Genomic DNA, 72,089 nt, shown 5'->3' on the forward strand with positions numbered 1-72,089 from the left:
ACAGAAAATCAAGTATTCCCTGCTGAGGTTTTCCCTTCCCCAGGGATGTTGTGGGAACCCCTCTAACCCATTAATATTTTGGACAATTATAAAAGAAGCCAAACAATGCATGTTAACACACAATTTTCTGAATAAGATTTTCAGGTAATTTCTTTTTTTGTTTTAAGTTTATTGATAGTTATGCATGGAAAATACATACATAGCATTATGAACCGTTTCAAGCAAGAAATAAAACATGAAAACAGCGGCATTCAGAAAAAGGTACAGTAATGCATATCTGCAGGGTAATCGATAGACAGTGAAATATGGTTACATGTGTTGATAATATGCTGTTAGGCAGCCATCTTATGTCTCAGAGTCAGATGCTGCAGCACTGGCCTGCAAGTTAAGATAGTTTGATAACGGTTCCCAAATGTCCTTGGGTCGAGACGTAGCGGGCAATTCTTCAGCATATGAGGCCAAAGACTCACAGCAATATACCAAGGGCCAGATACGGTAATTTACCGAATCGGTATTTAAGAATTCGGTAAATTACTGATTCTTAAAAATACCGAATCGGTAAATTACCGAATCTGAAATGTAGGGAGCACTCAAATGAGTGCTTTTCCCATCTTAGGATTCGATATTTACCACCAACTAGAAGTTGGTGGTAAATAATGAAAACCTTAGAAAAAGCATTTTTTTTGCTTTTCCAACAGTGCCATGTTGCAGGCATACATGCCCTTAGGGCATGTATGTCTGCAACATGTGCATCCATACACATTTGACGGGTGCAACAGGGTGTCAAAGTGACACCCTGCCACCCTTCAATGTTTCCCCCATTTACCGAATCGGTATTTACCGATTCGGTGATTGACATTCATTCCTATGGGCCACCAGGCCCATAGAATGAATGGCAATTACCGAATCGGTAAATACCAATTCGGTAATTACCGAAATTTACCGATTCGGTAATTATTTAAGAACAATTACCTACATCCCATTTGCCTGTACTTAAATACCGAATCGGTATGATTCGGTATTTAAGAATCGATAATCTGGGATTACCTACATCGGGCCCTAAGGGCCCGATGTAGGTAATCCCAGGCAAATGGGATGTAGGTAATTTTACCGAAAAAATTACAGAATCGGTAAGTTTCGGTAATTACCAAATCGTTAAATACCGATTCGGTAATTGCCATTCATTCCTATGCGCCTGGTGGCCCATAGGAATGAATACCAAATACCGAATTGGTATTTACCGATTCGGTAAAAGGGGGAAACATTGACGGGTGGCAGGGTGACACTTTGACACCCTGTTGCACCCCTCAATTGTGTATGGGTGCACATGTTGCAGACATACAACATGGAACTGTTGGAAAAGCAAAAAAAAAGCTTTTTCCAAGGTTTTCATTATTTACCACCAACTTGTAGTTGGTGGTAAATATCAAATCCTAAAAGGGGAAAAGCACTCATTGGAGTAATCCTTACATAGCAAAATTGGTAATTTACCAATTCGGTATTTTAAGGAATCGGTAATTTACCGATTCCTTAAAATACCGATTCGGTAAATTAACGAATCAGTAAAATGCTCGCCTACATCTCATTTTCCAAATACCGGTCGGTAACGGACGAAATTACCAAATTTCCGCCGTTACCGACCGGTATTTGTCTACCTACATCTGGCCCCAAGTCTTTTATCCATAGTGTGGTTGAAGGGCTGATTCGACTCACTTAGCTAGCAAGAGCGCTATTTTGATAAATCTGCACATCACCCCTCGCAGGGATGGGACCAGACCCAACAAACACACCTGTGGAGAGCATGGTTAGTCATATCATGTAATATGGCAATCACACCGATCCAGAACTCTGCAACTGCACCACATTCCCATGCCAGATGCCAGAAGTCCGCACCCGGGACATTGCATTGTTTGCACATATCATGGTCTCGAAGTCCACATTTATGGAGCTTATAGGGTGTGTGGTAGACTTGATGCAAGTACTTGGAGAGGATTATGTGCAGATTGCTGTTAGATGTGAGAGCTTTGGTCAGCTGGCAACAATATTCCCAATCTCGTAGTGTAAGTGGCGGGTCTAGCTTCTAATTCCAGTGCTCTAGATTCTTATTGTGTGGGGTTGGGGTGTCATCCTGTGCCGCTCGGTATAGTTTAGTAACTAACTAGTGTTTTGTCTTGCTGTGAAGCAGAGCATGTAGGGCCTGCAGTTTTGGAGGCTCCACTGGGAACGTGGGGTAGTGCACCTGTAGTGCCTTCCTAAGCTGTGGACAGTAAGACAATGAGAGGCGTCTGGTTTCAGATATAGTTGAGATATGTTGGTTGCATAAAGCTTCTGCCTGGGAACAGATCCTGCATTTTATCAATGCCAGCGAGGATTAGAGTTCTCACAGCGCCCGTGTGACGATATCAGAGCGTGATGTGCCAACGGCATAAGTAAAGAGTACAGCAGGAGCTTACCCACTCTACTGTAGAAAAACAGCGTTTCTCTTGTAAATACCAAAGCTGCCCGGCGCAAGACTCCTCTAATTCACTTCAATAATAGTTACCAAAATAAAGAGGCAGGCGCTGGAGAACTGGAAGGCAAGAACAGGTTTATTGCTCCAGAGGAGAACACGTCAACTCAGTCACGCAGAATGTCTTTGGGAGGTGCTCTATCAATTTCTCCGCTGCTTTCTCTTTTATACAGTATTGCAGACATTTTATTGGTGGTCAAACATCCTTGGAATTCCTGCCTCCAGTCGGTTCCCACACAGACCCACCAGCTGTGGCCCCCCCTCCCAAATCTAATAGATGATTGCTATTTTGCAGCCGGACATTCCGACAGGATCTAAAAGTGTGTGGGATCGGTCAGATCTGAGGGTTCATGTTATTGATTAAATCAGACTTCTTTGTTAGTGCTACAAGTCCTGCCATGTGGGGGGCAATAAACTATGTCTGTAGGGGTCATTTAGTGCCTGAGACCGGATTGGGTGGCCAGGTGTGGTTACAGGGTTATCAGGAGGCCTTGCTCATGTGCAGGGGATGAAAGGACAAATGTGTTTTAGGGCGGAAAGTGGCTCCAGGACATTGTCAGGCTGACATGGTTTTATGACCCTAGTACGTGTGTTCAGGCTTGGTCAGGGTGCTGGGGATGATTGCGAGGTCAGGGTGAATCAAAGGTGACTAGCAGTGAGTGAAATGGCTGCGATGTCTAAAATGGTTGCTGCTTACGCGCACGCAGTGGCTCTTGTTAAGCAAGATGGCACAGGCGATGTTCACGTCTGTCGATTATATTTTACCACTACGGCCCAGTATTTGCCAAGCTTCAACAGTAGTGTCACTGGTGTTGATTTCTGAGTACCTCTGCATGTGTTGGTAAGTATAGAACTTAAAGGGACCGGATGAGCGTCGCCGTATTCCACAGCCACATACGGTATGTAGTGGTGGTTGCGGTACCAATAGTATGCGCACTGAGCCTGCGCACAAAGGTAGTAAAGGTGTTAGTCAGGGACACTAAAACTGCCCCTATCCTAATCCAAAATAAGGGGCAACAGGCTCACTTGCGCGTGTTTGCCAGCCCAAATCAACTTAATTAAGAGCTTACGGATCGTTTTGAACAACGTGGTGGGCAGCGTTATGGGAATATTATTAAAGAGATAAAGGAATTTGGGTAGAAAGACCAGTTTTATAAGTGCCATGCGGTCGGCAAGTGACAACAGCAGGCAAATCCACCCATCTAACTGCTGTTCCAGCTTCATGCAAGCGGTGCCATTGTTTTCTCGATCACAACAACTGGATCACCATGGACCTACACTCCAAAGTATTTCACCGGTTCTGTTGACCACGATAGAGGGAATTTCAGCATGTGAGGAGAGGTGGAAACAGTGAGCGGTACAACAAGTGGCTTAGACCAGTTGATGGTGAGACCAGAGAATTTGCCAAAGTGTGCATTTACTCTAAGCACCGTAGATAGAAAAGTCCATGGCTCCCATACAAACATCAGCACGTCGTCTGCATACAGCGAGATGTTCACGGGCGGTGAACAAATTGCAGCGCTGCCGCTCTATGCCGCTGCCGGATAATACAAGCGAGTGCTTCTAACATTAGTGCAAAGAGAAGTGACGACAGGGGGCAGCCCTGCCTCGTACCTCTGCGAATGGGAATGGGGTCTGTGGTGATGCCTTCAATGCGTATCCTTGCCGACGGGGCGACGTATAAGAATTAGTAGAAAGTGATGGAAAACCCATTTGTCTAAAGATACTAAAAAGACAACTCCGCTCTATGGAGTCGAAGGCTTTGGCAGCATCGAGCATCACAGCCACAGCCTGCAGATCGGGATCGAGAATGTGGTACATTGCAAACAGCATACGATGGTTGTGCGACATGGGTCTCTCAGGTATAAAGCTGGACTAGTCCGGTAATAATAGCAGGGGCATCAATGGTGTGAGTCTGGTAGCCAGTATCTTTGCCAATAGTTTTGCATCCTTGTTTATGAGTGATAGCGGGCGATAGGAATCACACAGATTAGGTGGTTTATCCTTTTTGAGCAGAGTGATAATGAGGGCCTCACGAAGCGTCACAGGGAGTGAGCTGGCAGCGTATGCCTCAGCATACATTTCAAGGAGGAAGGGTGTCAATTCCTCAGTGAACTCCTTATAGAACTTGCTGGTGAGTCCGTCGGGACCCGGGGCTTTTTTATTTGGAAGGGATTTTATCGTAGTTTTAATATCGTCCTCAGTAATAGGTTGGCAGAGGTAGTCTATGTGACCGTCCGATAGCCACACCAACGTGACATCAGAGAAATAGTCGTCAAGTTCCGCAGCCTGTGCACCCGTTTTTGATCTGTACATGTCAGTGTGTGTAGCTTGGAATTGCTGGACTATGTCTCTTGTGTAATAATGTTCTGTCTCAGAGTCGTCAGTAATCCTTGTAATGGTATGTGTATTTTCCCTGGTTTTGATTTTAAGTACTAGCCTGTGTATGGTGTCATTCACCCCCAAGTAACTTTAATAAAAACTGGTATGAAAAATTATACTTTTCAAGTACAGATATATCAACATTTGGCTAATATGTGTTTTAACTGTAATCTATACTACTATTATAAAGGAAGAACTTTGAGGCTTTGAGGCGGGTAAACTCGGGAACCACAGCGCCAATCCACACACCCAATACATCTTTGTAATCCTCAGGGTGTGCAGATGGGCATAGGCTATATAAAGTAAAAAAATACGTTATATTTAAAAACAATTACATTAAAAAAAATATAGTCCCTGAGAAGTAGCGCCGGCCGCGACCTGTGTGCTCACGTCAGGACATGGCGCGGGGAAGGAGCGGTGACAAGCGGCCGGTGAGGAGCAGCGGACCGGGCAGACATGGTTATTGATTAGGGCCGTCGTATAGGCCAATTTCCAGTAAGTTCATCTTGGGTTACAAGTTATGTGGTTTCTTTTCTGCGAATTAGTGGGTTTAAAACTGGAAATGTCCAAAGTCTATTTGATCACGGACTGTTGGCAGGTTTGTGGCTCCATACCCGGTCCCAGGCAAGCCAAGCACTTCATGGCCTGCTGTTCACCCGAGTTTGGTTTCGTCTCTGCTTTCCAGGGCGGGCGGAGGGGAGAGAGCGGGCGCTGGACGGGTGAATCGGGCTTTCAGCAGCAGAAGAGGGAGTGAAAAAAATCTGCTGCTAAATGAACCCAGTTTGTTCGTAATCCATCATCAGAAAGAGACATTTCAATGCACTGAATCTACCTGCAAAATAAGCTCATTGCGTGTGATGCATGCGCCAATGTTCCAGTCCAGGCCAAGCTAAACAAAGCAAACAGTGCTCATCTGAGCCCCGCCTCCCTTCTGTTCTTGCGTCTGCCCTTGCAATCTCGGAGTCTTTGGGCCGCTGAGGGCAGGCCAGGGGTCGTAAGGGGCATGATGCCAACTGAATTCCAGGAACATGAGAGGTCGGGGGCTGCTGGGGGGTGCCGTTGTGTAGTGCCCCCTGAACACACACAACCCCTCACAGCAGACAGCGCCTCCCGGACTCATCTTGAGCGAGTTTGGGGTGCTGCTGCTCCCCGGGCGCCCAGTCTCTCAAGGAGTTGCACCCCCGGCCCTGCCTTGGCCCTGCCTTCGGACAGTGCTTTAAAATACCAGAGGTAGAAGAACAAGAAATAATGCTTCAGCACACTTGTGACTGAGGAATGCAGAGTAATGTTTTATTCCATGGTGTAGACGTACAGGACGGCACGGCACTTTATACTCCCACACAAGAGGGTGAAGTGAAGTGCTTTGTAACACAGGAACAGCAAGGAGACAAACCTGGAAGACAACCACATTGAAAGGTGTCTGCAGGACTCGTGCGCCCTCTCGTGGTAAAAAGATGTTATGCACGGCATGTGCACATAAGGAGGTAGTTAGAGGGAGGCTAAAACCAGCCAGACTTTGTGGGGATGCAGTATGCAGCCTGACAACTTTACCCTCTGGATCCTGGCCCACCATCACATAGCACAGAACCTGACCGTCTACCACACCCGGCCTCAACACAGCACAGGAGGTGTTGAATGAATACGTCTTTATTGTATAAAATCTATATCTCTACTACTATTATAAAGGAAGAACTTTGAACCTTTGAGGCGGGTAAACTCGGGAACCACAGTGCCAATCCACACACCCGATACATCATTGTAATTGTCAGGGTGTGCAGATGGACATAGGCTATATAAAGTATAAAAATATGCATTATGTAAAAAATTAACAGTAAAAAAAAAGTAGTCCCTTCGAAGTAGCGCCGGCCGCAACCTGCGTGCTAATGTCAGGAGTGCGGGGAGGACAGGCGTCCAGGAACGCCAGGAGGAGCGGAGGACATGGCGCGAGGGAGGAGCGGTGACGAACGGCGGAATGGCGGTGAGGACCGGCAGACAGGCGGGAGGAGCGGTACGCGGCGAGGAGCGGTGAAATGAGGAGCGCGGGGGAGGAGCGGCGGCTGAGGTAAGGCTCCGGGCAGGTGGGGGTCGGAGCAGGCGGGGGGCGGGTGGGGGATGGGAAGGGGCGGGCGGGGGCCCAGGCTGCTTGACAATGTCGGGGCAGGCGGGGGAAGGGGCGGGCGGGGGACGGGACGGGGCAGGCGGGGGCCCGGGCTGCTTGACAATGTCGGGCGGGCGGGGGGCTGGGCTGCTGCTGCACAATGTCGGGCAGGGGTCTGGGAAGCCTGATTGCTCCCGGACAAGGTCGGGACGGGCTGCTAGTATCTTATATTATGAGAACCCAGTTAAATAAAGGCTTCTATAATTTTTCAAGATATGTATTGCAGAGGTCTTCATTCCTTCCTCCCACCTATTTTCCTTTCACTTTTTTTTTTTTATTTTAAACATTTTTTTTTATTGATGACACAAGCAAAAGACAATATACCAACAAGAATACATTTGATCAGTAAATACTGCATCGCAAACATCTAGGTGGTTAGTGCAGAGAATAATACATAGTAAAAAAGAAAAAGCTTAAAGTCACCAAAGCAATTTCATATATCAGCTAAAAAACAAAGAAATAGGCGTATGCAAGACCACAATCAGATCAATTCATATCAGAGCGGAAACAAAAAGACATCCCCATATTCTGTGTATTTTCTTGAGTGCTTTATCGCCCCTTTTCCTAGCTAAAGATAATTCCATATCATATATTTTTTTCACCAGAAACCACCATTCGTTCACATGTGGTGGTTGGTCCGATATCCATGCCCTCGCAATAACCAGTCTTGCACATGATAACAAAACAAGATCTTGATATGGAGAATTTGTAGGTTGTATACCAAGGAGGATCATTTCGGGTAGTAATGGTGTGTTAATTAATAGTTTCTGTTTCAAAATGTTTTCTAAACTATCCCAAAATGAAAACAAAGCCGGGCATGAAACAATCATATGTTCTAGATCGGCAGCCTGTAATTGGCACTTTGGGCATTTCGAACGATCATTAAGAACATTGTTGTGGGACCACTTACAGATTTGTTGCGGGGTGTAATAAAGCTGGCATATGATCTTATAGGCTTGGAGTTTTAAACTGGGTGAGTGAACTAAACTCGATATTGTTTAAAAATGAAAAAATAATTTTCGAGGAGATACCGGTCGTGAATTTTAAGGTCCATTTCTGAGCCAATTTAGGACACTTCTAAATAGATTGTTCAGTCTTTAATTATGATTGACAATCTGGTTTAAAATAAATAAAAGTTACACACATCTCATACCCTCAGACAGTAGGTCTATCCCTCAAGTCGGACAGACCTCATAGGCCCAGATGTTGGATCTACTGCTCAGGTTACATGATCCTTACACTGATCATACTAGCTTTGACCACACGCATCACTACCTATGATAATGCCTTGAAAAGCTTTATCAATATACATTATGGAAGGCCAACACATGAAAGTTGAAATGACATTTACATAAGCAAGTGTTCCATGGCACTGCAGTAATGATTATCAGTTATAATTCAAATATAATTTTTAACCATGCTCTGAAATGCAAACATTCTGTAAAACTTAAAATAAAAGCTTTAGCAGCAAGTACTCTCTGGCACTGCAGCATTTCCATTTGAGCAAAATTGCTCAAATATAAACTTTAACTATGTCATGAAATGCAATAATTGTGTGTCCGAGCATCAATATAACATTATAGAAAAAAAAAATCGCATATTCTTCCCAAATGCCAGTGTGCAGTTCTCCCCACCAATGCCTGATTTCCATGTGTGGTAAATCCATGTTTTGTCACCAGTCATTGTGATTTCCCTCAAGCTCTACTATGCCCTATATGGGCAGAATCCACATAGAATTTTGAATTCCTCTAAATGTTTTCTATGTGGTCTTGAAGTGAAGACTTCTAATGATAGGAGGGGTTTTTCTCCTACCTGAGACTGTGGGCCTCGTTTATGAGCCCTTGCGTCACTTTTACGCCGCCAGTGCGTCAGTTTTTGTGACGCACCAGTGGCATAAAAAATGCGCCTTGTTGCACCATATTTACAAAGTGACGCTTCTAGGTAGATGCGTCACTGTGTAAACCCTTGCGTCACATTATACCTGCGCCAGGTATAATGTATGCAAGGGGGGCGTATTGACGCAAGAAAGGGTCAAAGAAGTGACACAGTGAAATCTATGAGATTTCACTGCGCCACTTCTAGGACGCAAATGCGTCAATATCTTACGCCTGCCTCGCAGCAGGCATAAGACTGACGCAGGCCCTTTCACATGGGGCTTGCCCCATGTGAAAGGACACATTGCTGGAGTTGCGTCACTTTTGTGACACACTCCAGCAATGCGTCACTTTTGCATCATACAGATACGTCAGAAATACTGACGTATCTGTAACTCCTTGCGACATGATGCGTCATATTATAAATATAACGCATCAATCATGTCGCAAGGAGGGCGCACTGAGAAGTGCCGCATCGCTGCTTTCACGCAGCGATGCGTCACTTTCTTAAATGAGGCCCTGTATATTTTTCGCCGATTTCAACATTCAATGGGACTGCCCCTTGGATAAGGAGGCGGTTACTTTAAATTACAATATGTCACCATTAGATCTCTCCCAATTTGTCTATTAACCCACTCACGAGGGAGTATACATGCTCGATCTCGTTTTTTTATAATAAAAGATTACTGATGTCAGAGCTTCTTCCACTATTATGGTGTTGATCCAGTGGACCCGAGCCCACACGCCTCCTCTCCCTTCCTGACTTTGATTTGCTTTAACTATGTCCCCCCCTGGACTTCTCCTGGCACTTTGGGTCATACTCACTGGGTTACTCTCATGGACTTTACTTTTTTTTCTTTTCTCCTGGCCGCCATTTTGCTGCTGCTCTCGGATGCTTTTTTCTCCTGACCCTGGCCCGATCTGGCTGTCAGCCTATCACTGCTGGCAGACCTTGTGTATCGGACCACAGACCTTTCAGCCATGTATACCACAAATTATGATGCAATAACCCATCTCCTTTCAGATTACTCCAAAAATTAACCTTTACACTGGATTGCCTGTACCTTTAATATCCAAATTTAAGTTTGGAAGAGGATCCATGCCGATGTAGAGGAGTATCACATCTCTGTCACATCCTTCCTCCAACTGACCCCTTTTTCCCTGATGATATCTTAAGGTGTTTCACCATGCATTTGGAATAGATGTGAACAATGCATGCCAGGCTGAAGCACATTGTCACATAAGGGACTTGAAGCTAGGGCTGCAAAGGGAAGGCTAAGCTATAGAGAAAGTGAGCAACTAAGTGAATGAGTTAGTGAGTGAGTGAATAGGTGTGGAAGTGACAACTGAATGGTTGAGAGAGGGAGTGAGTTAGTGAAAGAGCAAGTTAGTAACTTAGGGAGTGTATAAGAGAATGAGTTAAAGAAAGAACATTGGATCGAGAAATTGTATGAATTAGTGTATGCCTGGCTGGTTTAACACACTTGTTTAGGCAAGTTTGCAGTTCAGCAATAGGAATAAAACTGGAATATTAAGGACCCAACAGTATTACACTGAAGTATTCAGATCTTTGTGATACGGGTGCTGTCACAACGAAGTTTCTGCAAACGAGAAATTCAAATACATTTTACAAGTGTTCTAACATCAGTTATATTTCAAAGTACTTAATTTAAAGCATCGAGAATGTACAACACTAAAATTCAGATATAACAAAGCACAGACAATGTAAAGCATTCAAAGCTGGTGAGGGTTAGCTTTAGATGAAGTGCTTTACTTTAGGTTTAGGGTGTAAAGTAAGGTTTAGAATTAGCTATAGACAGTAGAGTTTTGATGCTGCTTTCGCGGATGCAAAGGTAATGACATTCTGTGGGAGACATGACTATTGAGATTTGTGTCTATTTTACTAAACAACGCATGCACATCACAAGGGGGAGAGTGGAACATGTGTTCATTCGCATTCAGTAATTTTAAACATCATGTGCTTCTGTGAGTGATTTCTATGCATCCTGTTTGCTTTTCTCATGCCCCATGTTTAGAGAGGAGCCTGCTGACATCATCAGCAAGAGCCTTAAAGGCCAGGCACCTGAAGCAGTGATTACTGCAGAGAGAACACAAGCTAGTGGATGACAACCTCAAGATCACCACAGGTGAGTGCAGGCAGCTGGACTTTGACCCTAAGTCATTGTGATCTCTCAAAGACAACTCAAGAGAAAAAATGTAATTTTCATTTCATAATTAAAGCTTCTGGTTTTCTGTTTTTACTGATCTTTTACAAATAAATGCAGACAGAAAACAATGTGTTTCCTGACTGTATTTATTTTTAAAAGTGGAAAAATACTGAATATGGTTCTTCTTGAGAAAGACTCTCCATGCTGTCTTTCATGAATTCCAGGCAACAGCTGAGCAGATAGACAGCATTGAGAATTAAAAAAACATAGGATGAGATTTCCTTAAATACAGGCTTATCTATACTACTATTATAAAGGAAGAACTTTAAACCTTTGAGGCTGGTAAACTCGGGAACCACAGCGCCAATCCACACACCCGATACATCGTTGAAATTGTCAGGGTGTGCAGATGGACATAGGCTATATAAATTTTAAAAAATATACGTTATTTAAAAAGTGCACGAGAAAAAAAAAGTAGTCCCATGGGAGTAGAGCTGGCCGCGACGTGCGTGCTGACGTCAGTGCTGTGCCTCTGCTGTGCCTCTGCGTGGTAATTATTAATGACGTGTTGTTGGTTCCCGCAGAGACCGGGAGCTCCGTTTGAATGTATGCAGTACTCATGGTGCAAGAAGAATGTGTAGGACACGTTAATGATTTGTAGATCCAGTCATCTAACCACTCATTGCTCTTACCTGACCCAACACTACAAGAATGGGAGTAGAGCACATGAGTTTTGCTTCTAGGAAAAGACGTGCTTCGCTGTTCTTTTTACAAAACTCGGGTAAGGTTCGTAGCTAGGCCTCCCTCTGCACACCTCTTTTCGGATTTTGGGGGGTTTGAGGAGAGTCTTCCTGTGCAAGGGCTTATAATCATGGTCACTGCACTCATGCTATTTTCGTGTCGTTTGCCACATTTGCCACATTATCCATCAACTACTGCATAACCTGAAGATTTTAACAAAAATAATGTTTTGTTTGTAGCTCACACCGATCAACAGTGACTAAAAGTGTGGTTACAAGTTGCAGTGCAATGGAAGGCCCCTCACAAAGTTTGACTGGTCACCTTTCTCTTGAATATTGCTATATCAGGGTGTTAAACTTTTATTAATGAAGTAAAACCGACGCGCAGACAGTGTTAAGAATTGTAATAACGAAGTAATACTATCACAAAATGCGATGCATTATGCTGCATAGTTTGCCTTTTCTTGCCATCAAATGAAGTCAACTCTGAGGCATGATCGTCTCCGCCACATAGTTCAATTAACCCAGATTATAATTAACTGCTTCTGCCCTGGGCCTAAGGAATTAGTACCCCTCAGGCAGCTGTGCACATGTTTAAATGTATGAACATTTATGTCCCACTTGCTCCCCGGACATTTTGATTTCCAGCAGCAATCGGGGCGAAGAAAACATTTTCATGGTCGAAATTCACTGTCCAGGTGTACACTATAGCACTGTGTGATCTTCATAATGCCCGTCTGTAGCAGCAGAGGTGTTACCGCTCTTTCCTGTCACTTTTCTGTTTTGGGGTTATACTGCAAACCACAGACTCTAACATGCAGTCACAGCTGTTGCTCGCCCCCCTGCTGCAACTGAGCAGGAAGGACTAATCTTCTCTTTAGCCCACAACACAATTACACCGAGAGGAAAGCCAGTGGCGTAGTGCAAAATGATTGCCCCCCCTACAGAATGTGATATGGTACACCCGAGTCTCCCATATCGATATCGAGATCGTCATTAGTCTTTGGGCTGCATGGGGCCACCCATTGAAGAATTTTGGGCACACTGGTAGTGACAGTCGCTCATTCCCAAAGCATTATTATATATGGCACTGAGTTGAGGGCCCTTGGAGAATCTGCTCAACCCCTTACAGGAGATTGTGGGAGAGAAAATAATGCCAAATTATTTTTATTTAGCTATCCATACCACCATTTTGTCATTTTAAAGTGCTGTTATCAATGAGTTCTTCTTTTCACAGATTTGATGGTTCTCAGTTGACTGTCCTCGGAAGGATGGAAGGTTGTGTTGGCCTTGGTAGGATTCAAACTTATGGCCTGTAGTCTGGAACAGGCATTAGCAATGATTATTTAACTAATAGAGACAAATGTCCTACTAAATGAGGTAGAAAACAGAGGAAGGGGAAGCAAGATTTCAAAGAATACTGGCGTGGAAATCTATACTACTATTATAAAGGAAGAACTTTAAAACTTTGAGGCGGGTAAACTCGGGAACCACAGCGCCAATCCACACACCCGATACATCGTTGAAATTGTCAGGGTGTGCAGATGGACATAGGCTATATAAATGTAAAAAATATACGTTATTTAAAAAATTTACGAGAAAAAAAAAGTAGTCCCATGGAAGCAGAGCCGGCCGCGACGTGCGTGCTGACATCAGGAGCGCGGGGAGGAGCGACGTCCAGGAGCATGGGGAGGAGCAGCGGACAGGCGGGGAGGAGCGTGAGGAGCGGCGGACAGGCTGGGAGGAGCGGCGGACAGGCGGGGAGGAGAGGGGAGGAGCGGCGAGGAGCGGCAAACCGGTGAACTCAGGAACGCGGGGAGGCGCGGCGGATGAGGTAAGGCTCCGGGGGACCCACGGACAATGTCGGGGCAGGCGGGGGCCCTGAAGCCAAGGTCGGGATGGGCTGCTACTCCGGGGGACCCACGGACAATGTCGGGGCGGGCGGGGGCCCTGAAGCCTGATTGCTCCCGGACAAGGTCGGGACGGGCTGCTAGTGTTAATATATATTTGCAATATAACTCTAATAAGTACCTTGTGTGTGTAGTGTTTTGTTATACATGGCTGTTTCATTTGCTCAAACGTGACAGACATTCATGCATGAATGCAAATCCAAGAGTTATATAAACATGTAAATATACAATTCTACTGCTCCATTTATTCTCAAAACACAAAATGAATATGAATAAATACCAATAAGATGGAGGAAACAAAATATGGATATATACAGACAGAAATGTTAAAAAAATGAATACCTTAAAACCAGAAGCCCTATTCATAACAATGACATAGTGTATTTAGAAATACACCTGAACAGAGTAGGTTTATAGCTAAAGATAGCGAGGACTTGGACAAGGCAGCACAAGTGACGACACTAGCTCTGGTAATACACATCATATATAAACCACCTCACTATACCCTGCAGATACTAAAAATAAACCCACCCTTTAAAACCCTTGACTGTACTTACCCATCCACATTATTATTGCACCTCTCTCTGTCTTTTCAGTCCACAATGTTACCATATAACTGCCCTAGCCCTCCTTTGTTATCTCCTTCCTCATACTCTTTCCTGTTTCCACTCTGTCCTTTTTCGATGCCTGCTCCCCCAAGCTGGCTCCTTTCTTCACTGGTGAAATTAATCTTCTTTCTGTCCGCTTCTAGTTTCCCCTACCTGCATGCCCAGTTAGTAAGCTGTGCAGTCCTGTCACACTGGTAGCAAATTTCAAAACATACTCTAGTTCACACAACTGGAAAACTAACCGCTGCCTTTAGGAACCTCAACTCCCCCCAGAAAGACTACCCAGGACCCCCATCACCTCAGAAACAGTTCTTACACTCCAACACAATGTGAGGTGAGAAGGCATGGAGAAATACAGCTTATAGCTGCTCGGGGACCCAAAAAAATGAAGGAAGCCTTCCTCTGTTCATCACCCCTGGTGGTTGCCATTCCCCCTTTAGAGATATGAGAACTGCAATTGGAAACCAGTGATGGAAATTGTCCCTGCACTAGGCCGGCAAAGAAGGCATGATGGACTAAGGTGAGGAACACAAACAATAATACCTTGAATATAGTCACTTAAGCCTCTCATTTAGACATTAGAATTCTGATTAGGCGTTTGAATTAGTTGTAGACTACAGAGTCAACAAGTACAGTACCATAGATGCGCTGACGATGGAAATTTAGCACCTCTTATATTTTCTGTATGTAAATAAAATGCATCCAATCTTCTGACCTGCAGGTGTTTGTATCTCATATACAGAAATTAAATGATTCGTTCATCCTTAGTGTAAAATTGGTTAAATATATTAAATAAAACGAGGAATCTTAAGATTTGATAGTAGGTGGGTTTAATAAAACCTCATCCCATGAACAGCCAAGAGTAACTGCCATGGTGAGAATTTCCAGACAAGAACATTCTCAGAACTTAGAATGTGGGTAGAGAACATTGAGCATTAAAGGGGAAGAGGCAAACATCACACATCTCCCTCTTATACAGAAAAGAAAATTAAAACATCAGAGCTCTTTCTTATACAAAAACAATAACACATCAGGGAAGCAACGGAAAACAGCTTCTCAAATAGAACTCAAACTTAAATATAATCTTTCAAATAAGATGGTGCTTTTCGTGCTCTTAGACTTCTCCTGGAAGGAAACGTAAACCTGTGAGAAGGAAAGTTAGTGCTTAAACGAGTACCAAAACACTGATAGTCATCAAAAGGAGAAACATCAGCATTAACAACAACAATTCGACTCTTATTCCAGATTCTACCATCATCAGTTTTGACAGCATTTTTAAAAATCTTGACAACAGACCTAATGTCAGTGTACTTGGACCAAGGTTTACGTCCTACTGGGGTTTTTATTTGTACTAAATCACCCACCTTGACCTCACATGAAGATACACGTTTCCGGAGATCAAAGTTAGTTTTTCTAGCATCTTGTTTGAGAATTTCCTTAGTTCTCCAATCACTAACATCATTATCAACAAGACCCTTGTTAAGACACATCCACCCAGGACACAACAACGTGTTGGGAACTCTCCCTTTGAACAGTTCAAATGGAGACCTGCCAGTTGTAGAGTGGGGAGCAAAACGATAAACATTAATCCTGTCTTGTAAAGTAGACTTCCAATCTAACCCAGAGGAACGAGCAAGCTGTATAGACTCTTTCAGAGTCCTATTAACTCTCTCCACAGCACCATTCGTTTCGGGATGGTAAAGAGAACATCTTTTGTGGTTAACACCACATTTCTTCAGATAGTCAGTAAATATGGAAGAACAAAATTGAGGACCATTGTCAGATAGCAGACTGTTAGGAAAACTTTCCTTATTAAATATAGACTCCAAGAATTTGATAACAGAATTAGAAGTGATTTCCCTGACTGCAGAGACTTCAATCCATCTTGAGTATAAGTCAATCAAGACAATAAGATAAGGAGTATCAGAAACCCCAGAGAGAGGACCAAGAATGTCAATTGCAACCTCATCCCATGGATGAGCAGGTAACGCCCTCTTCACCATTGGCATTTGTCTTGTCTTTAAAATTTTGTCACTAGAGCAGCATTCAGGACATTCACGGACCAATCTCTCTATTTCTAAGTCCATACCAGGCCACCAGAACTGCATTCGAAGAAACTCCTTAGTCTTGACTATGCCCAAATGACCACAATGAGCATGTGACAGCAATTTATTCCTTAATGAATGAGGAGGAACTAATTTAGTTCCACGAGTTAACAGACCATCACTCACCGATAACTCATCTGCAACCAACAACCAAGGCTTGTCTAAACGAGAATTATTCTTCAAAGAAAGAATAACTTTTGAAATATCTTCATCCTTTTCCAACTCAGACCTCCATTCAGACTCAATAATGGCACCGTCAGTCACCTCACACACGTTTACAATATCTTCTGAATCATACACTTCATCTTGCTCTAAATTTTCATGGTCAACCAACCTAGATAAGCAATCTGCTGATTTATTTGCAACTCCAGGAATATATTCAGCTTCAAAATCAAATTCTTGTAAGGAAACAATCCATCTTCTTATCCTAGAAGAGATTGCGTCTAAACCCTTTTTTGAAAAAACCTCCTTTAACGGTTTATGGTCAGATAAAACACAGATCTTTGTCCCCCAGATCAAATTTTTTAACTTTCTTAATGCCCCAAAAATTGCTAAAGACTCCTTTTCTATTACAGAGTAATTCAACTCCGATCCCTTAAGACAACGCGAAGAACAACATATCAAAGAATCTTTTCCATTTTTCTTTTGTACCAGGACTGCACCAAGTCCTTTGTCACTAGCGTCAGAGAACAACATGGTAGGCAGACCAGGGACAAAGGCATGAAGTGATGGTGCCTTATTCAATTCTTTCTTTAAGTTTAAAAACTCTGATTTGCAATCAGGTGACCAACTAAAAACAGAATTTTTCACTATTAATTTTCTTAAATTATGTGTTTTCTCTGCAAAATTAAAAATGAATTTTCCATAAAATTCTACCATACCCAAAAAAGAAAGAAGTTCCTCTTTGCAAGTGGGTTCCTTCACTTTATCAATGGTTTCCACTAATTCCATTTTTGGGAAAACTCCATTACATGTGATACGATGTCCCAGATAATTAACCTCTTGTACACCAAATTTGCACTTCTCCCGTTTTAATGTCATGCCAGCACCTTCTAACCTTTTCAAGACCATAGAAACTCGAGTATCATGCTCATCAGCACTGCTACCATATATTAATAGATCATCTTGGTAGCACTTTACACCAATTAGCCCTCTCAAAATTCTTGACATGATCCTCTGAAAAACTGAGGCCGCAGAAACTAGGCCAAACGGCATTCTTTTGAACTTAAAGGTACCCATCGGTGTAATAAAGGCAGTTAAGTCCTGGCATGAATCATCTAATTCTACCTGGTGGTAGGCAGAAGCGAGATCAAGGGTAGTAAAATATCTCGCTCCTTCTAATGTGCAAATCATTTCATCGATGTTAGGAAGTGGGAACCTATCGACTATCACCTCCTTATTTAATGACCTCAGATCAATGCAAAGGCGAATATCACCTGTGGATTTCTTCGCTATGACAACAGGAGCAAGCCATTCTGTAGCTTCAACTGGGACAATGATGTTGCTATTGATAAGTTTATCCAATTCATCTTGTACTTTAGCCTGTTCTGAGAGGGGAATTCTCCTAACTTTAGCTACAACAGGGATAGCATCATTTTTCAATTTAATCAAATGTTTATACCCACGTAAACATCCGAGCTCATTTTTAAACACATTTGGAAATTTTTTTGCTAAAGCAACAGACAAACTTACATTACTTGTGGTACTAGGAGAATCAGATATTTCTTGAATCTGAACTTGAGGAGAAGCATTGGGATCAAGAGTGACACCTAACTGTCGTTGATGTAACCATCCCAACAATGCATCCCCTCTTTTTGAAATATACACTTTTCCTACAATTATACGAGAGCCCAGTTCAATTTCAGCCAAAAAGTATCCCAACATAGAGATTGGTTTTTCACTATAACCTAAAGGGACAATATCACATTTAAACATTTTTACATTTCCTGCAAATAAATTATTAAACATTTCCTCATTTATTATAGTTATTTTTGAGCACGAATCAAATTTTAAGTTTAACATGTTATTCTCTACTTTGACCAGAAATGAAGGATGATCCGACTCACCATCATTCACCTCAAAACAAATTGATCTTACATGAGGCTGTGACCATCTTCTCCTAGGATTATCATAGCTTTGTGGCTTTGACCTGCAAAATTTAGCATAGTGACCCCTTTTATTACATAAGTTACAAGTTGTTCTCAAAGCAGGACAAATAGGAGAATTAGCCAAATGATTAATTTGACCACATCTAAAACAAGAGAACTTTACATTCGAAGAGTTCCTTTGTCTAAATGTTCTTTCATCAGGATTTGCTCCATCAGTTTTTTTAACTTGACAAATCGTTTCTTCAACCTTTACTTCTTCTTTAGAGTCAGAAACAGAGGGTTTATCTTTCTCCTTTTTAAGTTCACCAACACATTTCGTCATGTGTTCGACTTGTTTAGCAATCTCGAGTACTTCTTCAAGAGGTGGCTCATCTTTTAACCAAAGTTCCTTTCTTATATCATCATGAGCACACCTTAAGACAAACTGATCACGAATCCTCTCATCAAGTGATTGACCAAAATTACAAGAGGAAGCAAGTTTCCTTAAGGAGGATACATAGTCCTCAACGGACTCATCTCTTTTTTGTTCCCTTAGGCCAAAATGGTACCTTTCCATTATTGTGCTGAGTCTTGGTAAGTAATGTCTATCTAGTTGTACTATAGCAATCTCATATTCATTTAGGTTTCTTTGTTCTGCAGCCGTAAGGTCAGGTAAATGCTCAAGAACGTCTTGCCCTTCTCCTCCTAGGCAATGTAATAAAAGTGAGTGCTTTCTCTCGGCACTGAGATTTGTTCCACATACTCTTGCATAGTTTGCAAAAATCTTTTTCCACTTTTTCCATTTCACATTCGGTTCACCAGGACTGACCAAAAAAAACGCTGGCTGAGTAACATTTTGCATTTTGTGTACTTATATAATACTATTTCCAGGTAAGTTATAAATGGTTTGTTTATTAACGCTACAAAAAAATATATATATATTTTTTTTAAGGTAATCTTTCTCTTTTCACTTTCTTGTGTAAGTCTAACCAATTTTCAGTCTTTATAGATTGATAGATGATGTAGACTGTATGTTCGAGTGTTATTTATTCCTTTGTCTAAGAGATTATGTTTAATGTACTTTATATTCCTTTCCTGTATTGAACAGAAACTGTTCACATGCCGTTTTCCAAAGCGCTTTTATGGCGTGTAGAAATGCCACAACAGTAACTGTTCAGATGCTGTATTCCTATGCGTTCAATATGACGTGCAGAGATACTACGTGCTTGCGGAAATGGACCGCTCGGCGCTGGAACGCATCGCAGCTATGACATTGAAACGCAGCGCACAACCACTTCACTTCAGCGTCTGACGTACATGCGCGCAGATCAGTTTAGTGTGTAGCGCGAGGCAAGTCTAGCGCGAGCAACACCGATGAATGTCAATATTGCGCATTAATTAAAAGAAAACTTTTCCGTTCAATAATTTGGCTCCACTAAAAACCCTTGAGCTCTTTATGCCTATTATAGTCCTCCCGCTCTCCTCACCACGTTTACAGTGTGAAAAATCAGCCGCTGGGAAGTCGACGCTTCTCTTTTCGTTTTCCTGCCGCTGGAGGAGAAAGCGAGGTACCTTTCTTTGTTATGTTGTTCAGGTTGAGGTGTCCAATCGTCGCCAGTGTAAAATTGGTTAAATATATTAAATAAAACGAGGAATCTTAAGATTTGATAGTAGGTGGGTTTAATAAAACCTCATCCCATGAACAGCCAAGAGTAACTGCCATGGTGAGAATTTCCAGACAAGAACATTCTCAGAACTTAGAATGTGGGTAGAGAACATTGAGCATTAAAGGGGAAGAGGCAAACATCACACTTAGGCCAGTGTAAATGTAAATTGATACTTGTATAGCGCACTACTCACTCGCAAGGGTCTCAAGGCGCTTGTACGAATACCGCTGTGGAACCCATCCTGGCTTTCCCTGTGAGGTGATACAAAAGGGGATGATGAACGGAGCGTTTGAGCAAATCAAACACTCACCCCCAGTCAACTGATCTGGGTTTAATCCATCACCATTCTTTAGCCCACTCAGCCACCCCATTTCAGACATGGCTATATGCAAATCAGTCTGACCCTGTGCCTCATGGGAACAGTCCAGCCCGAACTGCCAAGCCATGTCTTCCATGGACCGGAAACAAGCATCCTGGGACCGGTTTCGGATTCATAATCCTCATCAGCCAGGCTATCTTGAATCCAGTGGCCAAGTGAGCAAGGGACTCACGTCTAAGCATACCCTGCCACACGTAGGGCGAACAAAACGATACAAAAGGGGATGACGGACGGAGCGTTTGAGCAAATCAAACACTCACCCCCAGTCAACTGATCTGGGTTTAATCCATCACCATTCTTTAGCCCACTCAGCCACCCCATTTCAGACATGGCTATATGCAAATCAGTCTGACCCTGTGCCTCATGTGAACAGTCCAGCCCGAACTGCCAAGCCATGTCTTCCCTGGACCGGAAACAAGCATCCTGGGACCGGTTTCGGATTCATAATCCTCATCAGCCAGGCTATCTTGAATCCAGTGGCCAAGTGAGCAAGGGACTCACGTCTGAGCATACCCTGCCACACGTAGGGCGAACAAAGCGATACAAAAGGGGATGATGGACGGAGCGTTTGAGCAAATCAAACACTCACCCCCAGTCAACTGATCTGGGTTTAATCCATCACCATTCTTTAGCCCACTCAGCCACCCCATTTCAGACATGGCTATATGCAAATCAGTCTGACCCTGTGCCTCATGGGAACAGTCCAGCCCGAACTGCCAAGCCATGTCTTCCATGGACCGGAAACAAGCATCCTGGGACCGGTTTCGGATTCATAATCCTCATCAGCCAGGCTATCTTAAATCCAGTGGCCAAGTGAGCAAGGGACTCACGTCTGAGCATACCCTGCCACACGTAGGGCGAACATAGCGATACAAAAGGGGATGATGGACGGAGCGTTTGAGCAAATCAAACACTCACCCCCAGTCAACTGATCTGGGTTTAATCCATCACCATTCTTTAGCCCACTCAGCCACCCCATTTCAGACATGGCTATATGCAAATCAGTCTGACCCTGTGCCTCATGGGAACAGTCCAGCCCGAACTGCCAAGCCATGTCTTCCATGGACCGGAAACAAGCATCCTGGGACCAGTTTCGGATTCATAATCCTCATCAGCCAGGCTATCTTGAATCCAGTGGCCAAGTGAGCAAGGGACTCACGTCTGAGCATACCCTGCCACACGTAGGGCAAACAAAGCGATACAAAAGGGGATGATGGACGGAGCGTTTGAGCAAATCAAACACTCACCCCCAGTCAACTGATCTGGGTTTAATCCATCACCATTCTTTAGCCCACTCAGCCACCCCATTTCAGACATGGCTATATGCAAATCAGTCTGACCCTGTGCCTCATGGGAACAGTCCAGCCCGAACTGCCAAGCCATGTGTTCCATGGACCGGAAACAAGCATCCTGGGACCGGTTTCGGATTCATAATCCTCATCAGCCAGGCTATCTTGAATCCAGTGGCCAAGTGAGCAAGGGACTCACGTCTGAGCATACCCTGCCACACGTAGGTTTCCCTGTGAGCTGTCCACTCCTGGGCAACCCAAGGTGGAGGCCAGGCATCCTTAGCGTTGTGGGGGCCGTTGTGGAGATTCAGCAAGCTTTTGCTCAGAGTTGCAGAGTGGGACCCATGATTAGAATAGGCACCGAGGCGAGAATTATCAGGTCCGTGGAATTTTGAGCCCAAGACCCACCGAGGCGGGGAATTGAACCCTGGTCCCGGGCTAGACCTCTGCATCAGGGTCTGCCGCTCTAACCATTGAGCCACACTTCTCCACAACCAGTGTTGTGATGCTTGTGGTATTAACAAAGAATACAACGGGGAAACTTATAGAAATATTCAAAATGTTCTCATCATGAGAGTTTGAGGGAGAAAAAGGGTGTGGTCATGTTACTGAATATTTAAATGGACTTACATTAATGAATGTTATACCTACTATCCCTGCATTCCCTCTGGGTCAGCGAACAATTGTGAGTGTGTTCTACAAGTGCTTCAACCTTTTGCTTTTCTGATTGGTGTGGTGGGGCTCCGATGACTAAATGAAACCCGAAATTGAGGCTGACTACTGGCACATCCACCCAGGCTTTACACTGACATCCTCCAGGTACTGTGGATCAAGAACCAATATTGCTTGGTCACATGCCTTTTAACACAAATTACTGTGGTGGGATTGGCTTTTGTCAGTCCAGATCCCAAAACTCTGGTCTCTTGCCTCCATCATTTATGTAAGCTCAGTGCATGTGGTTTACTGATATTGGGAATATATTTGAATCCGAGTGCATGGTGAACAACTTGGCGGCCCTCCTGCAGCAGGCTGCCTTATAGCATGGTATAAATGCTACCCTACATATAATGCTTCTTAAGCCCACCTCCCTAAAACCAATTGTAGTTGGAGGATGAGGATGAGGAGAAAGCCGCAATTGTATTATTTTAGTCACATTAGGTTTGTACCTGCTCTAGTGAAACTCAAGTATTCTCTTCTACTGATGTTGCTGTTAGTCTCTGAGATTATGAGAACAGATGGAGAGGGCTTCCTGGCTTGGAATCAGCAAAACAACCATGATCAGTCCATACAGGTCTGACCAGTGATTCTTGGGTGCAGGAATAGTTGGAAAAGAAAAGGAGATTGTGCTACTTTCTATTGCAAGATTTGCATAGTGATTATTGCCTCTGACTTCAAAGTACTTGGTGTTTGTCAGCTAAAAAGCAGACTTAAATGTTGTGCGTGGTTGGTAGTGTGTAGCCTATAAATCACAAGAGAGCTGAGTGCAATTACTATTTTGAGAAACCTCTAGCCTTCCAAATAAAAGCACTGAGATGTCCTGCTCAAAATTGGCAATACACAAAACTGAAATAATGCTAATATTAGGTCATTGTTGTAGTGACACCCAGGGTGTCGCATAATTAAGTGAAATTCCAGCTAATATACGCGAGAGGAGAGTAACCTTGCATTTCGCACTAAGAAAATAATGCAAAATGACACAGCAGTCACCAGCGGCCTGCACTTTGTTCCTGTGTTCTTGCTGAGGGCATTTTTTGCTACAAATCACTGTAAATTACGCAAACTGCATAATTGTGTTATTTCAGGTCATAAGAGTAACGTGAGATTACCAAAATTACTTTGATTGCTCTGACATACATAACAATATGCCAAAGCCTAGGAAAAATCTATTTCCTAAAGACTGAGTTTTATACCCTTAGAGTACAGTTTTTTCATTTCTGGTCTATTGGATGTCATATTTGCAATGTTCAAAACTTTTGCTGTCACTTTGGTGGTTGATATTAGTTCGGGTCCTCCTGAGTCTTGTCATTTTCATCCTTGTCCTTCTGGCCACTGTTGTTATGTCCCCTGAGTCTTCCCTGCTCTGGCAGGTCTTTTTTGATCGGATTGTCCTCACACTTATCCTGCTCCTCAAAATGATTGATCTGTTCCACTTGGTTTCCTTCTCAACCTGGCCCCATAGGTCCTGATTTTCACAGCCCTCCTAGCCCTGTTTCCGGGATCTTATAGGCAACATTGCCCCCCTTGTGCTGACCATCCTAGTGCTATTTTTCCTGGTCCCCCTATCCTGATTAACTGGGTCTCCTGGTTATAATGGGCAATATGCTCCAATCCTGATTTTCAATGTGCTCCCCATTGTGGTCCCTATCCTCCTTGCTCTGATCCTCCTGTTCCTTATTCTTATGGTTCTGCTATAACTTACCCTCTCACCACTGATCTCCCAAACAATTGTTAGTTCTGTGGGTCCAGAGCATCCTTTTACTAGCCTTTCCGGCCCTGGTCTGTCTATTTGTCATTTGCATGTACTCCTTCTATAGTATTCTAGATTCTACTTCTCCAATTTCACAGGCCTCCAGTCCTGTCTCTCTTCATACACCTCACCCTAACTCTAGTCCACCTGGCTCTTCTGAACCTGTTCTTTAGTCACACTAATGTGCCTGTTTCTAATGCTTCTTATCTTAGTTCCCCTGTCTGTGTAGTCATGGCACTCCTTTGTCTGGTCATCCGCTACTGGTCCCACGGCCCATGGTTGCTCTAGTCCTCTTAGTACCCCGGTCCTCCTGCTTCAACCAAGTCCTACTAATCCCACTACTGTCCTAATTTTCCTGTTCCACCTTATTCTTGTCCATGTGACCCTGGTCTCCTCTGTCATTGTCCTCTTAACAATGGTCCTCCTGGATTCAATATTCCTTGTCATTGACCCCTTGGTCTTGTTACTTCTGGTTGCCAGGTTGCGGGTCATCCTAGTCTATGTAGTCCTTGTCTTCCTGGTTTAGGGTTTTCCTAACTTTGATTCTCATTGACCTTCTGATCCTAATACCATTGGCCCTACGCTTTCTGGTCCTTTTCTATTTCTCCACTTTCTGCTGATCTCTGGCATTATGGTCCTGCTAAACATAGTCCTTCCTGGTTCTGGTCTTTCTGTTCCTTGTCTTTCTACTTCTGGCCCCTTGGCCCTCCTTGATCTGATCTCTGTGGCCCTTCTCCTCTTGCTTCTGGTGGCCCTTTCCAATGTTCTCCTGGTAGTGGTCCTTCTCGATCTGTCCACATAGGTCTAATGTTCCTGGTTCTCCTCGTCCCTCTGATCCTGGTCAGTGCACCCAAACATGTCAAGCCCTTCTTGTCTTGCTGATCCCAGGCCTTTTGTTCTGCCTAGCCCAGGTCCTTATGTTCCTTTGGGCATTTGTCCACTGCTTCTTGGAGGTCCTGGTCATCCTCGTACATATGTTTCTCATTACCTCTGGGCTTCGTCACCATGGTCCTTGTTCTTCTTGCCCTGGTCCACATGGCTCTGGTATCTAGCTCATCTGGTGGACCACCTTCTGGTCATCATCCTTTTGTTTTTTTCCCCAGTCCCCTCCACAATGATCTCTGAATCTGTCACTCTGATTTTAATTTTTGTCTTCCTGATTTTATTTGCGGAAGCAATAATGTCAAGAAAAGAGGGCCCACTAGAGAGTGGGCCTGGCCCACTTAAAACACTGCTTAGCATGTTAATAACAAACTACCATTTGCAAAATACATTAGGTGGGCACCTAAAATGTAATGTGTCTGAAGGGCCACTAATGGCATGGAACCATTGAGGGTCTTTGCATGAAACCCACTCTGGTATGTGAATAGTGTAAATAACGGTGTTTTTTCAGCTGGTCATTGAGTGAATAGACACATTCCTCCTAAATTTGCTTACCCGTCTCCTGCTTCCACTTCCCCTTTCCCGAGAAGCCCATTACTGTGTCTTATCCAGGTTAACTCCTCCATGTGCCCCAAAGCACTGTGTCAGCTAGCAGCAAATGCCTTATGTCATTTTCTCTTCTTCTGTGGCCCAGGTATCGCTGTGTTTCTCCACTGCCTGTTTGCTGCTGCTTGTCGGCTGCTGTTATGTTGAAAGCTCTAAAATACTAAGCTACTGCAATCCCCATTAAAAGGAAGCCCAAAATTAAAACAACCCCTTCCATAAGAAGATGAAAATGAGCCCAGCCTCACAAATCATCAAAAGGCAATTTGCGAATGCTAAAATGTTTTTATTGTCATGAGTGAAGAAAACATGTATGTACCATACTTTACAGTTAATCTCATCATTTTTTTCAGATTCACAAATAGTCCTAGAGTGCAGCACAAAATATCTGTGTGACATATCCTGAATCTCCTGAAACAGGTTTGAATTTTCATTACTTATTTTGATATTATGTGAATATAAAAGATGTTTTACAAAAAATTGATTTACTGCCTTTTACTGTGAAAACAACTTATTCACTTAGTTTTGTAAATTTTTGTATATGCGCGTACATTTGAATGCTTCATTGTCTTACCACCACTCCTATTATAGGATAGACACAAACTTGGTCGTGCCTGGAGTTTTTCTTCATGTTTGGCTAAATAAAGACCTCCTACACACTATTTATCTCGACGCACGTCTAATAGTACATGATCTCTACTATTTTTTCTGTGGCCAGTTAAAGAATGATGCAAATCATTAAAGGTAGAGGAGCACTGTTTCTGTACTTAATACCAATGTTTATCACAATCTTTTTATCTCATGAGACAAAATGCATATTCAAGAAGACAAGATAGAAGTATCTTTTATACCAAAGCCAACAACTTTCTTCTCTTGAAAATTGTATATCCTTATTCTTTTCTTTTATTGATGATTCTTCAGAACAGTGCATATAAAGAACAAGGTACAGCCTACAAGTTTTGTCCCAACCTCACTGGACTTCTTCAGGGCAAGATCTAAAGGTACATTACTCCAATTTCTTCAAAAGGATGTAACAAGAATCCCTTCTGGTCTGTTTAGATCTATGCGCTATAAGTATTTAATTAATTTTCAACGTACTGTGTCAACAAGAAATGTGTACTCCACAGTGATTCTGCTTTATTTTCAAGTTTAGTTCCCAATAAGACTTTATTTTCAAATTCGAGTTAATTCACTGCCTCCAAAACCATTTACGTCGGTTCTGTCAGAGCGTGATTGCTACATTCATTTTTAAGAGTCCATGTATATTAAAGTTGTATCACTCACAAAGGTGGTGCCGCCACCTATTTAGGTGTTAGGCATTGTCTGCTGGACGCGGGAAAGATCTTCCTGTATGAAGAGCATGAAAAAATAAAGATAAAGAATGATGTTCTGATATTTAGCAGCCCGCTGGCTAAATAGCTTACATTTTATACTATTTTGTCGGCTTCCGAGTAAATAATAGAGAATATTTCCTATTGATTGGTGGCCGAATAAATAGCCACTTCATCAAGCAAAACTAAATAACTACCTAGAATCAGTTTCAGAAATGACCATTGGAACCTACAAATACAGACAGAGGAGAAATGTCCAACTAGTGTGGCAAATTTACCCTACCAGATTAAGGGATCTCTACACCAGTGGTGATAAGAAATTATGTTCACCAGGTTTAAGGTATCTACCTCAAACTCCCATGGTTGGTTCAGGAGCAGAAACCTAGGAACATAGCTTTGAACTGCCAGGAGAGGCAGTCGGATACTTCCTTGACTTAGAGAGCTGCTTGACTGCTCAGGAACAATATTAAAAGAATCTTTGAATGAGTCCAGGCACTGCTCAGAAGACAAGGGGCCATGAAGAGGCAGGTGCAGAACAAGCCGAACATCTTGTGTGCATTGGAGAGGGATGTGTACTGCTCTTCAAGGAGGGAAACTTAGGAGTCCCTGAGATGCCACAAAAGCATGATCTGACTCATAGCTGCCAAGTTCTCAGATTGCTTTGTTGTGACATTTCAGTATACATCCTTTACAACAAAACTTTTACAACAAACTACCATTACAACGCAACTTTTACAACGCAAACCATTACAACGCGTAGCGCTGGGGGCGCTCTAGGATAGGGAATAGGTTTAATGTACTATCCAACACCTTCCCTACTATCCACGGGGACTGGAGTTGGAATAGTAAATTAAACTATTCGCTGTCCAGCTCCCAAAAGCATTATGCGTTGTAATGGTATGCGTTGTAAAACTTGCGATGTAAAGGTAGGCGTTGTAAAAGTATGCGTTGTAACGTCATACATCCTGACATTTCTATGGCTTTTGTTGGCACAAGAGAGATAGTCGACTGTCAAAATTGTGACACTTCGAGTGATACTTTCTATTGAGTAGATAAAATAATGACCTGTATTTCAGTATCTCTCAGTGCATTGTCTCTTCATATTGTCCAGACATATTATACAACAATAAACATAAACTTAAAACAAGCCTGGCCTACTGGTATTACCAATGCTAGAATAATCATCTCCATGAGTGATAACAATTATTTTCTTCTATTTAAACAAAATGGAAAAATTTTCAGTTCGGAGATTATGAACTCAATATTAACATGTATTCAATACTTTACTACTTTACTTTATGAATTAATGACAGGAAATGTGAGAAACTTCTACTGACTTCAGTAAAAGTTAAAAAAATAGGTTGAGCCCAGCCAATTTCCATAGTAACAATACATCCCTCCTAGTTCTGGGTCTAGTTCATAATAAGTGCCTCGAGCAGAATAGCAAGCACATTGGTTCATGAGTTTATTAACCCTAGAGCACTGCAGATCTTGGTCTCGCATAAAGGTGCTATGATGCTGCATGACATTAGCATTTCAGTGCAGTGATGTGAATACCAGCACTAAAAGTGATAGTCTAATCCAGGGTTCTCCAACCTTTTCTATAGTGAGAGCCACTTTTGATCACTGAAAATCATTGTGAGCTACTAAATGCTGTGCAACATATACATTGTTCCTAGAGACCCCTCCACATAGCACTTCACTGACTTTAAGCCTAACATCTATGGAGCCAGTAATGTGGTTTGAACAAAATATATTAAGTGCCATAGAAACATTGATAAGAATGACTTTAGATTTGTGTTGTCGCCATACTTTATAGTATGGAGAGAGTGGAGTGAGTTTGCAATAAAAGTAGTGCTGTTTTGAACTCAATGAAACTGATGAGATAGAAACGTCCTTATTATTGAAATGCCCACATGAAACGTTGGGGCATATTACCAAGGGCCTTATCGTCGCTTTAGCGGGAATTTTTCCCACTAAAGCGGCGATAATTTTATCGTCCTATTACCTAGCTGTCGCTAACACTAGTTAGCGACAGCTAGTAGGAGATGGCGATCATCTTGGGCCCCGCTTTGCATGTCAGCGATATTTATCGCTAATGACATGCAAAGTGGGCGTGCCAAGATGTTAGCGACTGTAAACAGTCGCTAACATCGCTATCTCCTATTACCTACTTTTGGAAATAATCGCGCTAAGCGCGATTATCTCCAAAACCTAACGCCTGCCCAGAGCAGTTCTTAGCCATGTTATCCAATGGTAGGTGGATAACATGGCTAAGAGCTCAGTAATACATGAATATCACTGACTTTACAGCGATATTCATGCATTTCGGCCGATTTTTATCATTTAGGAGATAAACCTTGATAATTGCAAGGTTTCTAAGCGATAAAAATAGGCGAAGCACGGCGATAAAATTGTTTCCTCTAACCAAGCTTAGCGATAATTTTCACTTATTCTTGGTAATATGCCCCTTTGTTCTTTTGTGTTGTGCTGGTTTAATAGTGAACTCTCTGTTCAACTTCAGAGCTTATTATTATATAATTCACAGTTGTATTGAACATTGGCATCCGCAAGGGGGGAAAAAGGGGGGAGCTTGCCCCCCTCCCCACGATCCTGGATTTGTCACTTGCTCTTTAAAAACATTTCAAGATCACACTTCTGGTAAAACACCAGTAGCACAATCTTGAAACATTTTTAATTATGCCCCTCCCACCAAAAAACATTTCTGCAGGCGCCTATGGTATTGAACTTGCCATGAACGTGTTGGCTTTTTGTTCTTGAATTCAGCTGACATCCAACATGGAAAAAAACTGAGTCAAGAAAGATAAATCAGCCTGTTCAAGGCAGCTTCAAAACAACTGTGAATTATATAATGATAACCTCTGAAGTTGAAGAGATAGTTCATACTTCAACATGCACAGCTAAAATGGACACATTTTCATATGGGCATTTTAATAAATAAAAACATTTCTTTCTCATCAATTTCCAGTGACTTCAAAACAGAAGTGCTTTTATTTGCAAACTCACTCCTTTCTTTCCTTTATAGAGCAAGAATTAACACATGCCAGAAATAGGCACAAATCAATTTACATTTCCTGGGCGGAAATAAAAGTTGAAACAAAAAAAGAGAAAAGTCAGCCTGTTCAACTTGGTCTGGTAACATTGATGAGATTAATTCACAGTTTTGCATTTCTTTTCAAACTAAAGTACCTTTTTATTTTAACAATAGCCTACCTCTCAAGTTGGATATTTTAGCAGCCCTGGGCCTTTCACTGATTGTGCTGCTGCGCCAGACCACTGGCACAGTAGCCAACCACAAAACCTGGGGCCTCATTTATGAGGCCGTGCGTCACTTTTACGCCGCTGGTGCGTCACTTTTTGTGGCGTAAAAAATGTGCCTTGTTGTGCCATATTTACAAAGTGATGCATCTAGGTAGACGCGTCACTTTGTAAACCCCTGCGCCACATTATACCTGCGCCAGGTATAATGTATGCAAGGGGGGCGTATTGACGCAAGAAAGGGTCGTAGAAGTGACGTAGTGAAATCTATGAGATTTCACTGCGCCACTTCTAGGACACAAATGCATCAATTTCTTATGCCTGCCTCACAGCAGGCGTAAGACTGACGCAGGCCCTTTCACATGGGGCTTGCCCCATGTGAAAGGACACATTGCTTGAGTTGTGTCACTTTTGTGACACACTCCAGCAATGCGTCACTTTTGCGACTACAGATACGTCAGAAATACTGACGTATCTGTATCTCCTTGCGACATGATGCGTCATACTGTAAATATGACGCATCATTGGTGTCGCAAGGAGGGCGCAGTGAAAAGTGACGCATCGCTGTTTTCACGCAGCGATGCGTCACTTTTCATAAATGAGGCCCCTGGGCCTTATATCATGGCTCCAGTGTCAAGGCTGCAGCTTCGCCTTACTAGCCACACAGGTTGAGCAGTGTCGAAGCACGGTGCCCAGCTGAAGAAGGGAGGCACGCGATTCCCGTTGGGCTGTCTAATACGGCGCATGCCACAGTCAGGCTTTCAGCAACGACATCAACTGCTTCTGCCAGCCCTGCCCTAGCTCAGCTCAATTAAGAGGATCAGAGCCACTGGTTTATTTGAGGCTGGACAAAGGCTACAAAGAGTCCGGAGATTGAACCAAATAATATAGGATGGCTATACTAGGGTGAAAGGAGATACCAGGACACGAGCAACTTGCAAGGTGTCTGTGAGCTACAAGTAGCTCGGATCTATTGGTTGGAGACAGCTGGTCTAACCCCTAATGCGTGGTACCTAGTAGGGCTGCTGACTGTGCACATACATGGATGTAGGGTACTTGGGAAATTTAGGGCCTGATTTAGATCTTTGCAGAGTGGAATACTCTGTCACAAATGTGTTGGATATCTTATCACCCGTATTACCATTCCATTATATCCTATGGAGATCATAATACTGCAAACAAGATAACTGTGATGGAGTATTCCATCTGCCGAGATGTAAATAAGGCCCTTAGCCTGTTTGAGTTCCCTCCAACCTCCTATTTCTGAAAGGTTGTGAAGCTCTGCTGTAGACCATCTAAGCACTAGAAATCAGGTTGGCACTACAAGAGACTACACCACAGTCCACGGTTTTCACAAGACACACCCCGAAGTAACGCAGGAGATCCAAACTTTATCAAGTAACTGGCAGTAGTTGACAGTCTTCACAAGAAACAAGCCGAAGTGCTGGAAGAGACACAAAGTGTCTGGGATAAGCTGCAGTGATGGAGAGGCCAACATCAAGACTTACATACCCTCCAATTATTGCCACATAGTATTTTTTGCAGTGAAATTCTGACATTTGCCAGTGATAGCCAATGGAGCTAAGACAATATTTAATTCCAATTCAGGAACACAGTTACTCATATAGTGATAGTAAGCAGTTGATACATACTGCAGGAAGTGCTTAAGGGAGTGAAACTCAGACACAGTGTGACACACTGATAACACTTGAGAAACACAATGCCTGGAAACCTCTATATGTGCATTTCTAACTTAAAGTTTCAAACTCTTATGTTTCCATCTTAAGTTTCCCTAAGTCCACTTGCAGGGCATAGTAATGTCCAACCACAAACAAGTATAACACAATCACCTATAGCTGAGCTGAACAGGTCAATAATTTCTCATAACACTCTGAATAATCACCCACAGGGGTCTGGGGTGTAGTTTTAGATGTTAAGACTCAGTTTCTGCTCAGCCTCAACTGTCTGCACTGTGGGACGTATCTTCATTGGAGGTGTATGAGGTAGAACCCCCCCCCCCAATGTTTATTGTGAGTCAGGCTAAGAGTTTGGTCTGTGCAGGGTGATTGTTTTGCTGCCTCCACTGCCCAGGGTAGGCTGTGGGTGTAATTCTGATATTAACATGTCCCTTTCACATTGAGCCTTGTGACCTCAAGTAAAGTATCGCAGACAGAATAGTGTAAGAAGCAGGAAAGATGTAATAAATATACTATATACATATCATCAATTTAACAATATCCTGTGAACCTAGACAAAAAAGAGACATGTTCTACACGACAATACACATAACAAAGGGGCATATTATCAAGGACCGGTGTTAAAATTAACGCTGTTTTATCGTCAGGAAACTGCCGATAAAACTGGGATAATGGGCTTGAAAAATATGCCCTTGTTAATTCCCATAGAAGCCCATGTTCTGATGTTAACATGGGCTTCTATGGGAATTCACAAGGGCATATTATCAAGCCCATTATCGCAGTTTCCTGCCGATAAAACGGCGATAATTTTAACACAGGTCCTTGATAATATGCCCCAAAGTGCTTAACTCAATGACATTGATAAAAGATACACAAACCTTTTCGATTCTTGTTTCATTTGTCTCCTTCCTTGAGCAGGATGACACGAACAAGAATCGAAAGCCCTAATGTAGACCACTGAGTCAACATGAAGTCTTCCTTTTTCAGTAAAGGCACGTAATTCAGATCATAAAGTTCTCCTAAATATGCACATACATATTGACCTAAATATCTCTTTTTACAATCATTGTGCACATGTAAAATTGAGTCTGATGATATTTCCAAATGCAAATATGTAGGAAAGTAGAATCTACTTTTTATGGTTACCCCCACTTTTTGCTTCACGTTACACTGTTTTTGACTAGTCTGACTGGGATCCTGCTAATCAGGACCCCAATCTATCTGCTTTCTCCCTAAAATGTAATGTAATGTACTTTAGTACACTCTAGATTGGATACTCGGGTACCCTTGTCAGTCCCTAGTATATGGTACCATGTACCATGGGCATAGGTACCCCAGAGGCCTCCTATGGGTTGAAGCATGTATTATGCCACCCATGACAGGCCATGCAAAATGGCGTAACAGGCCTGCCATTGCAGCCTGTGTAAGTTGGTGCATGCACCACTTACGTAAGATATAGGTTTACTATACCTAAGCATTACTATACTTGAAAAACCTATAAGTCACCCCTTTAGCAGACCTTGACATTCCTGAAGGCAGGGTGGTTGCTTCTAAGTGAGAGGGTGCCACTGCATGAGCAGGGCAGCCTTGCAGCCCACGGATTCCACTTTCCCTGGTTGTTAGTGCTACAGTCATTTCCGACATATAGAGTGGCACTATGCGACCACGTGACGACCAACTCTAAAACGGCTAAAAGTAGGCCTATCGTATTTGGTGTCAAACATTGTGAAATCATTACCCCACACTGGCAACCGTTGTGGGAGGTATGATTCCACCCCTCAGAAAACGAGCTTTGTGAGGTCCCTGATGTTCCCGGTACCAACCTTACTAGTCTGGGGCAGCCCGAAAGGGTTGCTGCCGACCAGAGACACATTTCTGCCCTCTTGCTGTTGAGCCAAGTTTGAGCAGGCGAAGGCAGAACAATAGGCATCCGGTCACAGGGAGGTGTGACAACCTCCCAGACATGATTTAGTGTATTAGGCCTGGGAGAGTGCACTTGCCAGCGACCAAAAGTCTGCATGAGGGGCACATTTAGTGTCCCTGTGCATAGTCTACTGCAAATCAGTCCTGGGTGCTGTTGGCTCCTGCTCCGGCACGAAACTGGAGAAAGGACATGGAAGTAACTTCCCCACTGTCCTGACCCTCCCCTGGGAGGGTTCTGTGAATCTGTCCAACCCTCTATCGTGGATACAAAAGTGATGACTTGGCTGTAGGACCCTAGATTCAATGTGGACAAGATCCTGACCAAAAAACACTGACCTTCGACCGTCTGGACACTCTGGACTACATTTAGGGCCTGACTTTGTCTACCTCTCAGTCTGAAACATCGTATGTGCTCATGCACCATGGAGGCTCTATGAAGGACCTGTGCAGCATCAAGGACAACCAAAGATATCTCCCTTGGAGTTAAGGATTTACTCCCCTGCACTAGCAAGCACCAACTGACAGGTCTGCTGATCCTGAGCTTATGCAGGCTCCGAAGGCTCCAGCAAAACAGGAGGTGGGTTCTATGTCCCTCAAGGTCTGAGCTGGCCTCTCACCTAGTCTGAGGTCAGAATCCTTTGTGGGGGCAGCAATACACATACCCCTCTGCACCTTATACTTTTACAAGTGAATATGCTTGTTGGTGTTCTCAAAACAAGTGCACTGGGCTCCGAGTAGCCCCGTCCTCTGGCACAATTTCCACCAAAGAACTTTGGCCTCCTCACACTGAGTGCTCTGTGGGCTGTTGCTTCGTAAATCTGCATGAGGTTCCCTTGCGACGCCTGTGCCTCCGGCCTGTGGGTCTTCTTGAGGGTCAACAGTGCTTTCCTTGGGCTCTGCTGGTTGCTCTAGGCTCGTCCCAACGTTCTTGTGTTTGGTGAGTTTCCTGGGCCTTGTTGGTTTGAACCATACCCTTTTTTGACCATCTTTATGGGTTGCCGCTGCCAGGGCTTGTTGGTGCTCCAGCCGGACACCGACCCCCTCAGCACTTAACATCCTTTGTGGGACAGATTGTATCTGGCTCCTGGTTGTCCTCGACGTCTCTTGGTCCCGGTAGCTGCAGGGTCAAGAAGCCCCTTAACTCACCGGAAGCACCCAACATCGGTGGACATTCGTCTACTGAGCCCCAGGTCACATCTGAGTGACCCAGACTCTGTCCTCTCTGCTTTCAGGTACTCTTCGACAAGGATCCACCTTTGGATTCCAATGGACAATTTTCTTATGTCCCGCAGTGGCATGTGCTTAAAGTCCTCCATTGAGATCGACGGCGGCTTCCGACACCACTGCAGCCCTATGCACCCACCTTCCCCGGGATTGGTATCTCTGGTGCTATGGTATCCACGGGTGGGGTGGCTCTTCATCCCCCTATAATCTAAAGAGCTTCCTCATAATCCACTGGGAAGGATTTTTTAACTTTAAAATTGCAACCGTGAATCTCCCATAGATTTATACGGCGCGCGGGGTCATGTTCCCAAACTGCACAAATCTTCCGTGGGGTCCCTACGTACTCACCTTGGGTGGTTCCTTGGGGTCCTGATGATTCTACATCCTCAAGACATTGTCTTGTCTTGAGTTGTGGTTCTTATACCACTATTTTAGAATATGGTTTGGTCTCCCTCTGGAGCCCACTGTGTATTAGTGCTACTTACGATTGTTTCTGTGCTACAGTATTGTGTGTTTTGTAGAGAAGTGTGGCTCACTGGTTAGAGCGGCAGACTCTGAAGCAGAGATCAGGCCCGGTACCAGGGTTCAAGTCCCGACGCGGCAGGGTCTTGAGCTCAATGTCCGCGGACTCGATAATTCTCGCCTCGGCGCCTACTCTAATCATGGGTCCCATGCTGCAACTCTGGGCAACAGCTTGCTTAATCTCCACAACAGCCCCTACAACACTGGGATGCCTGGCTTCACCTTGGGGTGCCCAGGAGGGGCTTCTCGCAGGGAGAGCCAGGAAGGGTTCCACAGCGTTATACAGCGCCGGGACGCCCCGGTGGGGCAGCTGTGCACATTACAAAATACACTACATTTACATTTATCTGCAGATAGTGTGTTAAAATAATAAATACATATTTTTATAACTACTGAGTGGTTCTCCTTTCATTTAACCAATACAAGATTGCATTCTAGTAAAACAAGCTGCTTAACATTCCTTCAAGACTAAGCCTGAAGGCTTCTCTCAATAGCTGCCACTTGGATAGATTTCCAAGGTTACCCTTGAGCTCTTAAATCACATTAAGGGTTGTTTGGACTGGTACAGGGTGCCCACTTTAATTAGTGGACAGCAGATACCAGGCCAACTTTTCACATTGGTCTGCAGCGGTTGGGATTCAAGCCTGCATTGTTTTACCAGATAAATCTTGGTATTGATTAACTGAAAACCACTAAGCTCTAGGTACATATAATATTAGCTTAGAATAAGTAAGCTCTACTAAACTTAGGGTTTAGTTCCTACTAGGTTAAGTAGATGCAACACCTCACCACACTTAGTATGCCTTCTAAAGGAGATGCCAGTGGCTCTCTGCCCTCTAGATACAGTGAGCTTTCCTTCCAAGAATTGAAAGCCCAGTGTGCCTCAAGAGAGCTGAAGACAGGGAGAAGTGCCAACACTCAATATCTAATAGAGATGTTACTTCTCGAAGACCTTAGGAAGACCCTTTGGTCAGATGAACAAGAGAGAGTGGGTGTCACAGGGATAGAGGAAAGGTCAGGAGGTGACACCTTTTATGACCTAGGCTCAAACCCAGGCTAGGAGGACCAAGATGGGTCCCACCTGGATAACTCAGATCTTCAGGGATGTGATGGAGAAGGCCAAGAAGGCCCCATCTTCATCCGTCCTGGAAGAATGTAGAGTTTACCAAGGAGATCAACAAGATCTCCCTCTGCTGAGTCTAATCACGCAGGACAGTCTGTAGGGATTTCTGTATCTGGCAAGAGGGACCACTCTTATGACAGGGAGTACCAGTTTCTGGAACTTGAGAAAGCTAGGCTTAGGCTCAGGCAACAGCTATTGGCTGTGGACAAAGAGTCCCTAGAAGTCCAGTGACCTAGAAAAAAGTTGGGATTATAGTCCCATGGTAGCAGCAACAGTGTCCCTAGAGTTAAAGAACATTCATTAGACAATAGGAACCTGAGCAAGATTGGCCCTCCCTACCATGTTGAAGATGACATCCATAAATGTATAACTGCTTTAGAGAGGGCCTGTTAAGTTCTGAGGGTCTCTCAAGAGCATGGCCAGCCATCCTGTGGCTCTTCTTTACTGACAAAGGTAGAGATAAGCTCCTCACTGTTAGAGAAGAGGATACTGACAACTATTCAATCTCAAAGAGTGTGCTCATTGAAAGCGTTTGGCTTAACCACTAACCACTAAACAGCACAGGATTAAGTTTAGAGAAAGCCTGAAGATGTAGAATCAGGATTGGGTAGACTTTGTGGATAGTGCCATTAAGGCACTGGAAGGCTGGTTGCTTGGCAGCAAAGTGAAGGATTTTAAAAGATTGTACAATTTGATTATGAGGGAGCAGATCCTTAATAATTGCCAAAATCAGCTGTTGCATCAGTACTTGGTAGACTCTGAGCTGACGTCTCCCCAAGAATTGGGTAAGAATGCAGATAAGTGGGTCAGAACCAGAAAAACCAGAACAATGATGGTGACCAAAATAAGCAAGATGCTAAAACTCCATATAAGGTTGATGACAAGCATAAAGATCAAAATTCTTCCTCAGGACCCCTATAACCTGCATCTGGGGGGGAGTCACAATCCAACAAAGTTAAAGCAAAAAAAGAAACTCTGGTGTTATCTCTGTAAACAGAAGACACATTAAACAAGAGATGCTGATTGTCCAAAAGCCAAGGAAAATCCTCCTATCACCATTGTCCCCCCATAAGGCAACTGCGCCCCCTAGCACAAGTACTGGTGGTGGTACAGGGAAAAGGGATTAGCAGGGTTAACCTTGGGCTCTGTGATGGGTTCTGGCCTAGTCAGAACTCCAGCTCAGGCTATACTAGTCTTTGATGGTGGCAGGGATCTTGCCACCTTATTTGTCAGTCCCAGTAAACTGGGCAAATTCAGACAATAGCCATTGATTAATGGTAAGGAGGCCATGGCATACAGGGACATAGGTGCAAGTATCTCTATTGCGATAGAGAATCGTGTGAGCCCTGACCAAATCATACGGGTAGAAATATGTACCAAGTGACCAATGCTAACAATGTCAGGACTGATCATCCCTTGGCAGTTGTTAATTTCAGCTGGGGAGGGGTAACTGCAGCTAAGAAAGTTGTGGTGAGCTCAGACCTTCCAATGGAGTGTTTGTTGGGCAATGATTTGGAAACTTCGGCTTGAGTTGAAGTAGAATTAAGGACCCATGCAGCAATGCTGGGCATCACTGCAGATGTGTTTGCTGTGACCAACTCACAGGCCAAGCTGGCTACCATGTAACAGACCTTGGATCCTGGAACACTGGACCAAGGACCTTCCAAGAGAAGGAGCAGGAGGGATAAGGCTGTGTCTTCACCTCAGACTCAGTGTGAGGATTAATCTCTTGAAGGAGATGATCTCAATCCCTGTGAAGGAACTCTGTCAGAGGAACTGGAACTTTGTCAGGTTGAGGTTTTGGAGACAGGGGCCCTTCCAGGGTAGACTTGAGTTTGGAGCAGCAAACCTTCCCCTCTCTTGAACTTCTCAGACAGCAATCTGCTGCTGAGGCTGCTGAGAGTGTCAGTGGATCTCACAAAATCTATTGGGATGAGGAACCCCTATACTCAGAGGGTAGAGACCCCAAGCCTGGTGCCAGCAGGAGGTTGATCATGCCTCTGAAGTTAAGTGGCTTCCTACTCGCCCTAGCACATGACATTCCCTTAGCAGGTCACCTAGGCCAAAGTAGGATTTGGGACAGGCTTGTCCCTCACTTTCAGTGGCCTCACATGGCAGAAGACACAAATAAGATTTATCGCTCTTGTACCACCTGTCTAGCCAGTGGTAAGTCATTTGGTACTACAAAGGACCCCCTCATATCACTATCTGTGGTGGGGGTTCCCTTTGAGAGGGTTGGAATTGATATCATTGGTCCCATGAACTCTCCAACTGAATATGGACACAGTTATATTCTAGTGGTGGTGGACCATGCCACTAGGTATCGAAAGGCTATACCCCTTAGAACCACCACAGCTCCTGTGGTAGCCAAGGCCCCCCTGGGAATCTTTCCAGAGTGGGTTTACCTAAGGAGGTCTTAACTGACAGAGGCACCAACTTAATGTCAAGTTACATCACTGCAATGTGGATCGAGTGTGGAGTGAACTACAAGTTCGCCACACCCTATCACCCACAAAGCAATGGGTTGGGTGAAAGGTTCAACAAAACCCTCAAGGGCATGATCATGGGCCCCCAGAAAAGCTTAGGTAAAACTGTGATGTCCTGTTGCCTTGCCTTCTCTTTGCCTACAGAGAGGTCCCACAAAAGAGGGTTGGCTACATCCCTTTTTAACTTTTGTTTGGCATCCAGTTAGGGGTCCCTTGTGTTTGGTGAAGGAGGGATGGGAGTTACCTCTCAAACCTCCCAATCAAAACGTAGTGGGCTATGTAGTTCTTCTCCACTCGAGGATAGCTGAGGACATGAATAAGGCAAGTTAAAACCTTGAGGCAAGTCAAAAACTACAACAATCTTGGCATGACCAAAATGTAAATGTAAATGTAAATGTAAATGTCGGAATTTGTAAAGCGCACAGCTACCTCCACCGGAGGTGTCCCGGCGCTGTCCGTATACCACTTAGGAACCCTTCCTGGCTTTCCTGGGAAATGTCCACTCCTGGGCACCCCCCAGGTGCAGCCAGGCATCCCAGCGCTTTTGGGGCCGTTGTGGAGACTAAGCAAGCTATTGCCCAGAGTTGCAGCGTGGGACGCATGATCAGAACAGGCACTGAGGCGAGAATATCCAGTCAGGGGAATTAATGAGCCGGAGACCCGCCGAGGCGGGAATCGAACCCTGGTCCCTGGCCGGAGCTCTGCATCAAGGTCTACCTGCTCTAACCATTGAGCCACACTTCTCCTGCTGCACTGACTGTTTATCGGCCAGGGCAGAAGGTTTGGGTGTTGGAGCCTGTGTCCCCTAGGCAGCTCTTAGGATAAGTGGAGTGGACCCCATACCATTCCTGAGCAAAAGGGAGAGGTCACCTACTTGGTGGACCTTGGAACTCCCAGAAGACCCCACGGGGTGCTTTATGTGAACAGGCTTGAACCATACATTGATAGGGCTGACATGGGCTTGCTCATGGCAACTAGTGAGGGACAGGAGGAAAAGAGCAATCCACTCCCTGACCTCCTCTCACAGAACTCTTATGATGGGTCAGTTGATGGTGTAGTCTTGGTAGGCAGCCTCACTGACCAGCAATAAATTGATTGTAGGAAGGTCCTCAATCAATACAGACACATGTTCTCTCTGACTTCTATTCAGACCACCTGGTGTACCCATAAAGTGGACACAGATAAAAGTCTACCTGTTACAAATAAGATTTACAGGCGGCCTGACCATGGCAGAGACTGCATCCGGACTGAGATCTAAAAGATGTTGGAGTTGGGAGTAATTGAGCCCTCAAATAACCCTTGGGCTAGTCCAGTGGTCTTGGTACCAAAACCTCACACCCAGGTTGGTAAGAGAGGAATGTGGTTTTGTGTGGACTACAGGGGGCTCAATGCAGTCACTAGGACTGAAGCTCACCCTATTCCTAGGGCAGATAAACCCACTGACACTTTGGCCTCAGCCAAGTTTTTTTTTTTTGGGGGGGAGTTTTATATAGCGCGAACTAGAACCGAACCGAATCAGTTATCAGAGCACTTTACATAGCACCAGTTACGTTACATGAGGAAACACTTTCATTTTTTTAGGCACGGGGAGATTAAGTGATTTGCCCAGAATCACAGGGGGTTATTGGCGTCGTTACCGAAACTCGAACCCAGATCCCCAGGTCCGAGGTCGAGCGCCTTAGCCGTTAGGCCAACCCCTCTCCAAGTTCTTCAGCACATTTGACTTCACTGCTGGCTATTGGCAAATCAGATTAGCTGAGGATGCCAAGCCAAAAACAGGAGTTTCAACCCCTAGTGGGCATTATCAATTTATTGTGATGCCCTTTGGTTTGAACAATGCACCTGCCAGATTCCAAAGGCTAGTGAATAAAGTCCTTACAGGCCTGGAAGCCTATAGTGCAGCATATCTTGATGATATAGCTGCCTTTAGCTCCACTTGGGAGGATCACCTTGTCCATCTGAAGTATGTTTTGGAGGCTCTGCAGAGAGCAGGCCTCACTATCAAGGCTACTAAATGCCGGATAGGGCAGAGCAAGGTTGTGTACCTGGGCCAACTTGTGGTGGTATTACTCGAGTCATTTCCCAGTCCATTGTTATTTTGCACATAATTCAGTTTTGGACCAGCCATATGCAAGCAGTCTTGACCCAGCTCTAATGGGAACTGTCCGGCCGAAACTGCCATACCAGGTCCTTTCCTGTACTGGAATACAAGCAGCCCAGGACCTGTTTCACTCTAGTTAGGATTCCTCCACCAAGTATAACCTGATTCCAGTGACACATTGCACACAGGAGGACCCACGTCTGGGCATATCGTCCAATTTAGGGACACACATCAAAGTATACAAAAAAGTGATGGATGTAATGCTGGAATTAATCTAAGACACTGATAATTATTCGGCCATTCCAGTCCATTGTTAAGCTGTACACTGTGCTACCACAGTTCTGAGCGGCCATATGCAAATCAGACTCGTCCCTCCTTACTCCAATGGGAACTGTCCAGCAGTAAGTCTGACCTGTCCAAAATCCCCAATATTGCTGAGATTAGAGTGGAATTAGAAAATCTAGCCATTGCAAACTCCAAAACTTTCCCTGTTTTGCTTACGTTGGTGTGAGTATACTAAATATTACACCTTCAAAATCTGGCACTTTCCCCAATGATGCTTATTTTTGAGTGGGAATAGTAAGCGTGATGCCTGAAAAGTCTAATACTAATTCTACTGTTGCATATACTGGAGTTGGAATAGTAAATAAGACTCCTTCAAAGTCCAGCACTTTCTATATTACTTTGGATAGTTTTTTAAAATGTTTTTTTATTCACCAATTTCACTGTTGTATACAGTTGTGAACCTTAAGCAATAAATCAACATCAACATCTCAGTATTCACTCGTCTGATAGTCCAATATTTTGTGCAATTTAGAGTCATATCCCTTCCCTCGCCATGTTTTACATATGTTACATTCAGTTCCAGTGACTGTGATCATACCAGTGACCCCTTTGATGTCGATGATCCCAATTATCCCCCCTCTCTATCACGGCCGCCCTTTTGGGACCGTTAATTCTGCACCACCCATCCCTGTTTCAGTGTGTTGTGTGCCACCTGGGGGGTCTGTGTTTGTGACCCTGGTGCTGCATGTTCCTCTCAGTTTGCTGAAAGGCTGCCAATAGCGATGCCCATGCCTCCAGATCCTCTTGCAGTTTTTCATCCCACATAGCACTCCCATATGTATCTTTTCTGTTAATACCCTTTCTACAATGTCCCTGCATCATAATGTTAGTGAGGTAGTTCTATCACCCTAACCATGCCATAGCTGTACATCATTTGGTAAGGACCAGTGTGAGTTGTAATAATTTCCAATGCATCTTTTTCCCCCTGGGTTGCTTTATTATACCCAGGAAGCACTGCACTGAGGTGTCTCCTACGTAATCCCTGTCAAGGTCTTCATTGTTATCACTGTTGCCATTCAGAAAGCTCACACTGTTGCACATAGCCAAGCCATATGCAAGAAGGAGACTTCATCCACCCCTCTCTTCAGGAAAGCTGCAATCTTGCCCTTGTTCATTTTACTTAGCTTAATGGGAGTCAGGCATGGTCGGTGAACATATTTAAAATGTGCCAACGTGCAACTAGCATTACACTAGGGCTTTTTAACTAGCACACATGTCGTCTGCCACTTTTCGTCTGTCAAAGGGCCCACCAACTCACCCATCCAAGCCTTTTGGCCTTGGGGCTAATGTTGACCATATCCTTTTTTAGCGCTTTGTGAAACATAGAGGCTACGTGGCAGGCAGAGCCCACAGTCAGCACCATCTGCAATGTCTCCATCTGTTGGGGCATCTCCTGGAACCCTGCCCAAATTTCCTTGCACGGTGCTTGCAATTTTAGCAGAAACTGGCCACTCCCCAAAGAGAAAGCCTCACAGGCCTTCGCAAAAGTAAGGAATTGTTTCCCAGGATACAACTTTCTCAGTGTTGCACAGCCTCCCACCCTCCAACATTCAGTTGACATGTCCCCACTAATATCTCAACACTGCAGCACTATCCAAATGCCCAAATCTTGTGTAAAGGGTGGTATCTTCAACACTCCGCATGTCACCCTCTCCCAAATCTCAGCTGTTTGTCAGATTATATATGAAATGTTTGCAGCTACTCTGGAGATGCTCATAAGCAGCTCCGTTAGCGAAGTGTCTCCACATGTGGCCCTCAACAGTCACATCTCCCCGTTATCCCCTTCCACTGCCCATTGCACAGCAATTTGTAGCTTAGCTGCATAATGCCGCATGTTGCCAGGCAGCCCCATGGCACCCTCCACTAAGTCAATTTGAGCAGCAGTAGTGCAACTCTCCTTCTTTTTCCTACCCTAACTAAAGATATCAATAGGCTATCCAATGCCTTGAAGATGTCCCATGTAAGTGTATGCAGTGAGTTCAAGATTATATAGAGGCATCTGGGTAGGAAGACCATTTCCACCACAGCAATCCACCCTGCTACTGTTAGCAGCAGCGTGTTCCAAAACTAGGTGTACCGTGTCAGGCCCCCCCAGCATCTTCTCAATGTTATAGTGGCACTGCCCCTCCAAGGTGTGTGCCACCATGATTCCCAGGTATCTAAAAATGTCTGACTCCCACCTCAATCCCTGCCTGGGCAGGCCATTCTCATGTGCCATAGCTCTCCCAGAGGGAACACAACATCTTACACCTGTTGATCCAGAGACCAGCCAGTTTAGTTAACAAGTGTTCAGGAGAAAGAACCTCCATCACAGGGCTGCAACCAGTCTGTCCAACAAGGGCTACCGCCCTGGCAACTCTCTCTGTATCGCTCCAGTACGGCCCCCGCAAAAGCCAGCAATCCAGGCCACTGCTCCATAAGGGGAACAAGCTTCCCACACCTTTACGACTACTGCCTACATATGGTCACAGGCTGCAGTAGTGCTCAGCTACAGTCAGAGCATAGCTCTTGGAGGTCCCAGCGTGAAATCTAGGCTCAGACGCACCTCCTAATAGGCCTCATCACTGCCCAGTGTCTGTGTTGTCGCTGTAAGGATTTCATGCCTCTCAGCTGAGAACACTTTGTACAGCTGGGGCTCTGCACATCAGCCAACGATTATTCCAGGGCTCAAACAGGCAAAATTAGGATGGATATTTTCTTGGGGCAACAGAGCACGATTTCAACGTGTCCGATCGGATATCTTGTCAGGCCACGCTCTTCTTTAATTTGGAGAGTTAATATTTTTTTATTATATATTTTTATTTTTTTGTTTCTAAAAGATTTATGATTCGAACAAATAAATAATTTATGAATTTTTCATTCATATTTTATTCTTATTAATTTTGCATTTATTATATTTTTAATTAAATTTGATATGTGTTTCTGTGATATATGTTAAGTGTAATATCATATTATAGATAATGTTAAAGTGATGTTTCAATTGTTTATGTATTGTTCTTTCTACATGGTTTTATATTTTTTACATTCATATTTACAAATATTTTTTCTTAATTACACTACTATTTGTAACTTTCATATTTATATGTTTCATTGATATGCACTTATTGAGATGCCCTTGATGTGTTTCCTGAGCAGAAAATCTATTGAGTTAGACCTGATGAAAATAGGAGCAGTCGTAAAATAGTACTGCCCCATTTTTCATTCAACCGTACGCATCTTAAGAGAAGTTTGTGGGTGAATGAAGTCTTCTCAGTTTAGAAAACATAATTAGACTTAGATTGAAAATTTGGTTAAGATACTCTGATCAGGTTATATCAATGCCCAGATATGAATTTACCTTGAAAAAATGAAAAGACAAGAGGCATTTCCTAAACAGGAAGAAATCGGTATTAATTAAATGCTGCAGTCGGGAGAGCCTCAACAGAGTTGTGTCTGAAGACAATCTCCATGTACAGAAGTTTTGGCGAGTAATATATACAGTTCTTGAGCTACAATAAAATGATTACACATTCTTGTAAAGCATGTAGATCTGGGTCTAGTCATGAACCATAAATACAACGATCTTCTAAGGGGGATGCAGGTGACTTCGTGGAGAGCTAGTATGAGCTAGTGTGTATGTTTCCAGATGTCGGGCATGAGGAGAGTGTGATCAGTGTGTGTGGTGTGCATGCTGTGTTCTGATTGGCTGAGTGTTCCTAACTACATGTGGCACCTGATGTTGTGGTATTTTGCTAATGCACACCTTTGGCCAAATGTTTTTTATTGAGTCCAATCTCCTCGGACCTGTTAGAGGTGTATCTGGCTATCTGTGGAATGATTAGGGTTTTCTCTGTTTGATCTTTTGTCTTTGGGCTAAGTGTAACCCCACCAGTGACCTAACAATTATTAGTCCGGAGTTTGGGTTGCAGGGCCTGTCTGACCATGTATCTCTGATTCAGGATTGATTGGGATGTCTTCTCGGCTACATTTGACATCAATGATATACGTTCATTATTACATGTACATATAACATGACAGTCATTGATATCATATTTACCTACATTCTCGTTATTTTATGTGTACATTTGTCATAGCGTACATTAACATTATTTTTACTGGTATTGACATTGCTCTGCACGCATACATTGTGGTATACCTTGACATTGCATTTACTGGTATTGTCTTTATTATGCATGCATGTATCATGGCATGCAATGACATCACATTCACCAATATTAACAATATCCTTGATCTTGACTTTGGCCATAATGTAGTCTGTATACCTCTTTGGTCTCCTATCTCCTTTGTAAATTTGTTGCACAGGCTCTAACTAAACACTAAAAACATACAGGAGCCAGCATCTTTGCTTTTGGGGCTTTGAAATATTGGAAAATGAAGCCCTTATTCTGGAGAGCCATTTTCCAAATACAGACAGACGAATGCCTGGATCATGAAACCTTTCCTCTGAGAAGGGATTAACCAGTTTGCACACAACCTTGATGGTATTCCCTCACTGAGTGACTTTTGTTTTTTCTTACAGAGAAACTTGTTGGAAACCCTATAGCTGAAGACCATGAACACAATCACTGTCTACGAACACCCCGACTTCAAGGGACTCTATAAGACCTTTACTAATGATGTTCCACGTCTGGCAGACCACAGCTTTGAAGACTGCATCACATCTGTGAAAGTGGTGGGGCAGCCCTGGATAATGTACGACCATCCAAACTATCAAGGATGGTGCATTGCCCTAGAGGAGGGAGAATATTCATGGGCGGAAATGAATGACAGGGCATCTTCTCTGAGGCTGATCACTGATGATCTGAACGATCCCCAGATCACAGTCTATGAGCATCCCAATTTTTTGGGTTCATCGATGGTTCTGAATCAAGAGGCCAATCTATATAATGGAAGCATGAATGATAAGATTTCTTCCCACAGAGTCCAGAGAGGAGCGTGGCTTCTGTATGCACATCCAAACAGATCTGGATGGTCGATTGTAGCTAGGGCTGGTGAAGCTCTTGCGAGTTACTATGATGTTGGTTTGAATGACCAAGTCTCCCACGTGCGTCCTCTGTGCCCTGGAAAGTCCTCAGTGACAGCCACGATTTTGTGGGACAAGCAGAAGACAGAGGGTGAAACAAAGATCCAGATTGATTACTGGGAATACTCAAATGCTTCAGAGAGTGAGCAGCAGTTCACTGTCACTTCCACCAAACAGTTGGATAAGATTGTCTCCCATAGTTTTGAATTCAGTAACGCAACATCAATTAAGGTTGGTGCCTCATTTACCTTGAAGGGGCTGGCCTCTATTGAGACAGAGCTGTCCAACACCTTTACAGTGAAGAAAGGTGAAACTGAGTCAGTTACCGTGAAGCAAAAGGCAGATTTGAGCATGCCGGTGAGGATCAAGCCATTCACAAAAGCAACCGTCAACTTCATGCGCAAGGAGGTCACAATCTCAGTACCAGTGGAGGTGAAAACTGTCCAGGGAACTAAGACTGTGACCGAAACTGGAACATACCGATGCAAGAATGGGACAAATATCTACATGGAGGCACGCTCTCAACCAATCACTAAATCTTAATGGTAGCCACATGGCCATCTCATTAGTGCCCACTTTTTAACAGTGATTCACTGTTCTTTGGGTGAGAGGCCTGTAAAGGATCCTTTTGTAGCTGCCATTTTCCTTAACACATTTTTAAAAAATAGCTTCAGGCATGATGAAATCAGAAACAAAAGAGGGCCAGCGGTAAACTGAGTCTAGAGCAAAGTTTACTGTTTGAATCACAGAAAATGTAATTGTTTTACAAATCCCTATTTCTAGGATCCCTTCTTTAAAGTATATGCATCAACTACAAGTGGAATGCCTTAATAGGCGATATTTTCTTGTGAGTGGGTGTTAAACTTATATTAATTCAGTATTCTAATTGGTTTCTTAATTGAGAGCTATATATTGGTATCCTTGCTTTCTGAAGAAATTCATTGACCCTAAATGGGCAGTATGAATGGCTGAAATATGTTGGCATTTAGGGTGTTATTTAGATCTCGGTGGACGAGATACTCTATCACAACAATGACATATATCCCGTCTGCAGAAATAGAAATCCTATAGGAGATAATGTGATTTGTATTTCGGCAGGCGGGATATCCCTCACCATTGTAAGAGAGTAAACTGTCCAGTGAGATCTAAATCAGGCCCTGGGTTTTCTGAATGCACAGAAATATGATAGATCTCAAAGCATCAGTTATGTGACTTTTAAATCTTTCCTAAGTCACCGATTATAAAAATCTATAAGGGATGGAAAGAAGACAATTTTAAGACTTAAGTATATGTATCCGACCCCACATATGATATCTAGTGCTCCCACTCCAAAAACACTTGCCCTGGGGTATCATAAAAATTCTTAGGATGGAGCATGCCACAAAATGTGGGAGAAAATACTTTTCTCTGAAAAAAAGGGGTGTTCACACAAAAACCAAGTAGTAAACTCGACACTCCTGGCACTTTACCTCTGGGTCCCTTTTGGTTGCGATTTAGTGTTTAGTTATGAGGACGGACCAGCTTCTAACCTTTCTATCCCCTCTGTGTAGAAGGTCGTCCTGTGATGCCACCGCTACTCCAAACCATAAAAGAGGTTCCACCTGTAGTGTAGTGAGAAACTCTAACCCCTGCCATAATGTCAACCAATGTCCTACTTGAAAGTGGCCACAGGAACTGACTGCTGCATAGTGGAAATACTATCTCCCTATGGTTAAGAACCAATGCCATACTCACACTGGCCACTAGTTGTTACTCAGGCACCAATGGATGAATGTGCCTTTCCTAATCCCGGCCAATGCCATGCTGTGACTTCCAATGCATATATCTGTTGGTTGCTTCAGATCTTTAGGAGAGGCCATATTGAGACAGGTCACTGAGTGACAATACTTCAATGGAATATGATGCTTCAGCGTCTGCTGCACTCTACCTGGTCATGGATGTTTACTACTGCATCAGGCTCTGTTGGCCACTGAATGTCACTACATTATTAACACGTTTTTACGCCATAATGCTGAATAACATCATATCACTCATGATACAGATAGCTCAATTATGGAGGTCTACCGAAGATTATGCTTCTAGAATAAAAATGATGCAGAGGCCTATCTGGGATAAGTTCCTGCCCTACATTGGACAAAGCTAGTTAGTGTAGTGAGTGAGTCTCACCTCTTTACGATTTTAATTGCAGAAACTCTAGTCCAACTGAAGTCAGATTGTCAGAGACCAAAAGTTAGTGATTAATCAATGAGATGTTTGCAGGGACAATTCACTTTTATAGCAAAGTTCAAACCAGTGCACTGAACCAGTCCCTGATAATCCAAGTATAGAGCTCATATGTGGTGAAACTCATTAACAGTTTGACGAAAGGCCTAGAGGAGGGACCTGAGTTGTCAATACTTTCTTCTGTAGGAGCAGTAAACATTTTAAAAAACACAGATCTACTGGCTTCAAATGTTTGGTTGTGAGGGATAAAAAGATGAACTAAATGAAGTGGATTGGAGAACCCCCTATATCCATTTATGCCACAAGGTACCAATTAGTGACTGAAGGAGCAAGCTTCCTTTACATCAGTAATGTGCTGCAGCATCAATTACTTCAGGTGCATTTATGTGGAACTCTAACACCACATATATTTGAGACTCTTCCTTCAATATGTCCTCCAATAATATTACATCTTAAGCTGGTACATAGAGAATGTTCAATATACAAAAACAATGGAGAGAGCAAGGGTTATGTTCACCAGAGTGAACGGGGAGTACTCCTGTACCCCTGGATACAATAATAGAAAAAACAAAGATGAAGGAGTACCACCAGTGGGAATTCACAAGTCACTGTGTTGGTGGATGGTTTTCACAAAATAGAGGAAAAACTCTTTTTCTTAAAAACCCCTCACTCATCACCTAGTGATGACATGCTTCATCATCGGGGTCCACCATAGAGAATGTTCACCATCTTCAAATGTGATGAAACAACAAAAATCACTGATTTGTAGTTAACCTCTCAATATAAAAATCATTAAAGTAGTAATTAGCAGTACTTTACGGCTCTATGCTTGTCTCTAGCTTGCAAAACAAGTTAATGACCAGTGTTTGCTTGGATTCTTTTTCCTTACTGTATTACAAATAAATCTCAATTATAAGCAGTTCCAGGATGCATGTGTCGTTTTTGAAATGGAAACATTCATTGTCAACATAACAGCACTGATCCATGTTAGCAAGGGTGGCTTGAGGAGCACAGGGCCAGAAGTACGACCCTTACATTTTGCGACTCACAAATTGTGTCGCTGTGCTACTTGCAGAATGCAATTTACAACAGTATCTCAGACACTGTAAGCGATTCCTAATGCGGTCGCAAAACAATCGTACATTGAAGTGTGAGTCACTGTTAGAAACGGACGCCCTTGGCACGCCCCTTCCTAATAGCGAGTAGCAAACCCTAGTTTGGGGCCGCAATAAATGGTCGCACATCTGGCCCACTGTCGCTTGTGCACTCTCATTGCGTGAAGCTTCCAAGTCTTTGCATTACCCTGACCCTACTATCACAAGGGACCATTGTAGTCAGATCAGAGAGAGACAAACAGCTCCCCAAACACACACTTACACAGACAATAAACAGAACATGCAGAATCACACAAATCAACACACATACACACCTATACACACACACATACACACTGAATCTGACACATGGAGACATACCCATAAAAACAAGTGGCAACAAAGCTGAGAAACACAAACACAGAAATTTCAAAATATATATACAAAGACATGAATAATTATGGTGCATACTAACACACATTCACAAAATACCACTATGCATACGTAAATGCACACCTGCACTTATTTACTCACACAAAAGATACACAGACCAAATACACCTAAACATTTTCAAAATTTTGAGTAGGTTTTGTTTCATGATTTGTAAAGGAATCTCTGAAATTCGAAATTAGGAGTCTGTTTTAATAGCTGGTTATTAGTGGCTTGATAAACTAAAATCCTTTGCTTACTCAAGACCAGCCTAAGATGGTTTAATCAAGGAAATGTGGACCTGATATACCCAAGTGTTTGTTCTGACTTAAGACAGTTACATAGTGACCTTAAGGCTGACTGCCTTCCTGATTGATGTAACTTTTATGAATGGATTTTACTTAACCAATGTTAGGATTGCTTTATACCAGAAAAAAACTTGACCATATCTGCTGCATAATATTTGAGCAAGCAAAAGGGTCTAATTTAAATAAGCGTTCCTAACTTTTAGAATTTGTGTTCCTGAATAATGCGTGGTTCTACCCAGACTATTTTAGGACAGGAATGAAAGAGAATCCTACATCTGTCTAGAGCCAGGGAATACCTTATGTACCTACAGGTGTTATAAGCTTAAAATTGTATTAATCCTGAAAATACATTTTTAAACTTTCTGAACGTAGGAGCAATCCTATTTAGGTCGTACCCTATGTATTCAAGGAGACAGAGAGCACCTAAGTACATTGCATTTCTTCATTGTTTTTCACTTTCTATATAGTAGAAAAACGCATATCTAAATGAGTTACCAGAGAAATGATCTAATAATGATATGTGTAGATTATGAATTTCTAAAATTGAAAAATGAACCACAGTGAGACCATAACATGTAGCTAATTGAGCAGTAAGCTAATCATTTGTTTTTTATTGACATTAATTTCTTTATTGATTTTACTTTGAGAAATATATATTTCACTATTACATTAAACTCCAACAAAGAAAAATAGATGAACAAAGTAATGCATATCAACGTCGTAAAAAAGAAGCATCTGTTTCCAGTAAATTTCCTCATACAAAAGGATATTGAGAAATCCATTTTTCAGATTCCTTAACTGTGCAAGCAGTTCACAGTATAACGTGGACTAGTATGCCACAACCACAGACAATTGTTTATTGTGAGAACTTGCCCAAGCCCTCAAACAGCTCATATTGGCAAATAGCATGTGGGTTTTAATTCATAGTAATGAGGTCGATGGAGAAGAGTTAGATGGGCAAGAGAAATGCGAAGAAGAAAAGAACAGAGACCCTAGAGCAGCAGCATGGCAACTGTGGGGTTAAACAATACAGCAAAGATGTAAAGATGTTGTGGATGGGAGATTATAGCTGGGGTTTTAAATGGTGGATTTTGAGTGCAGTTATGTTTTTATTAAGACAGCCCTGTACATACTAGAGCACCATTTGTGCTACCTTCCCTGATTCCCTGGTCTCACAGGTGAAAACTCTGCTGTGGTCAGGAGTTGTTTATGAATGCCATAAGTCATGGTTATTGAATGAAAGTCTCTGTTTTCTTTTGCGCTGTCTTTGAAATGTCGCAATGTCTTACTGACAAAGTTTAGCTGGCTGCACTTACCCATGGGGATCTTGTGGTTGTTGTCAATCAATTCATCAATCAATCAAGGGCTTATAAAACGCGGCTACTCACCCGTGAGGGTCTCAAGGCGCTAGGGGTGGGGGGGCTGCTGGTCGGTCTGGGTGGTGAATCATTCGATTGAGGTCTTGAGGTCCTTCCTGAATTGGGTCGGGTCAGGGATGCTGATTGCCTGAGGTGCAGGGGTAGGGAGTTCCATGTCTTCGTGGCGAGGTAGAAGAGAGACCTTTCTACAGTTCTGGCCTATTGGATCCTGTGGATGGAAGCAAGGGCGAGAAGGGTGGATCGGAGTTGCCTGGTGGGTACATGGAATGTAAGGCAGTGATTCAGATATGTAGGTCCTTCATTGTGGAGGGCTTTGTAGGGGTCACTGAGAAGCTTGAAAGCGACTATTTTGTTGACTCGAAGCTAGTGGAGTTGTCGGATGTGTTGCATGATGTGGCTGAGGTGGGGGATGTTGATGACCAGACATGAGTTGGCGTTTTGGATGTACTATAGTTTGTTGAGTTGCATCTGGGTGGTCCACCGTAGAGTGCATTGCTGTAGTCGAGTCTGTTGGTGATGAGTGCGTGCATGGCCATTCTTCTGGATTCTGTAGGGATCCATCTGAAAGTCTTTCAGAGTAGGCTGAGTGTGTGGAAGCACGCTGAGGAAACAGCGTTGATTTGGGCATCCATCATGAGCGAAGGACATGGTTCCCTTCAGTGAACTCGGAGAGTTAGGGGTTGATGGTCTTCTCTATGACCTTGGCTGGGAAGGAGAGGATGGAGATCGATCTGACGTTCTTGAGGTCTGTTGGGTTTGCGGATGGCTTCTTTAGCTGGGGGTTGATCATGGCATGTTTCCATTCATCGGGGAAGGTGGAAGTTTAAATGGAGCAGTTGATGGTGCTCCATTGAAGCTGGGGGGTGATGGTGGCTGCTGTTCAGTGGAAGATGTGGTATGGGCATGGGTCCGTTGGGGCCCCTGAGTGGATGCTCTTCATAGTCTTGAGCGTGTCCTATGTAGTGAGCTGAGTATGGTCCGGTAAAGGGTGGTATGGTTGTCTGAGATGGTGACAGGTGTGGCAGCCGGGTCTATGGTGTCGAAGCTGTCGTAGCTCTACCTGATCTTTTGGCGGAAGAAGGTGCAGAGTGTGGTGCAGACGTCTTGGGAAGGGGGAACATCTGAGGTCACACTGTTGGGCCTGGCAAACTCCTTGATGATGATGAAGAGTTCTTTGCTGTTGTGTCTGTTGGTATTGATTCTGTCCCTGATGGGCATTTTCTTAGTGGTTTTGAGGAGGAGGTGGTGCATATTGACGGCGGACTTAAAGGCTACGTGAGTTTCCGGAGTTTTAAGTTACTCTATTTCGTCTTGAGACGTCTGCAGTTGCGTACGGATTTATCGAGGGTGGGGGTGAACAAACTGTCCACCTTGGATCATTGTTTGCCTGATCTTCCCTTGAGGGGATCCAGGGTGTTGGAGCAGCTGGAGATCCATTGGTGGAGGTATTGTGCTGTCCTGTTGGTGTCCGTGAGCGTTGGTGGAATGGTAAGGCAGAGGTAGTTGACGAGGAGTTCCTCAGGGGCCTTGGTCCAGCTGCGGCAGGGGAGCAATGGTGACGGTTGTGTGTGGTGGGCACGCCGAACGCGAGGTGTACGCTGTGATGGCCTGTTCAGGGTGTTAGGTAGTGTGGCTTTAGCTGATGTTCCCGCTGGCAGAGAAGCTGGGTTCGAGTGTGAGTCTGGCTGTGTGGGCCGGTGCAGTGAGTAGCTGCTTGAGACCAATCTTGGCGAGGCTGTCTAGGAGGGAGGCGGTGTTCTGGTCACTGGGGTTCTCCAGGTGGAAGTTGATGTTCTGAGCAGGATGTAGTCGTTGGATGCAAGAGCATAGGGTGCGAGCATGTCTACAATGGAGTCAGTAAAGGGGGGGGTCCGGCTGGGGCACCTATAGAAGAGGGTGCCACAGAGGGTGGTGTTGGGGTTGGTCCGGGTCTGGAAGTGGAGGTGTTCCATTTTTGTCATGGGGTTTTTAGAGTACGTGGTTAGTGGGAGTGTGCTTTTGTGGGCTATGGCCATTCCGAATATCGGGCAGTTGGGCCGGTCCTTGCCGGTGATCTTGTAGCCATTGGGGATGGCAATAGCAATGTCCGGTCTACTGTCATGTCTCTGCAGCAAGTGTTTATCCAGGAGATTGGCCTAATAATTCCTGAGGATCAACACTTGCACTGGGGATTGAGGGAAGCAAACAAGATGTACATAAATCACTCACCGAAGCACATGATGTTTTAAACTACTTAGTTGAGCAGGTATGGACTCTTCTTTGATTGCCTCTTCCATCTCTCGAGTATGAACTTGAGCTTCTCCCTCCCCGTCTCTCCATTCTGCTTTCTTGCAAGTGCTGCTCTGTGAAATGGGCACAAATCAAAATAGTTGTCACTGCCACACAATATCATTTCCTTTGGGTCCTCAGAAGCAGCAGAGTTAGGCGCAGCGGCCAGAGCAGCTGACTCCGGAGCGCGGGGTTCACTTGACTCTGTGCAATAGCTCACTTATTTACCCCGACAGTCCCCAGCACCTTAAAACCTGTTAAGAAGGTGATATGTTCACGCTTCACACTAGGTTTTAGAGGACCATCAAAGCTCTGCTGTCTAAACATCATTTTAAACCTTACTCAACACCCTAAACCTAAACTAAATCACAAAGCTTACATTTAACCCTAATCTCTTTTCAATGCTTAACATTTTCTGTGCTTTGTTATATGTGACTATCTACACTTTAAATTAGTTATTTTGAAATGTACCTGAAACTAAACACATGCACAATGCATTTGGATTTTTGCTTGAAGAGTTTTAAGTGTAAAAGCACTGGGATCACAGCACACAAATCTGAATACTTCAGTGTGAACCTGGAGGGCCCTCCATATTCTAAAATTACTACTACTGCTGTATTGCAAACTTTTCAAAACAGACTGGCAGTCTCTAACTCATACAGGTTCTCAGTTCCACATTCTCTCTCTGACTCATTCTCACACACACTCCACAAGTCACTAACTTACTCATTAACCAACCCACTTACTCCCTTACTAAACCACTCAATTTTCGCTCCCGCACCAATTCTCTAACTCACTCACTTACTCAATTACGCCTTCATATACTCACTCACTCATTCACTCACTCGCTTGCTCACTCACTCACCTTAATTGCTCACTATCTCTTTAGTTTACACTCCCCATTGCACCTCTACCTTCAGGTCCCTTATGGAACAATATGCTTCACCTTATGCCCTGAGCATAGCTATGTATCAGAAGGGAAAAAGACATCACCTGGAGGAAGGATGTGGCAGAGACCTGATTGTAAGGATTCTTTCAAAGATACATATGATCCTCTTCAAAAATATTTTTGGACTTTAAAGGTGTCTAAGACGCAGGGAATTTTCAGAGTAATAGGAAGCAGGTGTGCTATTGCATCAAAATGTCTGCCATCAGTAACAAGCTGACATGCTGATCATGAGGAGAGCACCTGTGTAAGGACTGGGGTTTATCTTTTTAAAGCTGTTGTTAGACACAGCTTTATACATTCGTCACAAATCATACAATAAAAAAAAGATAAAACAGAGAAAATGCAGAAGGGGTCTTTAATTGCCGGTTGCAATTGTAAACATTTTACACTGTGTTCTTGCATTGCTGTGGTAGTTAAAAATGTAGCCCATCACCATGAGCACACCACAGAGCTTCTCTGACACAGAAACTGGTTTGAACACTTCCCACAATATGGGAATGCAGTCACAGCAGTGACAACAGCGGCAACCACATCTATCATCAGACAGGAATGACAGCAGCAATAAAAGCTGTAAAGAATGTAGCACTCAACAACGCCTCAACAGCAGTGACCACAACAGCAACCAAAGATGCCATCATGTCACAGATAACAAAAGCAACAACAGATTCCAGTACAGCCAAGATAAGGACAGCAGCAATAGCTGCAAACACAGCAGGCTTCACAGGAGCAACCAAGCTTCCACCATGGGAGCAAGAACAGAAGCAACAACAAGTGGCTGCAAGGCAGGAACAACAACACTAACCACAAATACAAACAAAAGAAGGCCAACAGGAACAACAAAATGGGCCATATCTGGGGAACAACAGAATTCTGAGCAGTAACAACAGCTGTTACATCAGTACCAATAGCTGCAATCACTGCAGTGAGAGCATAGCTGTGTACATTATATATTACCTACTGGCGATAGCCAGTAGGTATATATAGTTAGGATTTTTTTCCTATGGGATTTTTGAAAATTCTATGTCGAATAACTTTGGCGTTTGAGGACAGAATTGGTTGACATTTTCAGGAAAATGGAACATTTTGTTTCTGAGCAGCCCCTGAAAATTTGGGGGGGTTTCGTCAAGGGGGGGCCGAGAAAAAAGGGGGGTCCCAAAACGTGTTTTTCCCATGCAATTTTCCATAGGGCGGTTGGCCTCACTTTTAGCCTGAACGGCTGAATGGATTTATACCAAACTTGGCAAAATTGTAGGGACTGGTAGCCCGATGTGCCTTTGCTATGTCTCAAGATATAGGCTCCAGTGGTTTTTACGAAAATTAACTTTGAAAAATATATATTGGGCTACATTGGGCTATATATATGTTGGAGCCCAAATGTAGCCCAATGTAGCCCAATGTAGCCCAATGTAGCCCAAAGATGGCCACCAGAGACAAAAAAAAACAAATGTAGCCCAAATATCAGCCAGATGTAGCCCAACTATAGCCCAATGACAGAATGTCCCAGAGTGTTCTAAAGAACAACTAGAGTGCTAACAGTCCTGCTTATTACAAAGGTATGGCACACCTGAAGCCATCTCGATTGGAATAAAGTGGTAACTCTTAAAACATTTAATTTAAAAAGGAACAAAATGAGGGGGTTCATTTTGCCATAGAAAGTATGATTAGCGAATATATGACGAAATCCCGCATACCATCAGTCCGCAAAAAAAATCCCGCATGTACTATTAGGCCGCAAATTAAAATAACGAAAACTTTTAGAACGAATATGCCTTTAGCATACACTAAACAACTAAACTACCCTAAACCCTAAAACACTACCCCCAGCATGACCCTACACTACACAAACAGTACAACACTACCCTAAACCCTAAAACACTACCCCCAGCATGACCCTACACTACACAAACACTACAACACTACCCTAAACCCTAAAACACTACCCCCAGCATGACCCTACACTACGCAAACACTACAACACTACCCAAAACCCTAAAACACTACACCCCAGCATGACCCTACACTACGCAAACACTACAACACTACCCTAAACCCTAAAACACTACCCCCAGCATGACCCTACACTACACAAACACTACAACACAACCCTAAACCCTAAAACACTACCCCCAGCATGACCCTACACTACGCAAACACTACAACACAACCCTAAACCCTATAACACTACCCCCAGCATGACCCTACACTACGCAAACACTACAACACTACCCTAAACCCTAAAACACTACCCCCAGCATGACCCTACACTACGCAAACACTACAACACTACCCTAAACCCTAAAACACTACCCCCAGCATGACCCTACACTACGCAAACACTACAACACTACCCACAACCCTAAAACACTACACCCCAGCATGACCCTACACTACGCAAACACTACAACACTACCCTAAACCCTAAAACACTACCCCCAGCATGACCCTACACTACGCAAACACTACAACACAACCCTAAACCCTAAAACACTACCCCAGCATGACCCTACACTACGCAAACACTACAACACAACCCTAAACCCTAAAACACTACCCCCAGCATGACCCTACACTACGCAAACACTACAACACTACCCTAAACCCTAAAACACTACCCCCAGCATGACCCTACACTACGCAAACACTACAACACTACCCAAAACCCTAAAACACTACACCCCAGCATGATCCTACACTACGCAAACACTACAACACTACCCTAAACCCTAAAACACTACCCCCAGCATGACCCTACACTACGCAAACACTACAACACTACCCAAAACCCTAAAACACTACACCCCAGCATGACCCTACACTACGCAAACACTACAACACTACGCTAAACCCTAAAACACTACCCCCAGCATGACCCTACACTACGCAAACACTACAACACTACCCTAAACCCTAAAACACTACCCCCAGCATGACCCTACACTACGCAAACACTACAACACTACCCTAAACCCTAAAACACTACCCCCAGCATGACCCTACACTACGCAAACACTACAACACTACCCTAAACCCTAAAACACTGCCCCCAGCATGACCCTACACTACGCAAACACTACAACACTACCCTAAACCCTAAAACACTACCCCCAGCATGACCCTACACTACGCAAACACTACAACACTACCCAAACCCCTAAAACACTACCCCCAGCATGACCCTACACTACGCAAACACTACAACACTACCCAAAACCCTAAAACACTACCCCCAGCATGACCCTACACTACGCAAACACAACAACACTACCCAAAACCCTAAAACACTACCCCCAGCATGACCCTACACTACGCAAACACTACAACACTACCCAAAACCCTAAAACACTACACCCCAGCATGACCCTACACTACGCAAACACTACAACACTACCCAGAACCCTAAAACACTACACCCCAGCATGACCCTACACTACGCAAACACTACAACACTACCCAAAACCCTAAAACACTACCCCCAGCATGACCCTACACTACGCAAACACTACAACACTACCCTAAACCCTAAAATACTACACCCCAGCATGACCCTACACTACGCAAACACTACAACACTACCCAAAACCCTAAAACACTACCCCCAGCATGACCCTACACTACGCAAACACTACAACACTACCCTAAACCCTAAAACACTACCCCCAGCATGACCCTACACTACACAAACAGTACAACACAACCCTAAACCCTAAAACACTACCCCCAGCATGACCCTACACTACGCAAACACTACAACACAACCCTAAACCCTAAAACACTACCCCCAGCATGACCCTACACTACGCAAACATTACAACACTACCCAAAACCCTAAAACACTACACCCCAGCATGACCCTACACTACGCAAACACTACAACACTACCCTAAACCCTAAAACACTACCCCCAGCATGACCCTACACTACGCAAACACTACAACACTACCCAAAACCCTAAAACACTACACCCCAGCATGACCCTACACTACGCAAACACTACAACACTACCCTAAACCCTAAAACACTACCCCCAGCATGACCCTACACTACGCAAACACTACAACACTACCCTAAACCCTAAAACACTACCCCCAGAATGACCCTACACTACGCAAACACTACAACACTACCCTAAACCCTAAAACACTACCCCCAGCATGACCCTACACTACGCAAACACTACAACACTACCCTAAACCCTAAAACACTACCCCCAGAATGACCCTACACTACGCAAACACTACAACACTACCCTAAACCCTAAAACACTACCCCCAGCATGACCCTACACTACGCAAACACTACAACACTACCCAAAACCCTAAAACACTACCCCCAGCATGACCCTACACTACGCAAACACTACAACACTACCCAAAACCCTAAAACACTACACCCCAGCATGACCCTACACTACGCAAACACTACAACACTACCCAAAACCCTAAAACACTACACCCCAGCATGACCCTACACTACGCAAACACTACAACACTACCCAAAACCCTAAAACACTACCCCAAGCATGACCCTACACTACGCAAACACTACAACACTACCCAAAACCCTAAAACACTACCCCCAGCATGACCCTACACTACGCAAACACTACAACACTACCCTAAACCCTAAAATACTACACCCCAGCATGACCCTACACTACGCAAACACTACAACACTACCCAAAACCCTAAAACACTACCCCCAGCATGACCCTACACTACGCAAACACTACAACACTATCCTAAACCCTAAAACACTACGCCCAGCATGACCCTACACTACGCAAACACTACAACACTACCCTAAACCCTAAAACACTACCCCCAGCATGACCCTACACTACGCAAACACTACAACACTACCCAAACCCCTAAAACACTACCCCCAGCATGACCCTACACTACGCAAACACTACAACACTACCCTAAACCCTAAAATACTGCCCCCAGCATGACCCTACACTACGCAAACACTACAACACTACCCTAAACCCTAAAACACTACCCCCAGCATGACCCTACACTACGCAAACACTACAACACTACCCAAACCCCTAAAACACTACCCCCAGCATGACCCTACACTACGCAAACACTACAACACTACCCAAAACCCTAAAACACTACCCCCAGCATGACCCTACACTACGCAAACACTACAACACTACCCAAAACCCTAAAACACTACCCCCAGCATGACCCTACACTACGCAAACACTACAACACTACCCAAAACCCTAAAACACTACACCCCAGCATGACCCTACACTACGCAAACACTACAACACTATCCAAAACCCTAAAACACTACACCCCAGCATGACCCTACACTACGCAAACACTACAACACTACCCAAAACCCTAAAACACTACCCCCAGCATGACCCTACACTACGCAAACACTACAACACTACCCAAAACCCTAAAACACTACCCCCAGCATGACCCTACACTACGCAAACACTACAACACTACCCTAAACCCTAAAATACTACACCCCAGCATGACCCTACACTATGCAAACACTACAACACTACCCAAAACCCTAAAAAACTACCCCCAGCATGACCCTACACTACGCAAACACTACAACACAACCCTAAACCCTAAAAAACTACCCCCAGCATGACCCTACACTACGCAAACACTACAACACAACCCTAAACCCTAAAACACTACCCCCAGCATGACCCTACACTACGCAAACACTACAACACTACCCAAAACCCTAAAACACTACACCCCAGCATGACCCTACACTACGCAAACACTACAACACTACCCTAAACCCTAAAACACTACACCCCAGCATGACCCTACACTACGCAAACACTACAACACTACCCAAAACCCTAAAACACTACCCCCAGCATGACCCTACACTACGCAAACACTACAACACTACCCTAAACCCTAAAACACTACCCCCAGAATGACCCTACACTACGCAAACACTACAACACTACCCTAAACCCTAAAACACTACCCCCAGCATGACCCTACACTACGCAAACACTACAACACTACCCTAAACCCTAAAACACTGCCCCCAGCATGACCCTACACTACGCAAACACTACAACACTACCCTAAACCCTAAAACACTACCCCCAGCATGACCCTACACTACGCAAACACTACAACACTACCCAAAACCCTAAAACACTACCCCCAGCATGACCCTACACTACGCAAACACTACAACACTACCCAAAACCCTAAAACACTACCCCCAGCATGACCCTACACTACGCAAACACTACAACACTACCCAAAACCCTAAAACACTACACCCCAGCATGACCCTACACTACGCAAACACTACAACACTACCCAAAACCCTAAAACACTACACCCCAGCATGACCCTACACTACGCAAACACTACAACACTACCCAAAACCCTAAAACACTACCCCAAGCATGACCCTACACTACGCAAACACTACAACACTACCCAAAACCCTAAAACACTACCCACAGCATGACCCTACACTACGCAAACACTACAACACTACCCTAAACCCTAAAATACTACACCCCAGCATGACCCTACACTACGCAAACACTACAACACTACTCAAAACCCTAAAACACTACCCCCAGCATGACCCTACACTACGCAAACACTACAACACTACCCAAAACCCTAAAACACTACACCCCAGCATGACCCTACACTACGCAAACACTACAACACTACCCTAAACCCTAAAACACTACCCCCAGCATGACCCTACACTACGCAAACACTACAACACTACCCAAAACCCTAAAACACTACACCCCAGAATGACCCTACACTACGCAAACACAACAACACTACCCTAAACCCTAAAACACTACCCCCAGCATGACCCTACACTACGCAAACACTACAACACTACCCTAAACCCTAAAACACTGCCCCCAGCATGACCCTACACTACGCAAACACTACAACACTACCCTAAACCCTAAAACACTACCCCCAGCATGACCCTACACTACGCAAACACTACAACACTACCCAAAACCCTAAAACACTACCCCCAGCATGACCCTACACTACGCAAACACTACAACACTACCCAAAACCCTAAAACACTACCCCCAGCATGACCCTACACTACACAAACACTACAACACTACCCAAAACCCTAAAACACTACCCCCAGCATGACCCTACACTACGCAAACACTACAACACTACCCAAAACCCTAAAACACTACACCCCAGCATGACCCTACACTACGCAAACACTACAACACTACCCAAAACCCTAAAACACTACCCCAAGCATGACCCTACACTACGCAAACACTACAACAGTACCCAAAACCCTAAAACACTACCCACAGCATGACCCTACACTACGCAAACACTACAACACTACCCTAAACCCTAAAATACTACACCCCAGCATGACCCTACACTACGCAAACACTACAACACTACCCAAAACCCTAAAACACTACCCCCAGCATGACCCTACACTACGCAAACACTACAACACTATCCTAAACCCTAAAACACTACGCCCAGCATGACCCTACACTACACAAACACTACAACACTACCCTAAACCCTAAAACACTAGCCCCAGCATGACCCTACACTACGCAAACACTACAACACAACCCTAAACCCTAAAACACTACCCCCAGCATGACCCTACACTAAACAACCACCACAACTCTACACTACACTAACACAACACTACACTACACAACACTACACTACACTACACAATCACTAACCCACGAAAAAATTAACACAAACCCACTTACCTCTCTCGTCATCGTGGTTTTCACAACGCAAATGCATTTACCATACATGCCTTTAAAACGTAATTCTTTGTAAAGGCATGCGCGATAAATGCACATGCGTTTTGAAAAAATGCGGGATAATGGTATGCGAGGTCAATGACCTTGCGGGATAATGGTATGCGGACTGAAAGTCTGCGGGATAAAAAATGCGGGAAAATGGCTGCAAACCATGATTAGCAGCAGACTTCCCTGGTGAGCACTAGCTTTACTACAGTGATCTAATGAGCAACTAGAGTGCTAACATTCAGAATTTATGGCAAATGTGTGACACATCTGAATGCCTTCTTGATAGAACCAAAGTAAACAAGCATTGAAAATGCAATAGATCTCGCCCTCGTTTAAGTTAAAGCCATTCTGTTTGTAATGAGGTGGCTTTTTAGCTTTGCTTTTATTAGTGTTTTTAAAACTTTCATGTAAATAACATGCATATGTATGCATATATGTATATGTATGCATGCATTTATATTTATATAGATATGCAGATTATATATGTTTATATATGTATATTACCTACTGGCGATAGCCAGTGGGTATATATAGTTAGGATTTTTTCTCTATGGGATTTCTGAAAATTCTATGTCTAATAACTTTGGCGTTTGTGGACGGAATTGGCTGAAATGTTCAGGAAAATGGCACAGTCTGTTTCTGAGCAGCCCCTGAAAATTTGGGGGGGTTTCGTCAAGGGGGGGCCGAGAAAAAAGGGGGGTCCCAAAACGCGTTTTTCCCATTAATTTTTCCATAGGGCGGTTGGACTCACTTTTAGCTCGAACGGCTGAATAGATTTACATGAAACTTGGCAAAATTGTAGATATGGTTTGCCCGACGTGCCTTTGCTATGTCTCAATATATGTGCTCCAGTGGATTTTGAGAAATTAACGTTTAAAAAAATATATATATCTGTGACAGCGCTCCGGTTTGCGCCCCGGTTCGCGTACCTGACGCGTAACGGAACTTCGCGAAGCGAAGCTGATTGGCTCTCCGGTGTCTGTCAACATTCTAAACAGTCCGGAGCGGCCGCCATCTTGTCTCTCGGTACGATCGAGAGACAAGATGTGGTGAAAAATGAAGGGGGAAATGAAGGAAAGGGGGCAAGGTAGACCACTCCTGACCCCCTAGGATTGATGAGGGGGATATTAAAGTGCCCCGCGGGGCAAAAAATAATTTTTTTTTTTTTTTGCGATTTTACGCCATAGAGGCGCGTCCCGGTACGCGAACCGGGCAGCTCACCGGGCAGCTAACCGGGCAGCTAACCGGCAGCGTAGCTGTCAACATTGTAAACAGTCCGGAGCGGCCGCCATCTTGTCTCTCGGTAGGTTCGAGAGACAAGATGTGGTGAAAAAAGAAGGGGGAAATGAAGGAAAGGGGGCAAGGTAAACCCCTCCTGACCCCCTAGGATTGATGAGGGGGATATTAAAGTCCCCCGCGATTTTTTGCGGTAGAGGCACTTCCCGGTACGCGAACCGGGCAGCTAACCGGCAGCGTAACGGGAGTCCGCCATCTTGTGTTTTTGGAGCGTCCGGTTCGCGTACCGGGTAGCGTCCTGGTAAGCGTAACAAGGGGAAAACCAAGAGAAACAGTAAAAAAAAAATTAAGGGAATAGATTTCCAGCAAACTTGGCAAAATTGTAGGGACTGTTTGTTTGATGTGCCTTTGCAAGGCCTCAAGATATGTGCACGTGTGGATTTTGTCTAATTAAGGTTAAAAAAAATATATATATCTGTAAGCGTGCTCCGGCACGCTTACGTTACGGGTTTTGTTTGCGCTGCAGATCCGATACGTCACGGTTATGCGACGCGTCATGAGGCGTCTCACGTGGCTACGTGATAGGTCACGTAATAAAGAATATATTTTACAGCTATAGATATTAGCTTTTAAAAAACCAATGAAATTCACTGAAAAAACCATAGGTTATAGACCATATATAGTTAGGAATTTGCATTTACAAAACCTTGAAAATTCACTGAAAAAACCATAGGTTAGAGACCATATATAGTTAGCTGGACATTTTATTGACATAAAACCAATGAAATTCCATATATAGTTAGTTGCACTAACTATATATCGCGCACCCGCAATCCACTGCTGATGATGTCACATATTACATCATTCATGACATGGTCAGTGACATCACTGATGACATCACTGATGACATCTCAAATGACATCACTGATGACATCACTGATGACATCTCAAATGACATCACTGATGACATCATGACACACCAATACCAGTTACTACATACGCACTCACTGATTCCTACGTTTACACACACATTCACTCATTCACCCATACAATCACTCATACATACAGTCACTCATTATTACAACACTATCATATGCACTCATACACCTATGCAGACACTCACACACTGCCACTCATCCATGGAGTTACTCACACACCTAGTCAGTCCTGTAAAGAATCAATCACACTTCCATTTCCTCATCTATACAGTTAAACACAGAACACCATACTTCAGTGACATCACTGATGACATCACTGATGACATCTCAAATGACATCACTGATGACATCTCAAATGACATCACTGATGACATCATGACACACCAATACCAGTTACTACATACGCACTCACTGATTCCTACGTCTACACACACATTCACTCATTCACCCATACAATCACTCATACATACAGTCACTCATTATTACAACACTATCATATGCACTCATACACCTAGTCAGTCCTGTGAAGAATCAATCACACTTCGATTTCCTCATCTATACAGTTAAACACAGAACACCATACTTTTCACACATATACTAACACATACTTACTCTCTTATACAATTACTGATACAAGTACACATTGATATGCACAGAGTCACACACCTCCCAGCCAGCCACACACACACTCAGTCTTCCATACATCCACTCATTCTTCAATATGTAAAACATATTTAAACTTTACAAAAACACACAGACACTAGAAGATGTCATCAGTGATGTCATTTGAGATGTCATCAGTGATGTCATCAGTGATGTCATTTGAGATGTCATCAGTGATGTCATCAGTGATGTCACTGACCATGTCATGAATGATGTAATATGTGACATCATCAGCAGTGGATTGCGGGTGCGCGATATATAGTTAGTGCAACTAACTATATATGGAATTTCATTGGTTTTATGTCAATAAAATGTCCAGCTAACTATATATGGTCTCTAACCTATGGTTTTTTCAGTGAATTTTCAAGGTTTTGTAAATGCAAATTCCTAACTATATATGGTCTATAACCTATGGTTTTTTCAGTGAATATATATATATATATATATATATATATATATATATATATATATATATATATATATATATATATATATATATATTCACTGAAAAAACCATAGGTTTCACCCATGTTATAGTTAGCTGGACATTTCTGTCATACAAAACCATTGAAATTCCCCCGTTATAGTTAGTTCACCTAACTATAACTCGCGCGCCCGCAATGCACTGCTGATGACGTGACAGATTACATCACTCATAAAATGGTCAGTGACATCACTGATGACATCATCCACTGAATGTGTGTCCTTCTGAAAAATAAATATTTGTATATATGTATATCTAAAGGTCGATGGAAGAATAAATGGATAAATAAGTGTCTAAATTGATGTTTTTTTTTGTAAAATTGATTGTATAACTGACTTATTAAGTGTATCTTAGTGAATACATGTATTAGCGAGTAATGTTTTAATATGTAAATATCTGTATCAATGTCTCACTTTTTGTATAAGTGGCTGCATGGGTTGGTGAGTAGCTACACGAGTGTCCATATGGGTTATTAGTTTGTTTTTTGAGTATCAGAATGAGTGTCTGTATGGTTTGGTGGCGGGTATTACTTAGGGCACAGATCCATGAATGACTGACTCACTTTTTGTATGTGTTTTGAAGACAGCATGTGTACAGGACTGTACGGGTGGATGAATGTGTGTATGGGTGTGCTAGTGAGTAAATGACTGCCTCAATAGTGTCTTTATGAGTAAGTACATATGTTTTAAACTAGTATATGGGACTATTGATGTATATAAGTAAGGATATATGACAGTGACAGATTGAAAAAGTTCCTGTATAAATAAGTATATGTTTCTATAACTGATTGTTTAAGAGAGTAAGTATGTGTGCTTTTTCTGTAAAAGTAAGTGTAGTGGTGTGTGCATAGCTGTATATGCAATCAAATGGATGTTTCATAGTTTATTTGCCTGTGTGACTATGTGTGTGGGTAACTGTATGGATGAGTATGGATATATGTATAGTATAGATGTATGAGTACATATGATGAGTGAGTACATGTTTAAGTGACTGTATAGAACTGTTGGTGGATGAGTGGATGTGTATGTAGATGTTGGAATTACTGAATAGGTTGTTGTAACTGGTATTGGTATCTCCATTTTTTTGAACATTTTAGTATCTATTTTTGAATGTGTGTATCAAAGGTTATATTAGGGTGAGAGGAGGTATGCCACTCTTTCACAAGGATGATGTCATCAGTGATGTCATCAGAGATGTCATTTGAGATATCATCAGTGATGTTATTTGAGATGTCATCAGTGATGTCATCAGTGATGTCACTGACCATGTGATGAGTGACGTAATATGTGACATCATCAGCAGTGCATTGCGGGCGCGCAAGTTATTGTTAGCGGAACTATCTATAACGGGGGATTTCAATGGTTTGGTATGAGAGAAATGTCCAGCTAACTATAACATGGGTGAAACCTATGCTTTTTTCAGTGAATTTCTAAGGTTTTTCAAATGCTAATTTCTAACTATAACGTGGCTGAAACCTATGTTTTTTTTCAGTGAATTTCTAAGGTTTTTTTAAATGCTAATTCCTAACTATAACGTGCCTGAAACCTATGTTTTTTCAGTGAATATATATATGCACTGGAAAACTAATCATCCACTTTCTTTACAAAGAAATGGAAAGTTTGCTTCTCTGCAACCTCTCTAATTTTTCACCTTAGTCATCTTCCACTCAATCAACACAACAACCACAAATACACACACCTACTTGCTACCATTCTTGCCTGAGCTTATCAATTCTTCTTCTTTAGTTCAAATTCAAAGTGCATGCCCTTTATTCAGCCTTCTTGGTAACTACTACCCGTGAATAGCAGTGGGTAATTTGCACACTTCCGTCCTATCTTGCGTCTTTTCTATCACACACTGCGGCAGGTGTACAAGCCCCTTGCGCCACTTTTGCATAATTTTTCCCACAACCTTGTAAATCAGCCCAACTGTGTGTACTTTATGCACTAGCTTTCTTCCTTAGATGTGGTACTAGTTTCTCTTGCTCCCACTGCGGAATCCAACAGCCTATCTGTGTAAGGACGTGGAAATCCAAAGATCCACTTCACTGACAATGCAGTGGGTAGTTTGTGTCTTTCCAACCTTTCTTTTTTTTCACGTTTTTCATCTTCCACTCAATCTACACATCACCCACGCATACACACATCTAATTGCTATATTCCTTAGCTGTGATTATCAACTATTCTTCTATTTTATATTCATATGCAAAGTGCAAGCCCTATATCGAGCCTTTTTGTTGTAACTACTGTTCCAGGAATTCTGCTTATACACCGAACTGTGCATAAAGACTTAGGACCTCAGTGAATTACGGTGTACCAAAACCCATCTTACTACACAAACCATACCAGACTAGCAATCAGTGACTCATTGGTTCTTTGCCCAAGAGCAAAAACACCAATGACTAGTCAACCCAGAACATGCGACTTAGATTACATGAAGTAAAGTGGATAACAAGAACACTCTTTCAATATAGTCTTACACCAGTCCAAAACAAGATGTAAAAAAAAGACACGTGCAACTTTGAAATGTTTATTTCTAACGCCATAATCTCATGCACAGTACCTTAGAAAATACAACCAAACATATTATCAGAAACAAGGTTGTTAGCATTGTTACTATTCTATGAAATTCAAACGTAAAAAGCATCCTATAATGCTAAAGGTAAACAAATTTAAAATATACCTACATTTCACCCTCCTTACCTAGCAGATTAGTTTATAACTACAGAAAATCTCGTAGTATTACATGGGCAGACCCATACCTCTGGTACTCAGCAGTAGTGGATCACATTCAGTGCTCCACAAACTGTCAAGATACGAATGTTCTCCAACTGTGTGTAACTTTGCCTCCACAATGCATTATGAAACGTGCAAGTATCAGAGGTGGCCACAGCTGCATATGTATTATGGCTCCAACGTGCGAGGATCATTCTGAATAACAGACACAGTATTCAAGATTACCTTGATGTTCCATGCTCTCACTATACACACAAAACTAGCGAGGCAGTTTACAAATCTAGCATACCAAATTATTCTCATATGAAGCAAAATACTCAGCCTTCTCTAAACAATATCACAAGTACGTGTCATGTGCAAAGCAGAGCAGGAAAGCAAAAATAGCATGTAAGCTTCTAATAAACCCATGCTAATTTAATAGGGTGTGAGTGCAAGGCTAAGCCCCACGGCACCCTCTCTTGATCAAAGCACGTGATATAAACGTGGGCGAATTAGGAACGCAGAGTCCAAGTCTAAAAAGAAGAGTCAAGTTCACATTTCCCCCAAAAAGTTATTCGCTCTTCGATAGAAAGCAGTAGCTAAATAATAAAGAATACATAGAAAAATCAAAGAGTCTTAATCCAACAGCGTGTAAGCACAGTATGTAGCAACAGCCTCCAACAGGAAGTCATTGTTCTCATCTGAAAACATTTCAGCCATCCAATTCAATAGTGGCAATGAACATACATGTTCCTCAACGACCGGAGACTCTATCACCATCGGAGGAAAACTCAGGTCATCTTCAATGTAACTTCGTGCCAAGAACTCAAGCGACGCTGCAAAAACATTCCAACGTCCCATTATTCCATGTGTCGCTGCTAAGGCCATAATCCCACCGCCAGAACAAAGCATGTCATGAACCACTACGGTGCTCATCAGCTGGTCATAATCCGCATTGGGAGACACCGTACTGCCGAGACACAAATCCAGGGCCCAGTCGAAATCGCAGCTCAGGCAATGGAACACAGGTTGAACGCATGTGAAAAAGGAAAATCGAAACGATAATCCATAAACTGCACTCAATGTAGCCAAAGGCAGTGCACCATAATAACTAATCATTTGGTTGTGAACCATCAACAGCTGGGACATATTGTCGTCTGCTGCATGATGTGCATCCATATTTATGTAAACAAATTAATAAAAGCACACCGGCAACTAATGCAAGTATTAAGCGCAATCCACCAAAGATGCTGGAAAAAATCGAATGAAAAAATCCCCAAAAGACACCAAATATACTTTCTACAGAAGTCACAAGGCCACTGCTTCTAACTTTAAAAAAGTAAGGTAACCCGGTAGTCAAGGACACATTTAAGATACTCTAACTTAACTCCCCAAAATTCAAGAGCACGTCTGTATTTAATAAATCATGCACTTCTGTGCGGGTGTTTGCTACATGAAGGACAAATGTTTCTGTACCAGATATAAGAGCGACCTCTTTTTGAGACAATAGCGCTCTTATAAAACTCATTTGGTTGACTCTGCTTTCAAGGTTGAAATCGACAGCCAGATGGAAACATCCAGCTTCCCATGCAGAGGAGTTAACTCAACTCTTTTTTAATCTGTCCACACGCTCAGTTACCGTAATCATGTAAGCGAAGCCTGCTAACATTGCACAACAATCGCCATTATTTCAAAGTAAATAACCCCCGTTTCCAGTAAACTGAGCGTTGTTATGAAAGCAGGTGTCAGACTACCTTTCAAAACTCATTCCAAATAAGGTGCATCTTGTATACAAGAGCCATGCAATTGTATGTGTCTACAAATTAAGGAGTGATCTGGTACTATTGTGCAATCCTCGCCATTCACATAGACTTCTTTTCCCTCCCTCAGACACCTAAATGTAAATGGTAATAACCAAGCTTCATGCAGATAAGCTCTCCCTAAACATCCATATCTGCCTATAGCATAGTATTTCTTGCAAACTTAAGCAGGTTAAAAAATAACGTTATGATACTGTGGATAAGCCACACACCTGAATTAAATCTCCAATGAGTGACCACTTCTAACCATTCTCATAGCGCGCCCTGTGCTCTGATTTGACAGTGAAAGAGTGATCGCACCATAGTTTGTACTGCTAATCATTCTCAGCATATACTACGAATACCCTTTGACGTTACACGTCGCATCAAAGCATCCGTGTGACGTCATGTACGGCACCCCGTACAAAAAAGACGCGAATGTTTTTAATTGTTTAAAAACATATATTCATGTATTTTTTTTTTTTGAACCTTTATTTCAATTAGCATGAAATTACAAACACGGGCCTACAACCAGTGTGGCCGGCCGCTAGTTAAATCGAGCAGAAATTAAGTAAGAAGTATCACATCAATCCGGCGCTTAAGAACAAAGCCACATCCAGGATATAGCAGAGAATCAAGATAATACGTGATACCAAGGAGTTGAAACGGTTCATTTTTAAATAACCAAAAATTACGTCGAAAATCGACATTGCATCGTCATTCCGGCTCCCAACACAGTCAGCTAATACACATTATCACTTCGATGAAGAACAGAGATTGAATAGGAAAGGAGAAGAGCGCCAAAGACAGGATAAATGCAATAGTCACGCACCAAGCACGGCATGCGAGCCCCACCCCTAAAAGGGAACGTACTATGGGAGACATGAAGACGACGACATCGAAGAAGGAAAAG

The 72,089-nt window shown here is 43.3% G+C and overlaps 1 pseudogene across 2 annotated transcripts; it reads left to right on the forward strand.

Annotated features, from left to right (window-relative positions):
- The first annotated feature begins 10,982 nt into the window (after positions 1–10,982).
- Positions 10,983–47,450, forward strand: LOC144768035 (epidermal differentiation-specific protein pseudogene; annotated as a pseudogene). 2 transcript variants are annotated; one of them, XR_013598425.1, is made up of 4 exons: positions 10,983–11,070; positions 26,182–26,248; positions 26,750–26,829; positions 46,379–47,450. The product of XR_013598425.1 is annotated as an epidermal differentiation-specific protein pseudogene, transcript variant X2 (transcript). The 2 variants fall into 2 exon arrangements; XR_013598424.1 differs by lacking the exon at positions 26,750–26,829 and having other exon boundaries at positions 46,379–47,449.
- Positions 47,451–72,089: the final 24,639 nt, after the last annotated feature.

Source organism: Lissotriton helveticus, chromosome 7, assembly GCF_964261635.1.
Source record: "Lissotriton helveticus chromosome 7, aLisHel1.1, whole genome shotgun sequence".
NCBI lineage: Eukaryota > Metazoa > Chordata > Amphibia > Caudata > Salamandridae > Lissotriton > Lissotriton helveticus.